Genomic DNA, 72089 nt, shown 5'->3' on the forward strand with positions numbered 1-72089 from the left:
CATATGACACAAGATATTTGGTTACCCAAAAACCCTCCAATGAGAAGGTAAAACTAGGGTGGGGATGACACCCACAAATATTCACTACTATAGTTGTAAAGTATAGCAAATTAAGGTTACAATAATTTTGATCATAAACTATGATCTACCTTATGAAAGGTCTACCTTGTTAAAGGCTTATAAAGATAGTTAAGTCTTACCTTGTTATAGGATTTCAAGACCTGTTAAAAGTATGTATGGTTAAAGGAATTCAACTTATAATAAAGTAAGCACCTTGTTAAAGGATTTACAAAATCCTACTAGGACTACTCAATTAAGAGATTTTACTGATTCTCCTATTACAATGTTTCAAATTTGAACCTTTGGTTAGCATTGTTGTGCTAGATATTAGATCTTCTCTTTACTAGTGTATACTTGATCCTACTAATCAAATGTATCACTTATGTCCTCTCTCTGCTTTCCTCTATTCTCTCAAACTATTTCTACAATTCAATCCTTTCACATCTCCTTAGTCACCATGAATGTTCTATTGCTACATGCAAACCTCTCTGTTTACACACATGAACTCTTTATGGTTTTCCCTTTTTAAAAATATTTTAGGTGACCTAAGGTTAGGTAGGAATAAACAATTATGATTCACCCATTTTTCCACTTAAAAAATCCCTCAATCTTATTGGTTACATGTATTGCATAGGGATTCATAATATACTTTTGTATATAACTTCTAGAATTGTGAAACAATCCTTAAGTCAGCCCAAAAATAGTTTACATATGAGTTTATGTCATTACAAACAATTATGTCCAAAATTATTTTCTTGACACTTGAAGCCTTTGATGCTTGACATCCACTATATCTTCATTATTGTAACTCATCCTTCAAATGATTTGTTATCCACTATTCACTTGGCATGTATCATCTTGCTCATCACTAGAGCAACTCGATAGTAACCATCTACCCTGCACATAATGGTGCTCGACACATACTATATATTTTTCTCGGCATACATTATTTGAAATCTTATGCTTGATGTACACTACTTTCTTTACATGCATATGTCAAAACAAAAATGAGGTCAACAATAAAGATAAGGGAAAGAAATCTTGCTACATTGTTGCGGAAGAATCTAATGGTGAATCAGATGATCAGTTGTCTATGTTGCTATGAAAGGTGATTCTGATGAAGATGAGGCAGCTACATTAGTATCTTATGTCAAAAGTGATAGATGGATCATTGACACTGGATGTTCTCATCACATGACTAGTGATAAAATTAAGTTCATAACCCTTGAGCATCATAATGAAAATAATGTTAGATTTGGTAATGATGCACCTTATCTAGTGAAAGGTAAAGGATCAATAAGATTGATAGACAAGATCATGTGTGATAATTCTTACTATGAGGAAGGACTTAACTATAATATATTGAGGGTTTCACAATTGAATAGTTTAGGATACAAAGTTGAATTTAAAAATAACAAGGCCAAGATCTATGATATAAATGGTAAACTTATTGGAAGTGGTGATCAGATAAGAGGTAATATGTTTTATCTTGACATCACTAAATAGACCTATCTTTTTGTATAATTTTATTATGTGTGGCTAAGGCACAAAATGTTATGTAATATAAATCTTGACAACTTTATTAGTATTAGTAAGATGTAAAGAGTCTGAGGTTTTCCAAAACTAAAGAAACTTGATAATGTGATTTGCAAACAATGTTAGTTAAGCAAGATGGAAAAATCTAGTTTTAAGAGTAAGACTCAAACTTCAAATAAAATTATGGAATTATTTCATATCGATCTATGTAGACCAATTAATATGAAAAGATAAAAGGGTGACAAGTATTTTATTCTATTTGTTGATGACTACTCTAGAATGATGATAGTGATGTTTTTGAGAGAAAATATGATGCTTTAAAAATGTTTAAGTGATATTTGACAAGAGTTGAAAAGGAAACTGATAAAAGCTTAAATTTTTTGAGATCTAATAGAGGCGGATAGTTTACACAAAATGAATTCAACAATTTGTACAATGACAAAGTAATTAAAAGACAAACTTCTGCACCAAGGACCCCTCCACAAAATGGGATAGCTAAAAAGAGAACCAAAATTGTGATGGACTATGCAAGAACATTGATGAAAAAGAATAATTCTTCTTTGAAATACTAGAGAGATGCTATCGGTACAACTATCTATACCTTGAATTGAGTACAATTCAAGAAAGGTACAAATCTCACACCTTTTAAATTATGGTATGGATACTTACCCAATGTTAAATATTTTAAAGTGTTTGGAAGCAAGTATTTGATTCTAAAGGACAACATAAATGGAAAACTTGATGCAAAAAATGAAGAAGGTATATTCCTAGGATATTCCACAAGAATTAAATCCTATTAAGTGTTTAAATACTAACACTAACAAAGTTGTCAAAAGTGAAAATATAAAAATTGATGAATATATAGAAATACATGAAGATGAACAAAAGGACCCTGAAAATTACAAAACCTGTATGTACTACTATGAAGGCATGTCTACTAATAGTGATGATACTGAGAACCAAACTACTAATAAACAAGAATCAGTGACTATTGAGTCACATACAATGGATGCTGAGTTACAATTAGAAGTTGAGATACATTATAATGCTAAGATCAATTTATAGGAAAGGAATGTCAATTTACCTAACATAGAAGTACATTGTGAACCTGAGATTGAACTTAATGAATCATCTATTGTTGAAGAAACAAGAACATAGCTAAGATTATCAACATATGTACAAAGACATCATCTTATTGAATAGATCATTGGAGAAAATGAGGATGGACCAATGACAAGGAATAGATTAAGAAATGAAACATGTTTTTTAAGAATACAAAAAACTAAAATAGTGAAGGATGCACTAGATAATACATACTAGATTCAAGCCATTTATGAAGAAATTGATCAGATTGAGAAGAACAAAACTTGGACACTAGTACCAAGACTAGAGAACAAGAATGTTATTTGAATAAATTGGGTATACAGAAACAACTTAGATGAGAATAGTGAATTAATGAGGGATAAGACAAGATTAGTTTGCAAAGGTTATACACAAGAAGAGGGAATTGATGATGGAGAGACATTTGTGAGAGAAATGTTGCAACATTGGAAGGAGTAAGAACTTTGCTTGCTTATTCTGCTTATAAAGGATTCAAAGTTTATCAAATAGATGATAAGTAAGCATTTCTACATGGTACATTGGAAGAGGAGGTTTACATTGAACAACTTGAAGGATTTTTTGATCCAAATAATAAAAACATGGTGTGTAGATTGCATAAAGCTTTATATGGTTTAAAATAACTCCCAGAGCATGGCATGAAATATTGCACAATTATCTTGTGAAGATTGGTTTTGAGAAGACTAATGAGAACATAAATCTATAATTGAATACAAAAGGAGGTAAAAGAATTTTACTAGCTAAGATATTTTTTGATGATATCATATTTGGAGGAAAAATGCATTATGTAAGACATTTGAAAATGAAATGATGAAAGAATTTGAGATTTCTATATTTGGAGAAATAAATTTTTTTGTTCAATTATAAGTATAGTAGATGAAATATGGTATTTACATGACTCAGTACAAGTATGTAAAGGAAATCTTGAAGATTTATGGAATGGAAGATTCAAGACTAGTTAGTACTCCCATGGTGACAAGACATACATATCCAAAAATAATGATTTCTCTAAGGTAAATCAAACATTGTACATGTCTATGATTGGAAAGTTGCAATATGTAGTTCACAGTAGACCTAATATTGCACTAGCACTTCAGATTATTGCAATATGTTACACAAATTTGAAGGACAATCACTTAATGGATGTTAAAAGGATTATGAGATACCTAAAAGGGATAGAAAAATATGGTCTATACTACAAGAAGAATGAAAATTTTGATTTGAGAATGTATATAGATGTTGATTGGGCTAGAAAAATTGATGACAAGAAAAGCACATGTGGTGGGGAAAATTTTCTTAGGAAAAAGATTAGTTTTGTGGACTAGCAAAAAAAAATCCTATATCTCACAATCTATTGGTTAAGCTAAATATGTGACTACTATAGTAAATTGTACAAATGTGGTATGGATTAAATAGTTACTCAAGGGAATGAAGAAAGAAATCACTAAACCTATGGTATTCTACTATGGTAATACAAGTGTTATGAACATATCTAAGAATTATGTGACACATACAAAGACAAAGCACATTGTCATCAAGTATCCTTATTTGAGAGAATTGGTTTAGGAAAAAGAAGTGAGAATGAAACATGTGAATACAAAGGAATAGATAGCTGATATATTTACTAAGGCTTTACCTAAAGATGTACATGAATATCTTAGACATAAGAAAGGGGTGATACCCCTATCTCAAGCTACTGAAAGAAGTAATAGTCATGCCCTACATCAATCAAATTGAATGTCATGCTTTACAATTGGATGTAGTGGATCTTACTATAGAAACTACCTAAAGTAGGGGAGGAACTAAAATGAAAAATTTATAGTTACAAGTAAGGTGACAAAGGGAGAAACTTAGCAAGGAAACTTGAATTATTGATATCTACATGAATAGATGACGAGTCTTTGGTATTATTGTCAAAGAGGGAGAGTATTATTAGAAAAAGAGGGAGATTTTACTAAATGATATCTTGAAGGGACAATTTGTTTAAAAAAGAAGAGCTCAATTACAAAGAAAATAGTAACCTATATAAAGGAAGGACTAGTACTAATAGAAGGAGAGATTTTAGTAAAAGGTATTAAGTTTACTTTTGGTATAATTACATTGGTATTGGTTATCCATCAATGCCAAAGAGAGAGATTGTTTAAAAAGAAGATAATTTAAGTATAGAAATCTATCATGGGAATAATCATTATTTTTTCACTAATGTTAAACCTATTACTTGCTAGTAAGAAAATATCTAACTTTGGTTAGAGTGCTATCATTTGATTGATTGATGAAGAGGTTTTGAAAAGAAAGGATACCAAGAGTACCTAGAGAAAGGTTGAGTTATATGGTCTATAAAAGAAGCTCTAGACCAAATAAGACTTTGATGATATAGTGTAATGTTTATATTCTTAAGGCTACAATAAAAGGATACTGAAGCAAAGATAAGAAGAATACTATACTATAAGAATGTGTTTTCCAATCCTGACCAAACAAACAATGTAAGTGAAGCATTTAGTTTAGGCTGAGTAGAAAGATGATTATAATTGAGAAATGAAAAGTTTAGTATGTGTCAAGCCCTAATAAAACTGAGTATGTGTCAAGTGTCAGAAAATTACAATATTGACTGAGCAACCTAGCACTGAACAAGCATGAGAAGTTAGTTATTACTAGATGACAACATAAAGAGTTTGAATGAAGATTTGATGAATCTGAGTCAACATAAATTGATTTCTTGAATCATGTGAATCATGTTGATGATAATCTTGATGAGATGGTGGCACAAAATTCAAGACAAATCATTTGAAGAAAAAATTAATGAGGATTACAAGAGAAGTTTCTAGAGGGAACATAATGGAAAGAAGGGAGGATTCAATGAATCTAGCCTAATCCTAAGATGGATGATTTTGATTAAATAAGAAAATATCAAAATTATCTATTTAAGGAGATACAAGGCTAGAAGAAAGTGTCCAAGTCCATGTCAAAGTCTGGGGGTGTTTCTTCATATGGTGGCCAAAGGAATGAACCTATAGTTGGCATACTAACTAAGAAAGCTTAAGTAAGTGAAGGCTTGAAGGGTGAACAAGCAATCAAAGATGAAGGGGAATGAATGCCAAGCCGAATGAAGAGTTGAATGAGAGATCTAAAATTTGCAAGTGAGTTGTTTTGTTATTAGATCAAGTCCTATTGTTACTTTCTATCAATTATATCAATTTGGATAAATCCTTTGGATTAAGGTTGACCTAATAGCCATGATTAAATCCTTTAGTTGGGTAAATTTCTAATGGAATATTCTAAAGTCCTCTAACAAGGATCACTTCTAATTGAGTGATTGAAATCCTTTAATCAAGGTCACATTTAATAGTGTGTATTGTAACCTTTAACAAAGTTGGCTCCTCATAGAGCTCACTTCATAAGAGTGAAAATTGGTAGCATGCGATTGGTGGTTTTTTCCAAATTTGGTTTCCACATTAATTCTTTTTGTCAAATTTATGTGGTTGGATTTGTGATAACTCACATTTGCATTTCTGCAAAGTTTATTTGATCTACTATAGAAATATACAGAGGTTTCAGATATTGGATGAATGCATGGATAGACTTGCTACGTACTAAAAAAAAATTATTTTTACATTTGGACCTTGGAATTGATTCACCACCCCCCTTTAGTTATTCTAAATTATTCCAACATATGCATTTTCTTGGTAACACTAATATCATGGCCTTAGATATAAAGGATTTGCACCATAATGTGAGGTACAATTTTTTTACCCATATAAACAACATTATGCATAATGAGATCACATATGCATGCAAGGGAGAAATGGGGAATTTCAAATTCCACCATTATTCATTGCTGATACATATCATCCTATACAAAAACATAGAGTACATCAATCTTGATTTTATTGAAGGGAGAGAGGAGATGGGACAAAGCTTGCCACTACTATGGTGGACTAGGGTATGGAAAAGGTTGTATCCTTTTTCAAATTCTTTAGCTTTCTATAATGATTTTTTGCAGTCAATTTCCAATATGTTAGTTGATATAATTGAAAGAATCCATAGGGGTATTGAAATGTTAATCAAGCCCTCTGGATATTATGATGATGATAGAAATTCGGGACATTATTGGGAATTTTTTTTATTTTTAAAAAAAATCCATCATAAGGGTTTGTGAATGCCCCTAACCTCATCATCTTTTACCAAGACACATTCTAGAGAGAATTGGGATCATAGAATTCTTTTGGAAATTGATTGTGATGAATCAAGAATACTTGGAACCAACAATCAAAAGAGGATCCTTTGTGTGTAGAAATGTCAAAGTTGTGGATTTTTTAATAGGCAAGGATTCACCTGACAAATTAGATGAATTTATGAGAGAATTTATATTTACTTTAGCTCCTACTAGAACCTATGAACTAAAAGATCTTATTAGGCATGCCCTAGAGAAAATGAGAAAATACAATTTTCCCACTAGCAAGCCTTATTGGGAAGAAGATGTGATTACATATTGTTTGGAGATAGAGGAATGTAGAGAAAAAACCATGAAATGGAAAGAGATAATGGAAATTGAAGAAGAGATGAAAATAATATATCCTTTATTCAAGGGCATTTACCATGAGGAGAGATATTTGGATGGATTCATTAAATGTATCCTAAATTATGATAGCATAATGTCCTAGGTGCATCCTAAAGTTAGAAATTGAATAAAACATGAATCTCATGAGAATGATGTTATGAATGATATTGATGATGAAAAGGGGCAACCAAAAAGTTCTTCTTGGGTCCAAGGTGGTAGGAGGAGATAGAAGCTCATTGAAATACTAGACAAGGAAAGGGAAAAGACACTATAGACTATACCAAGAGGGTGAAAATATTTTGATGACATTAGGAATAATGTTTTGATAAAGTATGCCAATAAGAATGAAAGAACCCCTAATAAACTTGAGCTTGAGGATAGAATGATAGATGAAAAAATTGTTCAAGCTTAAGAATTTATGATGAATGACAACTTCATTAATTCTAGGGAGTTAAAATATTTCTCTTTTAAGATTAAGAAAAATGAATTGTCTCTACAATTGAAACTAGGAGATTCAGAGGAGAACGTTATAGAGCAAGCACCAAAATTACATGAATATGATCCAAATAGTCAAACCCTCACTATAGACAGAGCTAGAGATCTGGTAAAGAGAAGTGCAATGTCGCTCTTCCCTGGATGGGAAATAAGTTCATCTTTTACATTGGATCAAATTAGAAGCCAAATTAAAATTGTCTCATTTGAGGAGACCAATATCACTAGAGAATTGCAAGGACCTAGTTTCAACATTGATGCAAAGACAATGATAATATGGAGTATGGCCCTTAAGTCTAATAAGCTAACACTTATGGAGGTCCGAGACTCCCCCCAAGGAAATGCGATATTCTAGAATATCACTACCACATCAAGTGACCAGATACATGATGTAGAAGAATCCTAGGTGTAAGAGAAATCTTGCATTAACCAAAAATATTTATTTTCAGTTGTTTGAATAAAGGTATTCTTAATGTGGAGTTGTTGCCTATGGAGGCTTGCTACTTAGTAAGTTAGTCATATGAGCTCAGAATGTCCTAATTTTAGAGGTTGATATTCATCTTGGATATATCAACCTACCAATTGAGGCTCAGTGCTATATCATGTGTATTCATGGATTTATTGTAGATTATTATTTTTAATTTTGGTATATAAACTTTAGCCTCATTGTTGGAGGCCTAAAAGTTCCCAGATTAGGCCCAAAAACTTGACAAATGGGAACTTGCACAAATTTGAGCATGTAGATCAAAAGTTGAGGTTTTCAAAAAGTGGTTATAATAGCCAATTAGAGAAATAGTTTGATAGTTATGGTCTTCCAAAGTTGGGCCAACCAAAATGTCCAAAATAAGTGTGAAAGGTGTATTTGGCTAGCTTTATATGTATTATTTAGGTATCTCAACCCTACATATTAGGTTTGAGTGTCTAAAACCTTCCTGGTTGCCATAAAATTGCCTACTTAAGAAATGCCCAAACATTTTCTTGGACAAATCTTGGTGATAATTTTCATTTTTGTCTTGCAAATTACTGTAATAAAGGTGCCCATGTGGGTTAGCATATTGTAATTCTGAATTGTGTAATTTTGCATTTGTGTTGATAATAAGAAGTTAATATTTTTTCTCACAAATTGTTATTGTTTCTTTGTTTCTATTATGTATTTATGGTATTAAGGGGAGCATCCACCATAAAGTGGTATTAGAGTTGGGGTTCTTGAGTATGTGGAAGATCACCAACTATGAGGTAGTTCACACTAGGACCATGGTTTGGGCTGAGCATGTGGACAAATCACTGACTGTGGGGTAGTTTGTACTAGTATTTAAGTAGAAGCATGAAATTTCCTCCATGAAGAGAGTGAGGTGGAAGAATTGAATGTGTTACATATGAGGATTTTAGAACCCTCAATAGGAAAATACAAGAAATGCAAGAAAAGATGCACAGAGGAATGAATCTTGTTATAGGGGATAATAAAAGAGAGGATGAAAGAGAAGAAGAAAGAGATGCGAACCAAGCTACAATAGAGGATATTCTTAACCTAGAGGAGGAAAAGCTTTTTAAGGCCATTTCCAATACTAGAAAGGGACCTATGTTTGATGTTCCCAAATTTTTTAGAAATCTCAACTAAAAGGAATGGATCAATTGGATCAATGAATTGGAAGAGTTCTTTGAATGTGAAGATATTGAAGATCTAGATAGGGTCAAGTTTGTGAAGGCCAAACTGAAGGGTCATGAAAATATCTTGTGATAGGAGATCTAGTTGGATCAAAATAAAAGAGAAAGGATGAAATCACCAAATGGGATTAGATGGTAGCTAAAATGAAGCATCAGTTCATTCACATGGATTATGAGCTTGATATATTGAAAAAAATGCAAGGGTTGAAGCAAGTGGGAAAATTTGTTCAAGAGTATATTAAAGAGTTCTACCAAGTTCTCATTAGAACTAGCCATGTAGAAGAAGATAAGGAGGAAGTAGCCCATTATCTTTATGGGTTAAGGAAAAGAAATGAAGAGGAGATGAGTCTTGTTTGAGTGATTGGTATTAAGGAGGCATGCTAGTTTCCCCTAAGAGTTGAGCAGAAAGCCAAGAAAAATGTTTGGTAATAGAAGTAGTGGTAGAGGTCACAGTGGAAGATCTAGTGGACAGTCTTATGGAAGCCAAAATAATGATAAGAAGAACAAGGATGAGGTTGGAAGTAGTAGTTAGAACCATAGGGGAACAATTCTAATCATTTCCATTATCAGAATAATAGAGACTAGAGAGGAAGAGGCAAATGACAATGATCTAGAGGAGGAGACTTCCGTGGGAAATGTTTTCACTACAGAGGAGAAGGGCATAGAGCATTTGAATGTTCCTAGTGCCAAGGAAGGAAAAATTGAAGAATAAAAGGCTAGGACCATGTTGGAAATGTTGATAAAAATACCAAATCATCACTTTCTAAAGATATTGAAAGAGGAGAAGTCCTAGTTAATAGAAGAGTTCTGCTAAGTGGTAAGAATGAACTTAATCAAAGAAGGAGCTTATTTCACACAAGGAGCACATCTGAAGATAAGTGGTGTGATGTGATCATTTATGGTGGAAGTACTAACAATCTAGTAATAGAAATGATGGTCACAAAGTTGAAGATGAAGAGAAAGAAACACCCCATCCATACCATATTTCTTGGGTGCAAGGTGACCATAGGGTCATGGTTAGTGACCAATTCTTAGTGAAGTTCAAGATTGGAAGCTACTAGGATGAAGTACTTTGCGATATCATACCTATGGACATATGTCATATGTTGTTGGGTAGGTCATAGAAATTTGATCGGTGTGTTGTATATGATGGGCAAGAAAATGCCTACACTCTAACAAAGGATGGAGTGAAACATAAGTTGAAGTCATTGAATAAGAAAGAAGAAAATGTATGTAGTGCGACTAGAATATGTTCCATTGATGGAAAGGATTTTATCCAAGGTACGAAGCATGAGCATATGTTTTTTTCTATAATTCCAAAAGATGGTAAAGAAGAAGTAGCAGAGGTACCTATAAAAATTGTCGATATATTGGGAGAGTTTTTTGATATTGTATTGGATAATGTACATGATGGATTACCCCTAGTAAGGAAGATTAGTCACCAAATGGATTTGATTCCATGAGCCAGTATACCAAACAAGGTAGCATATAGAATGATACCATCAAAAAGTGAAGAGTTGAATAGATAAGTTCATGAGTTATTGCAAAAGGGGTTGATTTGAGAGAGTCTAATTCCATGTGTTGTACTAATAGTATTAGCATCAAAGAAGAATGAAGAATGGAGGATGTGCATAGATTCTCACACTACTAACAAGATCACAATCGAGTATAGATTTCTATTGTAAAGGATGGATAATATTATGGATTGTTAGATTGGGGTTGAGTATTTCACAAAGATAGATCTAAAGAGTGGTTACCATCAGATTCATATTAGAGAAGGTGATGAGTGGAAGACCACTTTGAAGAAAAGGGAAGGATTGTATGAATGGTTAGTCATGTCTTTTGGGATAACCAATGAATTGACCATTTTCATGAGGCTCATGAATGAGGTACCGAAGGAGCTTTTGTGTAAGTTTTTCATTATTTACCTAGATGATATTTTGATCTTTAGTAAGACATTGGATGAGAATTTGATGAATATCCAAAGGATGTTTGATAAGTTGAGGGAAGAAAAGTTGCCGATACACCTAAAAAAAATAGCTTTGTGAAGGATTTGGTGTACCTAGGATTTATAGTCTGAGCAGAAGGTGTGAAAATCAACCTAGAGAAAGTGAAGGCTATCCTTGAATGACCTACTCCAAAGAGTGCTATAGAGGTAAGATCTTTTCATGTATTAGCTATTTTTTATAGAAAGTTCATAAGAGGTTTTAGTAGTATTTGTGGACCCTTGATTGAAACAATGAGAGGGGATAGGAAAGAATTTAAATCAATTGTAGGAGAAGATAAGAGTTTCAATCTATTGAAACATAAAGTTACAAAGAAACCTATTTTAGCACTTCCATATTTTAACAAGGAGTTTCAAGTAGATTGTGATGCTAGTGGTACTGTAGTAGGAGCTATTTTGAGCCAAGAAGGTAGACCTATTGCTTATTTCAGTGAGAAATTGAATGATGCCAAAAGATTTATTTATTTATTTTATGATTAGGAATTTTATGCTATAGTTCAAGCATTGAAGAACTAGAGACACTATCTTCTTCCTAAGGAGTTTGTTTTGTACACTAATCATCAAGCTTTGTAATATTTGAATAGTCAAGGAAAACTAAAGTAAAGGCATTTGAAGTGGGTTGAGTTTTTCCAAGGTTATACATTTTTTTTAAAACACGAGGAATAAGTTTAATAGAGTTTCAAATGCTTTTAGTAGAAGACAACTTTTACTAACAAAGATGTAAATTGAGGTGGTTGGGTTCAAGGAACATAGTAATTTGTATCTAGAGGATCCTAATTTTGGTGAAGCTTAAAAGGCTTGTATAGAACCATTTACTAATCTTGATAGGAAAAAGTGGTTGGATTTCATAATTAAAGATGGTATGTTCTTCAAAGGAATTTAGTTGTGCATTCTAAGAAGTTTGATGAGAGATATTCTCATCAAGGAGAGGCATAGTGGAGGATTGGCTGGACACTTTGGTAGAGATAAAACCATTTCTTTGGTTGCTAAGAACTATTATTAGCCATGGTTGTAGCAAGATGTGACAGAGTTTGTATAGAGTTGCATAGTATATTAGATGGTGAAAGGAGTGAAGAAGAATATGTGGTTGTATCATCTATTACCTATACCAGAGAAACCATGGGAGGATGTCAGCATAGATTTTGATCTTGGATTAATGAGGAATCAGTGAGGGCATGATTCTATTTTTTAGTTGATAGGTTTTCAAAGATAATACATTTCATTCCCTATAAGAAGACTAGCAATTTTGTTCATGTGGAAAAGTTGTTTTCCAGAGAAGTGGTGAGACTACATGGTCTACCAAAGGGTGTAGTTTTAGATCAAGATACCAAATTTGTGTGGGTATTTCTGGTGTACATTGTGAAAGAAATTGAAGACAAAGTTGAAGTTCAACTCATCATATCATCCATAAACTGATGGACAACTAGAAGTTGTGAATAACATTTTGGGAAATTTCTTATGATGTTTGGTTGGAGACAAGTTAAAAGGCTAGAATCTGATTTTACCATAGGCATAATTCACATATAATAATTCTTCCAATAGGAGTACTAATAAATCACCATTCTAGATTGTATATGGGAGCAATCCCAGAAATGCTAAATTGAGGTAGTTGGATAAAAGGGAGATAAGTAGTGTTAAAGCAAAAGAGTTTGTCAAAAATTTGAGGAACTATCATGACTCATCATACTACTTTATTTGTGCCTACATGGAAATTAGGAGGCAACCTTGTTATTTTGACTAGGTCAACTATTTAAAACTTGCTAGATTAATTCACGAATTAGATTAATCTTGTCTTTTGATATGTTAACTATTCAGAAAATTAATGTTATTGAATGAATTTTAAGGGTGAACCCACAATACTGGGTACCACTTTTGGGGGACGAAGGAAATCGCGAAATGATGAAAAATTTACATTTAGAAATTTATGCATGTTCGCTCGAACGTACTAACAATGTTCGCATGAACATAAACTAATTATATGTTTGCACGAACATATTAACTTTTAACAAGGTATGTTTGTGCGAACATACCTAGTTAATATGTTCATGCGAACATATTTGCAATGGTGATTTTGTGATGAAAATTCCACTTTTCTGTTTGAAATCTTGATAAATTTACACTTTTTTATGTTCGTGCAAACACAAATTATTATACATGTTCATGCGAACATGTTAAAATAAATTTTTGGCAGCTAGATTATTTTCTCATACATTCGTGTGAACATGTTTGCATGAACATATTAGACAAGTTCGTGCGAACATATTGTTCATGCAAACATCTCAAATTACAAATTTTTGGTGTTGTTTTTTGGAGAAAAAATGAAATTGGCTCTTTTGACCCCTAAAATTGAGATTAAATGATCTCTTATTGTAAAATAAAAAATGCCAATTTGTGCTACTCGAAGCAAGCTTTCCAAAAACTATAATTGTAATACATATTATATTCATTAAGACTTTCAAATATGAGTTTAACTCATTATACGTTCATTACCGATTCAGCATCAACCAACTTTGACACCTTGGGAAAATTAGTAAATTAGGTCATTTTTTTTTTTGAAAAATATGTAGGAAATAGCTTATTGAGGTAGTTTTCTATTCAAAAAAAAAAAAGGTTTCTGTTAAATTGACTTCAAATTATCTGTGTCAAATGGAATGTATGTCTGAATTACGATTCGTGTCACTTCAAAACTTCATAAACCATACAATATTCAACCAAAATGAATCAAACCAAATGCATCCTTTGGATATTAATGTTATGAATCTAACACCAAAAGAATTGCATCATTATCATTTTTAGGAAAAAAATTATGTGTGTCAAACAGACTGTCACTCTTTAAAAATATTGAATTTTATTATGTACCACTTTTCAAAGGAGATGAAAAATTGATCTAATTTTTTTTTTTTAGATTAAAAAATATGGTTACAAAGTAGGAACAGAGTACTCAAAATTGTTAGTTTATGTCATCTTGAAATTATTTATAGTTTTCGAGATATAATCAATTGAACATGATGTTAGTTGCAAAAATATTGATTTCAATGTCAAAATTGGTCAAAAAGTGGAACCCATTATTGTGGGATCACCCTTAAGTTATGTTAAATGAATGGTTAAGTCATTTTTCCAATCATTTGATGATACTTTGTAGACATGATTTATATTCATATTTTGATGTATGTGTATGCATTATAGTTATGATTTTTAGATATGATGTTTCATTATCAATTGATGGATACTGACTCCTTTATGTTTGTGAGTGTTTGAGTGTCAATAGGTGTCAAAGGTGAGGGTGTGGTTGAGTTAGAGAGAGGTAGCTTCTTGGAAGGGGATAGAAAAATGGGTTTAAGCAGTTAAACACACACCACTTAGCTTTTAAAATATATGCTTAATTTTGAATATTATTCTTGGTCTCTATGAAAATGAATGTGCATTTATTTAGAAATGGTTAAATGAATATAAATGTTTTGATTGGTAAGATAACCACATTTTAAATTAATTTCACAAATGTAGAATTAGAAATGATATAAGGAATAGTTGCATTTGTTCTACTAATCATTTCAATTTAATTTCCCTCCTTACTTTTTAAAGAATAAAAAGAAAAATTTATGTGCCTTATACTATTATGATTTAGAGGATTTTAAATAATTGGAAGTCATATTTTATTGTTTTATGGAAAATAATATCATGACTCCTTAAAATGTTGTGATTTAAATGAGATTGTTTTGGTTATTAATGGGGGGGGAGGGGAGAGTTCATCATGGGTGATAATTAAGAGGAGTGAAAAGGCCTTTTCTAGCAAAAATTAGGGCAGCTTTCTTGCACAACAGAGGCAAAATGGAGGGAAGATGCAATGGAGAGGGCAGATGACTAGAGGTTAGAGGAGTGTGGAGTAATGATGAAACCTAGCATTGAGAGAGCTCTAGAACCCAAATTAAGAGCTATGAAATCTAAATTGTTGGAAATTTGCTAGAGGATTCAAGTAGCTCAAAGTGAGTACTAGTGGTTAGCGATAGGAAGGTGTTGTTTAGCTTTACACTTCATTAATTCAGGTTCTCCTCCTCCTTTAATTTTAAAAATATAAAAGTACAGAGTACTTGCCTTGAAGGAAAATTATGAAATGTTTTGGTGCAAGAATTATTAATGGTGGTATTTTATTTTCTCCACAAAAAGCTTCTGGAAAGTTATTATTGCTTGTATTATTATCTGCTTAATCATTTAGGCATTTTTTTTTTTTCAAAACTAGTAGGGTTTGAACGGGAAGCACATTATAGGAAGATTAAATAGGAAAAAAGGAAGAACCATGGTTGAAGTGACATTTTACCTTACTATTCTAATGAAACAGAGCCAAACTTGTTGAGACTTCTTATCTCTTTATTAGATTTTTCTCTAATTTCTAAATATATATTTTGATTTTGGTAACATTTTGGCACAAAGAGAAACATTGCAACTTCTTAAGAGGGAACCATTTGGGAGATCATGCTGCAACATCTTTCATCTAGTAAATTTATAACAAAACCATCCTATTCTTGTTGATTTCTTAAGGCATGAACCCCTCCTAAATTTGACTTGGTTTTTTTTTTAACTAGCAACTTCAGTTTAGGAACTGAACACGATTTATTTTTAACATGTGTTGTTCCAAATATTCCTGTGGAATACATTTATACTACAACTTTGACCTCAATGCATTTAAAAAAAAAATAGATTATCCTTGTTGTTTATATTTTTCTTGAGTTGAACTATGAGCCATTCCAATTGATATGTCTAACATTAGGACTAAATGATTGAAAATAAGACTCAGACAACTAATTGTGGAAGAAATTATCTATGTTATATTTAGAAATACCAATCTTATTTAGATTGTCATCTTATTTTTGTGAAATTATGAATGTCTGTATGGACCTCCTTTAAGATATTCTTAGTATCTATACCATCTTTAAGTGGTTTAGGCTATGCCAAGTCATTCACTAATACGTGATCACTATTGAAACAATCATTCATTATTATGAGGTTGCTATCCAAATAGTCATTCACTTCTTGGCAACTATTCTATGTAACATTCATTGTAATTGTATGACAGTTGCATGGTATGTTACCCTGTATATGGACTATCTTTACATATAAACAACCTAGAGTTACATAGAAAATGATATGAGAATGTCATGAGAATTAGATCTTTCATTGCAGAACACCAAAAGTTTTTAGATGGAGCTGAAACCAAACCTTCAAAGAGTTAATTTTGTTAATTAGTAATTGTTTCTCTTAAGTGCATTTAGCTCTCTTCTTAATTGTAAAAAGATCTACATAGTACTTTGATGCACTTTCCATATTGTTATTGCTGCTCTTATTGGAATCTCAATTCACAATTTACTTTGCCAGTTAAGAACAAATATGGTTTAGATATTGATCAATGTGATTGGATGATGGACTGAGTGATGATGTTTAATTTCCTTATGGTTAGGTGTATATGGCATTGGGAGGGTGGAGATGAATGCATTTTATTTTGCTTCTCTCAACCTGTCAAGTGTTGCATGGTAGGATTCATTATGGTTTGACTCTCCATGCATCATGTTGGTGAATTTAGTGCTTGGACAAGTCATCTTTTATTATTTGAGTTGAAATATTGTTATTTTTGACAATAGGTATGGGTAGATATACTAATTTTGTACTTATGGGTAAATATGTTCTCATTTATTTCTACATATGTGTTGATGTGTAGAATGTTTATTTATTTCCCTACCATATGTCTGTGATTAAACAACTTAGCACATGGATGTCTATAGTAAGTTTCATAGCTACACTAGATCCATCCAATCTATGTTGTTCTGGGAAGCTAACTTTCTTATGCTAGGATTAGGGAGTTCTTCATTATTAGTAAGAACCCCAGAGGAGTATTACTCTGTGGTTGATGTGGTAAAAGTGCCTAGGCCACACCCTTATTTTTGATAGCAGATAGATGTCATTTGTTAGCTAAGGAATGAAACAATCAGAAGTAGGATAACAAACACTTGGAAATTGTTAATGCCTATTGGTTGATCATTCATTCTTTCTTCCTTTTGATGTATATGGATCCTTTGGAATGTACCTATGTACCTATGTACCAAACTCAATTATGTCAACATTTCATTGAATGGATGTAATGAAACTTATCTTTGGTGCTTTCAATCAATATTGTAAATTGGAGTTAACAAACTATGTAATTTTTATTTAGTTGACTCAATGAAGTATCTTGGCTTTTTAAACTCCATTGCTAATGTGTATTTCCTCTTTTTCCATATTTCTCGCTTTATGGATGGGTTGGCACATTGTTGTAAGAGTTGGTCTTTACATTTGGTATCAAAGCTAAGGTTTAAAACCTAGGCCTTGGGGTTGCTATGCTAATTAGCACAAACATGTGTAGGTGTTTGAATTATCACCATGGGTACTAGAGCTAGCCATAGAGGTAAATCCATACATCAATAGGAGGAGGAATGTTGGAAGAAACTTGAGGATGACCAGTTGGATAAGGTACTTAGGATGTTAGAGGAAGAGAAAAAAGTAGAAGCTGATCGTTGAATGGCTATGAATAGCATAGACAGGGTGTAGATTGTGACTGATTTGGGCAAGTACCTCAAGAAGGTCGCACCACCCACTTTTTATGGTAGACCTTCTAGGGAAGATGACGAGGCATGGATTACAAGAATGAAAATTTATTTTCTTGTGTGAAACTATACAGGGAAGTCTCAAGAAATTTGGGCTACATTTCAGCTCATGGGTGAGGTAGGTACTTGGTGAGAGAATTTCATAACTAAAAAGACATCTTAGTACAAAGAGGTAAGTTGGGAAGAATTTCTTCAACATTTTTGAAAGTAGTGGTTATCACAACTCTACTATGATAAGAAATCAACAAAATTTTATAAACTGGTTTAAGGGAACATGAATGTCACATAGTATCATGAGCACTTTTGTCATTTGGTGAAGTGTGTTCTACAATATAAACATGATGAATTATTTAGAACCCAAAAATTTGTGATGGGTTTGAAACTTAAGATTTATAGTGAGGTCGAGATGCAGGAACCTAAAATTATGGACTTTGCACTATGTAAGGCACTTAAGTAGGAGCAAAGATTGAAGGATGTGACCTCATCTAAATCCATTAGCCAAAATTATAAGAGGAAGATCCAAGATGGTAGAGGATATCAAGATGAAAAGGGGTACTAGGATGATAGGTATAAAGGAAATGGGAAGAAACAATAGATTAGAAATATGGAAAAAGGACAAGAAGGTTTTGATATGAATATGAACAAAGAGAATTGGAATGGTAATAGGAACCAAAATAACAAAAGCAACAGGAATGGAAATGAGAAAAGTGGCAAGAACTAGAATAACAAGAATGATTAGAATAGAAATGATGATAGGAAGGGTCCTAGAACTAGATGCTTTGTCTATGGTGGTAATCACTTTGTTGCTAAATGCTTGAAATGGTCTAATAGGAAGGAAATTCCATCACAACATCACATTCATGCTATAGTTGATCATCAACAAGTAGACTTTCAAGCTACACCTATTTAGCTGACTGGTACACTTTTTGGTATTACTGTATCTATTTTAGTAGATATTGGTACTACTAAATGCTTTGTAGATCCTAAAGTAGTAGCAAGATTACCTATTAGAGATAATTTTATTATTGAACCATGGACTATAGAGTATGGTAATAAGGCTAAGCAGTGGGTAGAGCAATGTCTTTTTTGTAGTAAATTGGAACTTCCCAACTTCCAAATAGAGGTCAATCTTTTTGTAGCTCCTTTAGGTTCTTACAATTCCATCTTATGTATTAACTGGTTAAGAGAACATAAGGCCTTAGTTAATTGTAAGGATAAGATAATTGAATGCCATGATCACATAGGGCACTTAGTGACAATGAAAGGTGTCAAAAGATCACTTGAGCTAAGACACATCTTTGCTATGCAATTGAAGAAAGAAAGGAGAAAGGGGTGTCAGTTGTATGTGGCACTTGTTATGGATTTGGAAGAAGAAACCCCACCTCATTTAGTGGATTATACAATCTTAAAGGAATTTAGTGACATGTTTCTAGATGATTTGTTGGAACTACCTCCAAAAAGGGAGTTTGAATTTTCTATTGATTTGGTAGAAGGGGCTTAACCTTAATCAAAGTTTCCTTATTGCATGACTTCCATAGAGATGTATGAGTTAAACACTCAATTGTAAGAACTCATAGACAAGGGTTTTAATAGACCAGGTGTATCACTTTGGGGAGCACATATAATCTTTGTCAAAAAGAAGGATGGTACCTTAAGGTTATGTATTGGTCACTGTATGTTGAATAACATTACCATAAAGAATTAGTATCCTTTACCTTGTATTGATGAATTGTTTGATCAAATGAAAGGGTCTATTGTCTTCTCAAAGATAGATCTAAGATTTGGATATCACCAACTTTGGATCAAGGAGGTAGACATATCCAAAATAGCATCTAGAAAAATGTACACGCATTATGAATTTGTGGTCTTACCTTTTGGACTAACGAATGCCCCTATGACTTTCATGAACCTACAGTGTGTTTTGGGATTGTCTTGATAAGTTTGTGGAAATTTTCATTGTGAAATTTTGATATATTCTAAGGCTATAGAGGAACATGAAGAGCACATGTGTATATTTTTGAAATGCCTTAGAGAGAAGAAACTTTTTTGAAAACTCTCAAAGTGTTTGTTTTATTGAAACAAGATCCATTATTTAAGACACATCTTATTAGTAGATGGTATTGCAATGGATCCAATAAAGATTAAAGCCATTCTTGAGTGGTTAGCTTCTCAGAACTTTAGTGAGGTACAAAGTTTTATGAGGTTGGTAGGTTATTATAGGAATTTTGTGGGAGGGTTCTCAAAAATTGTAGCACCTATCACTTTCATGAAATGGAAGGTAAAATGATATGAGTGGAATGAAGCATGCAAGGGAGCATTTTAGTTGCTAAAGCAAAAGCTTATATCGGCTCCTATTTTAGTGATTCCAGATCCTAATGGACACTTTGTGATTACAATAGATGCTTCAGGGGATGGACTAGGAGGTGTACTTACAGAAGATGGTAAGGTAGCTGCCTATGAGTCTAGGAAGCTTAAACATTATGAGGCAAACTATGCACCATATGATCTTGAATTGGCTACAATAGTACATGCCTTGTAGATGTGGTGGCATTACTTATTAGGGAAAATTTTTGAGTTGAAAACTGATCACATGGGGTTGAGGTATATTTTTACTCAACCAAATATTAATGCTAGGAAGAGGTGGTGGCTCAATTTTCTTAGTGAGTATGATTTTGGTATTGAGTACATAAAAGGGAAGGAGAATAGAGTGGCAGATGCACTGAGTTGTAGATAAATGTCACCTCTATTTTTACTTCTAGAACTTTCTTGAGGGAGTACATTCTTCAGTATTTCCCCAAAGAAACTCATAATGACTGGGTGAAATCTATTTTGGATGTGGATTCTTCAGATTCATAGTTTGAGGAGTATTCTTTTGATGATGATGGTTTACTTAGATACCAGAACAAGATATATGTCACTAACCTTAAAAGGTTGTGGAAGGTGGTTATTGAGGAGATGCATTGCGCTCTATTTTTAGGGCACCTTGGGGTAAATAAGATGATGGTTGATTTAAGACCACTATATTTTTGGCTGGGACTCAAATGGGATTTAATAGAATATGTGGCCTAGTATTTGGAATGTCAGCATTTAAGGCTAAACATGTTCATTTGGCAAGACTTTTGTACCCTAATGAGATTTTGCAGTATAAATGATAGGTTATTAGCATGGACTTTGTGCAAGGTTTACCCATGAAGTGATGTAAGCATGATGTTATCTTGGTCATAGTTGATAAATTAACTAAAGTTACCCACTTTATTCCTAGTAGTCTAAAAGATGTTTCTCCAATTTTGGCAAGGACATTTGTGCAAGAGATATTTCGGCTACATGGTATTCCATAAACCATTATCTTAGATAGGGACACTTGTATGACTTCTTAGTTTTGGACTACTTTGAACTCTACTTTTGGGACACAGTCAAACTTCATCACTACCTATTACCTAGAGACAAATGGTCAAATCAAATGAGTCAACTAGGTGTTAGAGGACTTGTTGTGGATGTCTTGCATGGATCAATAGTATAAATGGGAGGAGTGTCTTCCATTAGTGGAGTTTTATTATAACAACTCCTATCATTAATCTTTGGGCATTGCACCCTTTGAAGCCTTTTATAGACATAAGTGTCATACCCCTATCAGTTGGGATAGGATAGAGGACTAGATCATAGTAGGCCTAGGAATGCTAAAGGAAATGAGGATTAGAAGGCCTTGATCTATAGTCGGCTAAAGGAAGTAGCTAATTGATAGAAGAGTTATATTGACAAGAAATGCACCTTTAGGTAGTTCTAGATTGGGGATAAGGTGTTCTTGAGAGTTAGATTGTAGAAGAGTTCCATCCCATTTAGCAAGAGTTCAAAGCTTGCACTGAGATTTGTTGGTCCTTTTGAGGTGTTGGAGGTGATCAACCCAGTTGCTTATTGGCTTGCTCTACCACCCGCACTTTCCCTTATTCATAATTTTTTCCATGTATCTCTTCTTAAGGTGTATCACCTTGACATTTCTCATGTGCTTGACTAGCATGCATTGTAGGTTCAGGATCCAGGAGTGGTGGTAGTTTAGCCCACTAGACTCATTGAGCAACAAACTATTTCGGTATGAGATCGAGATTTTCTCTAGTAAAAGGTCTAATGCTACCAATTTGGTGAGGATAATGCCACTTGGGAGGATGTAGATGACTTACAATAGTATTTTCCTCATCTATTTTGAGTAGCATTTACTAATATATTAGGGGTCAATTTGCGACGACAGGAAAATGTAATGTTTTTTGGCTTTTTTTTCAATTATAGCCCAACGTCATTGAGCTATAATTGAAAAAAAAACAAGCGTTGGTCATTTTGTGGGTTTTGTTCTGCGGGTATACAATATATGCTACGCAACATATTCATGTGCCATTTCAAAAAAATTTCATCATGACATATTCATCTGCCATTTCTAGAGAAGGGTGCACTATTTTGCTTTGAGGCTGCATTTTTTCAAGGCAGGGGTGCATCCACCATTTGCAACCTATGTCATTTTATCAAATGGGAGCTACATTTTGCACATGCCTACATTCCATTTGATATTGAACACTACGTTCCAAGCTAGGAAAGCCTACATTTTGAATATTACCTGCACTTTCATTTGACGAGGGCAATGTTTCAAATGTGTGCCTGCATTCAAGAATTGAGTGCATTGTTCTTCAATAGCATGCCACCATTTTGATGCTTGGCGAGCATGCACAATGAAGACCAGTGCGTAGGTCATGGTGCTATAGTTTAAAGGAGGGGGATTTTGCTTGTGTTTACAAGGCAACATTCTAAGGTAATGGCCAGCGCTCTTTTGTGATTTGTGATTATTTTGTACATTTTAATTTCTATACCAAAACCTTATATTTGGTTGCTAGAGTTATGGTTTTATTAGACATCATTAGGGTCACAACTTATTGATATAGTTGTAATGAAAATTTGTTAATACATATGAGGTGTTCATATGGTCACTTGAGCCTTGCAACAAGGAAATTCTTTTGAGCTATTTTAAACTATCATGAGATTTTTGCATTAATGTTTGTAAAGGATATATATGCTTGAGATTCAGTTTGCTGAGTGTGGGTTTTACGGTCTGGGGAGAGGATGTGGAGAAATGCTGAGGGTGTCTTTCCATTCTTGTGCTCTGATTTGGAGAATCTTTAGATAGAGAGAGACTATGATGGTAAAGTATTGTTGTTCACTACATGGATAGGTAGGTATGGTCTCTTCAGAAGCCTATATCTTCCAAGAGCTTCAAAAATTGATTTTTGCTATCATTATAGTCTTCATCTTTCTCATCAGGATTAATTTCCAATGCTTCAAGAGAGGGCATACTCTAAAGTAAGCAACTTATTATTTCAACTTCTTTTTGACCATACTCAAAAAATTTGATGGTCATTTTCTTGAGATTAGGATGTGGAGGGGTGATGTGTAAATAGGTATAACCATCTCTTGCATTTCAATGAATAATTTAAGAATTTAAGACAAACTATGATAACTTACTTTAAAAAGAGCCACATTTATCTATTATTTACCTCAATTCAAGACATACTACCCAAAACAAGAAACTTATACAATTGATACGTAATTTTTTATGTTTTAACATACCTAACTATTTAAGCCAAACACAGAGAACAAATGAAGATTTGGAAGTCTGTGAAATAGTTTGAATAATGGAAAAGCAATTTCTTCCCATTGCAAGAGTATGTGAAGTTTCTTTAGGGACTAAAAATTACCTATAATGTCAACAAACCTTGCTGGAAATTCCCTATATCTAAGATAGCCATCATTAGGTGTGGATTCCAGTCGTAGTTCCCTTAAAGTGTCTCCACAATACATTTCAAGATGAGAAACTGCATAAGAAAGCTCATAGAACAAAGTACCATTTACTCTCAGATCCTCAATCATAAACACATCCATACCTTTGAGTTTGGAACAATCAACTAATACAAACTCATCTTCATAGATATTAAGATCTTCTATAAATGATGAAGAGATTATTACATGAATTAGCCCCAAAATAATGTACGGAGAATGGTCACATTGAAGGGGGGCATGACTATCATCCACTAGTAAGTTGTTCATTAAATCATTTTAACAATTTATATACATATGAAATCACTTGATGATGAGTTGATGATCATGGTTTATTTATGTTAATCAATTTTATATAGGTTGATCTCCCTATGGAAGTACATGATATGAACCACAACAATATGAAGAATATGGTTTTTGAAGTGGAGGATCATGGAGGTGCGAATATCTAAGGTGAAGATAATGATCCCATGGAAGATGACGATCATGCACTCAAAAACACAATTGAAGATGATGGTATAAATACATTGATCCATGACACATTTAGTCCAAGCATATTTGATGATGATGATGATGATGATAGCCTTGATGTACCTCTACTTGAGAAGGCATACGAGCCCCTATACAAAGACTCCCAAACAACTCTTCTCTCTACTATATTGTTTTTGTTGAATTTGAAGGTTATGAATGGTTTATCAAACATAACAATGTCATGTATGTTAAGGTATGTCATATATGTCTTTATAGTTAACAAAGGGTGAATAATATACCACTAATATTGTTTATATTAACATCTTATATTTTTTGTTGTAGATTGATAGGTGAGTTTCTGTTACCACCATCAAATATTCTACCTTTCATTGAGAATTATCTACTGTTATGAAAGATATTGGAATGGAGTATGAAGATTTACATGCTTGTCCCAATGATCATATTATATATTATAAAGAACATGAATTTGAAACACAATGCCCTGTATGTCATACGAGTAGATATCAAATAGATTGACTAACAAAAAAGGTGCCTCAAAAGGTTCTTCATTAGATCCCCATTATTCCACGGATGCAACAATTATTTAGGTGTACTAGCTTGGCTCAATTTATGGATTATCATGCATGCAATAGAAGTCGAGATGACATTATTCAAATCCCTATGGATGGTTCATCATTTATGCACATAGAGGAAAAGTGGCAACACTTCAAAGAAGAACCTCATAATCTCAAGCTTTCATTGGCAGCGGACGATGTCAATCCATTTGGAGAGATGAGATCTGTTTACTCAATGTGGCCTGTTTTTGTTATCATCAATAACATTCCTCCATAGATGTCAATAAAGAGGGAGCACATTATGTTGGCAATGATTGTTCCAGGTATCTTATTATTTGATAGTTATTAATTTACATGTACTTAGAAATCTTGCCGTAAAATAGTCACAATAATTATGTAATGTTACTATTCATTCAAGTAGGTAAATATCAAGTAAAAGATATGAATGTATATATTGAGCCTCTTATCAACGAGTTTGTAGAGTTATGGAATGGTGTCACTATGTATGACATGTCTAGACCAATAGGACAAAGACAATTTCAATTCCATGCAATACTTGCATGGACAATACATGATGCCCTAGGGCTAACACATTTTTGTGGTATGTTACAGTGAATTCAAGTTGCGCACGATAATTCTAATTATAAAAATCAACACATTTAATAATCCAATTATATCATTATCTTGTAGGTCTTCAAACAAAGAGAAAATTTGCATGTCCAGTTTGTGGTCCAAATATGAAATCTCATCATTCAAAAAGTTTAGGAAAGCAGGTGTTTGATGAGTGTAGACACTTCCTCCATAGGAATCATAAGTATCAAAGTACGAAAAAACATCCTTTTAATGGGAAAGAAGAGACTACATCAAATCCACAAAGAATGACACCTCGCCTATGGAAGTTGGAATATAATAGAATTAATCGTTGAGGTAATGTCATTCCACCTAATGGTTTATGTTTGTAATTTATATATTTCTATTGTGATTTTTGTTTACTAATTGTGTAATTGATGGTTGTGAAGGTCATCAAGGCAGTACTGACAACCATCCAAAGGGACTAAAAAGCTATCCCAAATAATTTAGTAGGTTTCCCTACTATGAGAACTTACAAATTGTGCATTTGTTTGATACTATGCATATTGGAAAGAATATAATAGAGACATTGTGAAAAATATTGGATGGAAGGTGTGACAAAGAAAAAATTGTCAAAATTTGTAATGACATTCATGAATCTAATCATGCATTGAAGAATTTCATTCACTCAAATAGCAATAGAGATCAGATTAATATAAGTGCCCTTCTTTGGTTATTAACAGAGTAGCAAAGTGATGCCGTAAAAGAAGTCATACAAAAAATTCAATTTCTCACAGGATTTTTTGCAAACATAAACAATCTCATATCAAAAAAAAGTGAATTTGGGCTAGGGCTCAAAATGCATGATTAGCATACTTTCATCACAGTAAGTTATGTTCTTCTATATTTACAATATATTCATAAACTACATGTATTGTTTGTTATGTTATGTTAGAAAACAATGAAATGATTGGTTTATAATTACTGTAGTATGCGCTTCCTCTATCTCTCCCAGAGCACTTCAACAATAACATCAAACAAGTGATATACGATCTTGGAAAATACATGAGGTAAGTAGTAATATCTATTCAATTTGTTGTATATATTTATTATATTCACGATTTGTTTTTCTTGCTATGTAATCTATTGTATATTATTTTGTAAAGTCTCATATCTATATATTTTTTGTGACTTGAATTTCTTAATGTAGGTGGTTTTCATCTAAAGAAATTCATAAAGAAGATATAAACTATTGGAAGAGAAGAATTCCTCATTTACTGTGTGAAATGCAAAAGTGTCTACCTCCAACTTTTTTCAATGCACAGGAACACTACCTCATACACCTAGTTGAGGAGATTGAATTGTGTGGACCTGTACACACTAAGTCAATGTGGATGGTTGAGAGGCACTTGAAATCTTTGAAGGCTTTGGTTCAAAAAAGAGCACATCTTGAGGGTTCTATGGTAGAGGGATATATGGTATACTAGACTATGGTGTACATTACTGAATATCTTCCTAAGTTTGCATCAAATATCTATGTAGATCACATTTGGGATCTCGAGCCTTTTAAAAAATTAGAAGGGGAGTACTTGATGGGGAAAGGTACATTGAGGAAAGTGAGAGGTAATAAATTATAAGATGTTATTGTAATAAATTATTTCTTAATCTTCAAAATAAATCGGTTGTAAGTTGTCTATTTTTTTTGTACAAGTGCTCGAGAGTGGAATGCACTACATTTGTATATTGCAAAAAATCTTGATTGGATGATGGTATGGATTGAATGATGTCAACATTCTAGTCACACATTAACATGGGAAGGTGTATCTTCATTGCTTAAAGAAGCTCATTGTAATGGAGATTCCAATGTTATGCAAAGGAAAATAGATTTAGCATGTGGTTTAAGAGATTTCCAGGTACGTACAAATTTATTAATCACCCGTATGTTTATCAATTCATGATACAATAATTTTGACATGTTTCACATATTATTGCAGGTTAAACACCACAAGGCTATGTTCTATAATGGTAAAAAATTTTGAGTCAAAGTTTTGGATGACATGAAGAAAACTTGTGATTCAAGAATAACTGCAATCTTTCAAGTGACTAATATTTCATCTAAAAATGACTTACCTCCTCGAGAGTCTAAAAATTGATACTATGGAATTTTGGATGATATACTTGAGTGTGACTTTAGTTCCTTCAAATTAGTACTCTTCATTCTCAAATGGTATAGGCTACGACTTAATCCAAATGATCCTGATAGAACTATTATTGAACATGATAATGGATTTACAATGGTTAATACAAGGTCATTTGAGCCAGTTGGAGATGAGCCCTATGTTCTTCCAAGCCAATGTGAGCAGGTATTTTACTTAGAGGTTCCACATAAACTGGGTTGGTAATTTTTTGTTAGACATGAACCAAGAGGAAGGCCAATAAAGTATAATGCAATGGAAAAAGAAGATATCGAAGAAGTAGAAGATGACGTAGATGGTGATCATGATCGACAGTTATTGGGTGATGTTCCTGACACAAATTTTCATGAAGAAGAAGAAGAAGATGATGATGATGATGATGATGAAGATGATGTTGATGTTGTTGATGATGATGTTGATATGATGATGAAGACGACAATGATGACAATGATGACGACGACAATGATGGTAAGGATGATGATGATGATGATGATGATGGTGATGACGATGATGAGGATGATGATGATGATGATGATGATGATGATGATGACGAGGATGATGATGATGAAATTTAGAGGTATGACATCAATCCTTAATCTATTTAATATTCATTTCTTGATAGAAATATATTTGTCTTATATGGTTACATAGTTTATTCATAATCTATTTCAAAGCTACAAGTTTCAACTAAAAATAGAATCCTACTAATCTAAATTAACTATTAATCTAAATTAATTAAATAAAACTATTTAAAACACATATTGATGCATGAATGTATTGAGCCTTATTTTATTTTAGGTCAAAAGCATTTGCAAGTGTTTAGTTTAGAAAAGGGAATTCATTAAATATCTATAAAAGGGAGTTGCACCTAGAATAAAATTCATAGGAAAAACATAATATAAGTGCTTACCCAATTTTTTGGTTAATAATTTTGACTCTATAGGTGATGCAGAGACCCTAGGTGGACTTGCAATCATTCATAACAAGAGGGAATTCCATAGTGTTCTCACAACACCAACCAAGCATCTTCATAAGATCCCTCTCCTTGATCCAAGCCAACTCCATAACCTATCAGAGTGCACACCAAATCCTTATGTCACCTTAGGTTGTACATCTTTGGAATAATCCCATGAATGTCCCTCAATCCATCTAATGGATTCATCCAAGCAAGCTAATCAAAAAACTATCAAATGCTCACAATGCCTCAATAGGTGCCAAACTTGACTTCACCTTAACTAGGTGTTTCCTCCACCTCCACATACATCAAACAACTTCAAATAGCATGTCCCCAAGGTGACTAAGCCCTCAACTCATTAGCTGATACAAAAACCTAGTTTTAGCCCTTCACTAGGCCTACTTCCCTAGTAGGCTTATAATGTGAGCCTAATTTAAGTGTTATATTGTTTACCTTTTAATGTTTTTAATTTTTATGTGATGCTTATCATGGATGTGATTATGCTCATGATAATTGAATTACATTTTCAAGAAACTGAACCCCTTTTAGGAACATCCCACACAGTCTCATGGATTGACAGGTATAAGACAATACTCCTTATAGATAGTCTATTTAATACACTTATCAATAGTAAGATTGATGTCTTCTAATACCTCTCCCATTTGCAGGTACCAACAAATAGGAATTTCTTAGAAGTGTCTTCCTCGAGTGAGGGAAATATAGGAATAGAAGAGGAAAGTGAGACATGCAGTTTATCTAGAATAGGGAGATTAACTAGAGGTCAAAGGACTAGAAGGAAATTCAATAAATGCATGAAATTTTTCTTTGCTCAAGGGGGGTCATGTTCTTATGATGATGAGATGGAAGGCGACATTGAGGTTCCCTTGAGGTACCAACATCTATAGAAACATTGGGTACCAAAGGAACTTCCTCCAATAAACACTAATTTTTGTGTTAATGAGAGGATATATCGCATAGCACCATCATCATTACATGGTTTGGGCCTATTTTCTATGGATGGCATAAAGGTGTCTTACAATAAAGTTTCTAAATTTATGGAGTATGTTGGACCATGTTACGATTACAAAAGTTGGATGCATATTGTTTAATATAAAAAAAGTATGTGTAGGAATGCCCTCTCGACAAATTATATACAATAGCAACACAATAATCAAAGTAAAAGTGTGGCTATATATGTTGATGGAAGGCCAAAAGCGACAGGGAATATTGCAGGTTTTATAAATAGTACATGACCTGGGTCAACTATAAAGCAACCCAATTGCATATTTGAGGCACGTGGGGGAAATCATGTATTTATCTGTGCGATAAAATCAATACGTATAGGGGAAGAGATTCTTATTGATTACAATTTGAACCGCATAGATACAAATGAGGATACTATCATGGGGGTGGTACATACTATTAAACCAACTTCTAATCAATGAATTCAACATACCATTTAGTCAATAAATTTTTGGCTTACATTTTTATACTTGATCTTTGACACAGGGGCACAATATGGAGCAGCCGCCTGGAGGGGATGTTGGCGATGTTCTCAGCTCATCTACACATGAGCAAGTAAAACTCATTGTAATTGTGAAAACTAGATAGAAGCAAAATGTTATTTTTTAATGTTGTTTTCTTCATTATTTTGGAGTAATTTCGGTAATACTAATACTATTATTGTCACAGAGAACCAATGGTTAGAGGGAGGGAAAGGAACCTGCAGTCCCTCAACAATCCCCCCTAAGGAGGACCTTTTCTATGTTGATTTAGCGGAAACCGATGACCTGATTGATTTGATTAAAAAGGTGCTAAAGAAAATTGACAGCAAAATTATACGTTTGGCAACCATAAAGCCTACTACTTAGGAAATAAAAGATAGGGGATCTGAATTGTTGCACACCTCTAAAACCTTAAAAGTAAGTATTAATGAAATTTTTAATTTCAACAAGAGTTCAATAATGGTTTTTATGTTATGCTCTTTTATGGCATTAATTAAAATATGGATGTGTTGTCTTTGCAGAGTTTTTTGCCTGATTTTGAGCCGCATTCCCATGATGAGGGTGCTGCAAGTGGTTCAGGTAGATCGCATGTTCCATTTTGTACTTGTGTTTTCCACTAAATATATATAGGAATGATCATAATCATTGACAATACATGCTCAAACAATACTTTTTTTTAATCCCCTAACAATCTTGTCCATGCTAGTCCACACATTCTATATTTATGCATGTTCTAACAATTTTATTCTTTAGCTTCAAATCAATTGCATCCTATGGCGACACCGCCTCCATCTAGGACAACCAAAAATCTCTTTCTGACTGTTGAGTCAGCAACACGTAGCTTACAGGCATCAACCGTTGCACCATCTATTGGTACATAAATCCCTCTTTTTCTCTCTTTTGTTATGTGTTTAAGTGTTATGTGTTTACAATGTAGATTTTAGTGACCCCCCTTTGGTATTCACTCAATGTTTAAACTTTTTCACAATTTTATGATTCCAAACCATAAGAACTCAACTCTATTCATAGCTTAGATATACAAGGTTATGTTATAGGTCAAACTTCAATTAGCTATCTTTAGTTATGAAAGATTGTAATATTGAAGATCATCTTCTCTTGTAGTATATTATCAAAATTATATTCTGATGTAGAGTCTAGCAACCACTTCTTCTACAAGCCTTTAGAAGGTTTTCACAATCCAATTTTTGGATCTAGGACTTGGTATAAGTCCCCTTACCCACACTGAGTATACACAACTACTAAGCCCAAATGGGGCAATCCACTTCAAAAACTTCACTCACTAACACAAGCAATGGTGATAGCAACCAGGACCTTCAGTCCAACCACAATCCTAAGTTTGTTTAGAATCTACCAAATTCACAACAATCCTTTGCACTTCTAGGCCTACAATCCTTGTAGCCTTTCCAATCCATTTTCTTGTATTTTCACCAACTATCCCTCTATGGCATAGGGACTTCTCCACTATTTTAGGCACCTCTTAAGACACTTGCTAGAATCCCAAAAGCTTCTAGGATGATCTTGCTCTAGCATCCTCCAAACTGCTGCTTGGTACCTAGGCCTAGTTGATCAAGTTAGGCTAGGGCTTCAAGGAAGGATGGACTAGGTGGGTTCCCAAGACCTCCTAGGTTAGGTGCCCTGCACCATATTCATGTGCTTGATCATGCAATGAGATGTGAATAAATATTGCTTTTATTGATGAAATAATTATCTAATATAATGTCCTTGATTTCATAGAATGGTTAATGTGATAATAAATCTATAGTGATGTAGTTGATATTTCAGATGAGCCTTATAAACTTACATCAAGTATGATTCTGTTTCTAATGTGTATGAGTTACTTCATGATAAATGGATTTTTCTTGCTTTGATCTTCCTTAGTAGTAATCAATGCTTTCATCATATTTAATATATATATATATATATATATATATTGCTAAAAATATGTTGTAATTATTGGCTCTGATCTATATCTGATTTGTGATCTTCCCAATAGTCACCCTTCATAAGTTACTCAAGGATTCAACAATGTCTTGCAATCCACTCAAGGAACTAGAGTTCAACTCAAGGATCAATAAGAAGTTCTTGACTTTAGGATATCAACCAAACACTCCTCTGTAATAGGTTCACTACCTTGATTCATTTTGAACAACTTTAAATTCACTTTGTTCATGTTTCAACTTCCCTTTCATTGGGAACACTCCTAATTCACCCTTCATGTAATCAACATTTAATCTCTATCTTCAAGGATTCTCCTGATCCTTCCAGTGCCTCAATAACCTTCAAATAACATAACCAAGGAGTTCCAACCCCTACCAAGCATCAACTCTATACCAATCTTCAAAACTGCCTTTTGTAGGACTGTCCTATTAGCCCTGTCTTGCAAGCAAATTGCATTTTTCTTCCAAATTTCTAAAACACCATGGTAACTTCTCCACCTCTTTAAACAACCTTTAATGAGTTCTTAAACCCCTGCAAATATCAACCTTTCAACTTGTGACTGATGAACCCTTCTATGGTCGTCTCTACAATCAATTAAGCCTAATTAGCCCTTGCCTAACAAAGAAACTACCTTTTGTGCTTATTATCAACCTCCCAAACCTTTACACAACCTTTAGGCATCTAATAAATAGTAGGATTCATCAACTTGTTTAACCCTCCATGCATTTCTAGATACTATTCCATCAAAACCTCCCTTTAAGGGTTTCTAGCCTAGGGCTTCCTAGAAAAGACCCTAAATCAACTTGTAAAATCTTTCTAATGGCTCAAAAAAATTTAAACAAACCCTCTCAAATGTTTTCAAGCAGTATTTAGTCATTCCAACCCTCAGATCATCATATTCACCATGTGGTGCCTTGCAAATGCACCTTCACTGTTTGGTTTAATAGCCCTGTCATTCCTTTCTTTGTTCATTGTCACTTGCATCTAAATCATGTTAAAGTCATCATATTTACAAGCCTTAGTACCTCTCCCACAAGTTACATTTTAATCACAGAAAGTTGGAGAGGTACATTTTCCCAAATTACTTCAAAATAGTGACAGACTGTCACATTTCCTGTGACAGCAGAGATCTAAAAAGTAGTTTTTCTTGGGAATAACTTACAAAACCCTTGCAAAAAGTTAAACAAACATGAAAATCTCTTCAAGGAGCAAAATATTAACTTTTGAATGGCAAGAACCTTATTGAGTTACCAGTCTGAATCTTGCAAATTAGAAAACTGTCCCTATGACAATGAAGTGCAGAATTCTTTTATTTATGTCTTTTCTTTGTACACACACACCCCTTTTCTCAACTACAATACTTGTGTCTTATAAAGACCTTGATTTTCAAGCCTTTTTCCCATCTAACTAACTTATCAAATTGAACAAAGACTCCTTTGATGCCAACTACCCTTCATAACTGTCTTATGATAGCAACAAATTTTTTTTTTTACAACTTTTTAACATCAATTATCATTTGTTCTTTTATACTTCGTGACAAAGACTTATGAAAATTATGAAAATTTTTGTAATAGGAGCTACAACATCATTTCCTGGATGTTCCTATGTTCCACACCAAGTCCCAACTTCCCTTTTTCACTCTAACTCATCAAATTGCAACAAACAAGGTCTAATACATGGGTCTTATTAGACCTAGGGCTTGCTCTTAAAATTAATTGATACAACCTCCTGAATCTAGGCTTTTGACATATGATAAAACATTGTCCTAGTTTGCTCCATACCAAATTGGAGAAAATTCCAATGGTTGGAATTCAAACTAGGGCCATTTCTTTGGCCACAACCCTTGTTTTGAGGGTTTCACAGGCAGTAAGAAAGAAAAATGGATAACTTGCAAATGCAAATAGATCTTTCCTTGAAACCAACACCAAAACTTCTTAAAATGAAAACTCCAACTTCTCAATGCAAAACAACCACTATACAACCTTCAGGAGTTTGTACAGTATGGAAAAAAAGTCAAAATTTTATTGATTTAAAAGCAAGTACATAGATTGTTATTCATTTAGAGCCTTTATAGGCTTGTACAAAGTGGGTAGAACTAGCCCATGGCAGTTGTAGCCATTGGGAGTGGTTTCTATTAAGAGTTGTAACATTTTGCAAAAAGTTACTAATGCAACTTTGCAACTTTTGTATTTCCTTTTGATATTTTAACTACCCTCCATTGGTTGATGAAACAATGCAAGTAAAATTCACCATACCATGCAAAAATGCAGGGCTCAGAGTTTAAGAGATGCCTCATAGAAGAGGATAAGAGAATTGGCTTCCAACAAGGCTATAGAGCCATGGCTGAATGGCTACGAGCTAAAATCAGTGTGGAAGGTCCTAATAGTGATGTATCTGAGCGACAGGTAAATAAGCTAAATGAAATTTATTTCAAATTGAATACTTTACCAATTAGTCTATTTGATGTTAAGTTCCAATATAAAGTGATTATATTTGTTTAAACAAGCAATGATAACAATGAGCAGGATGTTGGAATGTAGCCTAACAATCCTTCTACACAATCTGTGGATGCTAAAGGTTCACATGATGTGCATCCCAGTGGTGGAGGTATACATTTGCTATTAAAATTTTTATATGTAATTGCAATTGGTGTTTGGATTAACGTAACATTTTGTATAATAGCTGTAGAGGATTGAGGGGTCAATGTTCATGAGCGTGTTGATGTTGAGTCCAGAAAAAATGATGTGGTCAAATCAAGTAAAGAGTGCAATAGTTATGTTATTTAAAATAATTAAATACTTGTAACAATTATAATAAATTATTTTTAATTTAACTCTTTTATTTGTTATTGCAAAGGACCCCCCTTTGCAACAACATAGGAATTTGAGATCATCAAGAACAGAGAATAGAACAATTGATGAGGGGGGGATTGATGATGACACTGATGCTCCTCTTAGAGCTTACATAGAAAAAAGAAATAGAAAGAAAAAAAAAATGATTGTCATCTACATACCTTAATTGATGATGACTGAATTTTATGTCTCAATGAATTTATTTATGTGCTAATGAATGTTCATGAATTATGTGTTAATGCAAAATAAATATGAATTTTGCATGTTAATGAATCTAATGTGTTAATGAATGTTATCATGTGGTATTGATTGAATGTTATCATGTTATATTGATTGAATGTTACATTTTATTAATAGTTGAAAGAATGAATGAATGTTAGATGTTAATGGGGAATGTAGAGTGATGTTAGGGGGAGGGGGGTGGGGCCAAATGAGCTTCCACCTTCACGTGGTTGGCCCTATTTAGTAGAGAATATTAAACTATTCTTGAAACAAAGTGAAGCTCAATAAGATACTAAATATTTCTCTATTTTATCCTATGTTTAGACTGTTTCCCTATGCATCTAAGGGTTCATGCTTTGAATTTTCATGAAGTTCTAAACTTGTAGCTTTTTTATTGCATCCTTGGATCTTAGCACTGTCTTGGGATTGTGTCATCACCAATGATACATTATCATAATTAACTAGGGAAACCCTTGATTAGCACTTTCTTGGGACTGTGTTGTCTAAATATGTTGCTGCTTGGAAGAGGTTATTTTAAGCAAAGGGAATTAGGATTTGATCATATTAGATAGCTTTCCTGACAAATATATCTAACTCTTGGGCTTCAAATCAATTGTATCCATGAGTTCATGGTCAGATACAAAGCTTACCTCCAAGTTCCAAATCTTCCCACCCATACTCTTTGAATTTTATATCGAATGGGCCCTCTATCAGTTCACTAAGCATAGCTACTACTTGTGCCAAGAGAGTCTGAGATATTGCAATATGGAACTATTTCCCATAATCTTTCCTAAGTTGAAACACTGTAAACTCTAGCTAGGTTCATGGAGAACATTATAATGTTACTGCACACCTATTTTCTTAAATATGTACCCTACTTGTGGAATGCCTTGAAATAGGACAAACCCCATTTTCTAAGATGAAAGGCCCATGTATGCTTATACACAACTAAATGAATAGACATATATTATGAGAAAGGGATTGTCGCATGAGAGTTTAGATAATAAACATCTTGTGTTTATTTTTACATGGTAGAATTATGAATTACCTTCAGACAAAGAATCTACAAATTGTTCAACTTTTATAAGTACAAATATTATATTCATATTCATTGTTAAGATTAAATAAATAATAATTTTTTCATCACAAGAAAAGCAACTTCATTGCTGGATACTTGCATTTCAACAGATTACATGCTTCAGTGAGAATAAAACAAATATATAAGAATAATGAATTGTGGTGGATGATTGAATAGAGTCCAATTTCTTGGGGAGTTTAGAGTGATAGATTAAAAGTCAAATTATAATGACCAAATGTTGAAGTTTAGATTATGCTGCACTGGGTCCCATACCTAGACTAGGTCCAATTCATACAGTTTGTAGGCCTACCCCGAGTTTGTAATAGATGTATCTAGAATAATTTGGTCAAGACACCCATACCCTAGCCATATCAAGGCTGAAGCTGGATCCCCACAGCCAATCTTGGAAATAAAACAGTATGAAAAATTACAAAAAAAGAATAAAATATTGATATGTATATATTTCTAGACATTTTATATAATTATTGAGTGTTGGAAGTAGTTTGACCACTAATGATTTCTTTGTTTTATACATATGCCATAAGTATTAAACCTTTAGAACTTTTGATTTAATATTTGGCATTGAATTATTGATTGTGTTTCATGGTTAATTTAGCTTGTTTTGTACAAAATGTGGCTATTTCTAATTTTTATTTATTTATAATTTACTTTTAGCATGATTGATGAAATGTTACATAGTTAGCTGTTAATGACAAGTGTATTTTGATTCACTTTTTTCAGTGGAATGTCAGAATGCAAACTTGGACTCAATGACAGGGTGCTACTAGAAGCTCAAGGCAAAGTGTCAATGGGTAAAGCAATTGATTTGGATGACATCAAGTTTCATCAGTATGCAATCAAGCTTATTTTCTTATTCAATTCCTTAAACTATCAATTTTATCTTATATTAAAGTGCTTGCAAATTCCTTTGATGTTGTACTTAGTCTTTTTTTTCCCTTGAAAAGGCATATGTTAATTTCTATTTCTTCTATTAGGTGCGTTTGTCTTGCTCATTTTGAAAATGATAGAACTATATCCTTCATACCTCTTGATGGGACTTTTGATCTTATGAACTATAGACTTAGCAAATAGGTTTGTTCATATATTCAAGAGAATGCAGTTGTTGTCAAATCTTTGAAGTTTTGTTATGAAGGATATCCTTCTAAAGTAGGTTTCATATCATATGTTTTTATTACTTTGTAGGTAAAGCCATTGATATGGGTTGAAGCTCAAGTAGAAAAGCATTCAAGAAGTTGGGTTGAATAGTAGGAAAGTTGGATTGAAGAGATTGAAGATCGATCTTAACTATTATATTCTAATAGGGTTTGATTAAAAAAATTTTTAATGAAAAGAGGAAAATCTATCCTTATTCAATTTATATACTCCACATTTAAAAAAATTACAGATTCAATGTTTAATCTTTTCGATCCAACTATCTTCCTATTCAAGCCTGTCCTAACTAGATTTGTATCCTTAGTATTCAACATAGTTATGAATTGTATCCTTGTTTTTTTTCTAAATTTCACCACAGCTTCATAGTAGGGTGTTTTATATAAGCTGTTTCTTGCAACTTTTACTTAAAAGAGCTATTAGTGTTCATGGCTTACCTAAACATTGTTTCTTGTTTATTTACTGAAGTTAGCTTGGGTTGTATCTCGATATCTATTGTGTATTTATTTTAGTGAAAGTTGCAAAGGGCTAATATGAAATTACATTTTAAAAAAAGCACATGTAAGCCAACTTTCATGGAGCTCCATAATCATTTGTTGTTATGAAATTTTGCTATTTCAAACTATGATAATAAATTATAATATTTGAATTTTGTGTTATTTTGTCATTCTATCTTTTTATGGTCTCAATGTTTCTTTTGAACACAAACTAGTTTCTTATTTCAGTTCTAAGGTGATAGGAAACAAATTACTTCCCAAGCATGCCCCTCTGGATTCAGGGGTGTTCATGAAATTCATAAAATGGATCTTTGTTATTTTGTTGTTGTGATTTAACTTCTGAAATGTGAAGTCAAAAGCTAAATAGTAAATTTTTTAAGTATGATCATGATAGTTTCATGGTTGGGCTTTGTTTTTTATAGGAAGAATGTAAAAAGGTCTCAACAGAAGGGCAGTAGAAATGGTTGGAACTTTCAAATAAATTTCATGCTGCAATTAAGGTTTTATCTATATCTGAATTTGATTTTTTGATATACAAATAAGATATCTATGCATTCTAATTCTTAGCACAATATTTATGTTTTATTTGCCCTAGGTTGATTGTGAAGTACAGGCCTACTATGCCAGTAATTTCTGTTGTCATCCCAAGATGAACAAAAAATCAACTGAGATGGGGCTTTATAGGTGCATTTTAGGTATGCTATACATATTAAAAAAGAAAGTTGTTATGTTTTTCTTCTACCTAAGTGACATGGATTAAAAATCAAAGTAGCTTTATTATTCTATGTAATTTTTTGTTCAAATCATTCAAGTGACATTAATTAAATGAAAAATGCTAAGATCAATACACAGATCTCAAAAAATTATGATGCTACTTTACTGGCATTAATATCCAAAGATATTTTTTATCCAATTACATATATCGATGTATTCAATCTAATGCCACATCATTGCAATCTTTCTTCATAATATTTGTTTTCATTGAACCTTCCCAATTTTACTGGCTTTTTCTTCCATGGTTTCACTACTTCTATATTTGTATAATTGGTTTCACTACATGATATTGTAGTGCACAAAATATATATTGCACATTCCTAGTCCACCATAACCAGAAAAGTGTGTGCATGTTCAAGATATTGTTTCTATCATAGTTTATCTTTATAAGAAAGCTTCTAAAAAGAGAAATGTAAGGAATAAATTTTAGCAAAATTGTGAGTACTCAATGATTTAAGCAACATAAGTATGACATATTAAGGCCTAAGAATGAGTGAGGCAAAGGGAGGAGACAAGGGAGGTGAAGCTTCCAGGTACAACATTCTCAACTACCTCCAACATCAAACCAAATCAAACCTCCTAAACCCTACGTAACTTCATTTGGTCACATCTTATATTTGAGCAGGATGGTGTCTTATTGGTGCTCCTTCCATTATTTCATGATATATTATTATCAAGCCATCCAATCGACTATAGAACAAAGATGATTCCTTAACAATCAAATTAGCAATACGGTCAATCTACATTGCATTTGGACACTTGGTTTGAGGTTCATCTCATCGATTCCCATTCATCATAGGATCTTTATTTGATTAGACCTCGATAGAAAACATTGAGATTACTCGAGCCCCAAGCCCAAATCATGTAGGATTCAATCTCCACATATCATAAAGCCTATATATAGAGCTGAGCATTCTCACACCATCTGAGAGCTGATGCAGGTGAAGCTTCTAGCTACGAGATGCTCAACTCTATATATAGGCTTTATGATATGTGGAGATTGAAGCCTACATGATTTGGGCTTGGGGCTTGGGAAATCTCAATGTTTTCTATCAAGGTCTAATCAGATAAAGATCCTATGATGAATAGGAATTGATGAGATGAACCTCAAACCAAGTGTCCAAATACAATGCAGATCAACCGTATAGCTAATTCGATTGTTCAAGAATCATCTATCCTATAGCCGATTAGATGGCCTGATAATAATATATCATGAAATAATGGAAGGAGCACCAATAAGACACCATCCTGCTCAAATATAAGATGTGACCAAATGAAGTTATGTAGGTTTTAGGAGGTTTGATTTGGTTTGATGTAGCTGGAAGCCAACAATTTTTTGTTTTGTTTTACTTTGTATCTGTCGCTATTGCGATGTTAGCCACACCAATTGTGACGGGGTTGTTGTAGTGGTGATGCCCAATTGCCATCACAATTCAAAGGTATCCATTGCAATTGCGATGTTAGCCACAAGCATTGCGATGGGGTTGCTATAGTGATGACACCCAACTACTATCACAATTGCCAAGGTGTCCTTCATAATTATGACGTTAGCCATAAGAAATGTGATGAGGTCTCTATAGTGGCGACACCCCAACTGTTGTTGCAATTACCTAATGTCCATCGCTATTTTGATGTCAGCCCCACGAATTGCAACGGGGTTGATGTCACAATAAAGTGGTTGCATAGTGATAGATATGTGTCATAATTGTGATGGTATAGGATAGATGTCATAATTTGTGACAAAAAAATAGTGATGTCTATGACTGTCACAATGGTGACACATTTCTATCATAATTGCGACACATAGCCATTGCAAAATGATGCTAAATATATTCGAGATTATTTTTGATAAGATAAACAGGCTTTGAAGGGACCTTCAAACCCTTTACAATTCAAGATTTTTCAATAAAGCCCAAACCAAAAAAACTACCTAAGGAAGAATGGGTCACAAAATAGAAGTGACCAAAGTGGCATCACAAATAAAACAATACACATTAGCCACACAACCAAGTTTTGAAGGGTGCTTGAAACCCTATATGAGTCAACAAAGGAGAAACAAGTCACCAAACAAAAGGTGACCATAGTGGAAAAACATAAAACAAGACAATAACAACCACAAAAATAGGTTTTTATCAAGCTCCTAAAACCCCAAAATGAAACACATTGCCAAGAGAAAAAGGCCAAAAGAGCTAGGGAACAACTGGCCAAAAGCCAGGTGAGTCAGACTTTCCCTTTGGAGCCCTTCTTATTAGACCTCAGTGCCATGTCAAAAGAGGGAGTGGGTGGCTTTCCCTTTTTTCCTTTTACTATAGTCCATCCATCCTTCACCAAACTAATAGCCTTCTACCACTAAAAATTAGCACCATCATAGCCAGAACCTTAAACCCCAGAGGCCGGGGAAAAGGACGAAGAAAAGGAAGTGACAACAGAAACCTGAGATAGAATAGTGGCACCCAGCAAAGGTATCACAGAAGGAACTACCTTGGAAACACCAGAAGAAAGACCAAAAACCACTACTGAGGGAGCCAAAAGTGGATCCATTAACAAGAATTCATGAGAGGGTAGATCAACAGAGGTAGGAGCAGAGTCCAATCTCGGAATTGGGTCTAGAGACAGACCTGCTATCACCACTGAAGGAGCCAGAGGAGGGGACATAAAATAAACAAAATTAGAATCCACCCCAAAATTAGGAAGCAACAGGAAAACCAAGAGCAGGAATAGAAACTAGAGACTAGCCAGTAGTCACCATGGAAGGGTAGAAGGAGGAACCTTCTTCAAGATGCCAGGAGAAGAAGGAATCTGAGAAAAGTTCTTAGCAGTCTTCTCATACATGTAGTGGTCATCTAAGACCCCCTTCCACCAAGTAGAGGACAATTTCTATCTAGATTTACCTAAAGAGCACCTAGTAGCTAGGTGACCAGTCTAGAAGAATATTCTGAGAACCAAGAGGAGAATCCACCGAAACCATATCCGAGAGTCCCTTAGAAATCTCAATCACAACAAGAATGCAAGAAAATGTTGATTGATACAAGCTGACAGTATTTGAATTAGATTTCATGAAGTCTCCAAGCACATTCCCAACCTCCACCTAGAAAGGTTCGAGCTAAAGATGAAGTGGAAGGTTCAACAGCCTTACCCATAGAGGGATCTTATTAAAAGTTTTAGTCGAAGGGTTGAAATCCTTGTGCCAAATTTTTGCCATCAAAGGAAACTTCCCATCCCAAGAGAAATTATTGCTAAGGATGGAATTTCTATCATCAACAGTATCAAATTTTACAACAAAAAAACCCCTTGCCATAGGGTAAATCTAGGCACTCTTCGAAATGAATGGTTCCCAAACACGACATATCTATGCATGCAAATCTGAAAGAGAGGGCCAAAAACCCTTAAAGCAAAAGATAGTGGCAGAAGCCATGAAATCATCAAAATTAATAAAAATCTTATCAACTATAGAAGAATTTAGACAAAGCCTTTTTTGATTACATACCACAACAGGCATAGCAACACAGAACTGTGAATGCATGGTATCACGAAACCCAGGCTACACCATCTAACCACTAATACCAGCCTTAAATGCAACCACATCAGCATAGGAAATGGCTGAACCACCCACAACTCTAGGCAAAACCCTTACCTGATCAATAGAAGTGACCACCGCAAAGCCAAACATAGGAGAAGAAGCTGAAGTAGCCATAATTAAGAAACTAGATGCAGGAGATAGAACATGACGGACTAGGCAAAAGGCCAGATGGGAAGCCGAATCCAAACATAGGAACATAACTCAAGCCCAACCCGAGCCTAGGTGTAGAGGCTGAGTCTAAAGCCAAATCCAAGCATAGGAGCCAGACATAGTTAGGAAAAATGAAGCTAGGGGCTGGAATCGAAGCTGAAGCTTGTTGCAAGGAGCTAGGCGGGAAGAAAAAAAAAAAAAAAAAAGCTTAAAACAAGCTAAAAGCCAAGTGCAGAAACCAGAATGAAGCTAGGGGTAGAAGCTGAAGTTGAAGCTAAGGGCAAGAGCTTAGTCAAAGCTAGGGGCCAAAGCCAAATCTGAAGCCAAGCATAGGGAGCCAGGCGGGAAGAAAAATTCAAAAACTTATTTTGAGTAGCATTGTTACTATATATCTAGACTTTAGTTTGAAAACTATTATATTGTTATTTAGATTAACATCAGGATGATGCATTTTCCTAGAGGGGAGGGATGTCATGACTCATCATATGACTTATTTATTTGTGCCTACATGGAAATTAGGTGGCAACCTTGTTATTTTGACTAGGTCAATCATTTTGAACTTGATAGATTAATTTATGGATTAGATTAATCTTGTCTTTTGATATGTTAACTAGTTGGGAAATTAATGTTACTAAATGATTTTAAAGTTATGTTAAATGAATGGTTAAGTCATTTTCTGATCATGTTGATGATACATTGTAGATGTGATTTATATTCATATTTTGATGTATGCATATGCATTATAGTTATGATTTTCACATATGATGTTTCATTATCGACTAACAGATAGTGAATCCTTTATGTTTGTGAGTGTTTGAGTGTTTGCAAGTGTTGAAGGTGAGGGTGTGATTGAGGTAGAGAGAGTTAGCTTCTTGGAAGGGGACACATGGATGGGTTTAAGAAGTTAAACTCACACCACTTAGTTTTTAAAATACATGCTTAATTTTGAATATTATTCTTAGTTTCTATGAAAATGAATGTGCATTATTTAGAAATGGTTAAATGAATATAATTTTTTTGATTGGTAAGATAACCACATTTTAAATTATTTTCACAAATGTAGAATTAGAAATGATATAAGGAATAGTTTCATTTTCTCTATTAATCATTTCAATTTAAATTAGTTCCTTAATTGTTAAAGAATAAAAAGAAAAATTTATGCACCTTATAGTGTTATAATTTAGAGGATTTTAAATAATTGGAAGTGATATTTTATTGTTTAATGGAAAATAATATCATGACTCCTTAAAAGGCTATAATTTAAATGAGATAGTTTTGGCTATTAATGGGGAGGAAAGTTAATCATTTATGGAGTGATAATCAAGAGGAGTGGAAAGGCTCTTTCCAACAAAAATTGAGACAATTTTCCTGCACAGTGGAGGCAAAATGGAGAAAAGCAAAATGATAAAAGGAGGAGAGGTGAAATGGAGAGGGTAGGTGACTGGAGGTTAGAGGAGTGTGGAGTAATGCTGAAACCTAGCATTGAGGGAGCTCTAGAACTTGAATTAAGAGCTCTAAAATCTAAATTGTTTGAAATTTGTTGGAGGATTCAAGCAGCTTGAAGTGAGTACTACTGGCTAGTGATAGGAGGGTGTTGTTTAGCTTTACACTCCATTAATTCAAGTTTTCCTCCTTTAATTTTAAAAATGTAAAAGTATAGAGTCCTTGTCTTGAAGGAAAATTATGAAATGTTTTGGTATAATAATTATCTAATAGTGGTATTTTATTTTCTCCACAAAAAGCTTCTAGAAAGTTATTACTGCTTGCATTATTATTTGCTTAATAGTTCAGGCATTTTTTTTGAAAATAGTAGGGTTTTAGTGGGAAGCACATTATAGGAAGATTAAATAGAAAACAAGGAAGAACCATGGTTGAAGTGACATTATACCTTACTATCCTAGTGAAATAGAGCCAAACTTGCTAAGACTTCTTATCTATTTATCAAAATTTTCTTTGATTTTTGAATATATATATATATATATAGATTTTCGTAATGTTTTAGCACAAAGAGAAAAAATGCAAATTCTTAAGAGGGAACCATTTGGGAGATCATGCTGCAATGTCTTTTATCTAGTAAAATTTTAACAAAACCATCTTGTTCTTGTTGATTTCTTAAGGCATGAACCCCTCCTAAATTTGACTTGGTTTTTGTTTAACTAGAAACTTCAGTATAGGAACTAGACATGATTTATTTTCAACATGTGTTGTTCTATATATTCATGTGGAATAAATTTATACTACAACTTTGACCTCACTACATTTTTTTAAAAATTAGTTTATCCTTGTTGTTTATATTTTGTTTGAGTTGAACTATGAGTCATTCTAGTTGATATCTCTAACATTAGGACTAAATGACCCAAAACAAGACTCAAACAACTAGTTGTGTAGGAAATTCTCTATATTATACTCAGAAATACCAATATTATTTATATTTTCATCTTATTTCTATCAAATTTTGAGTGTGTGTATGGACCTCTTGTAAGATATCCTTAGTATCTATAGCATCTTTAAGTGGTTTAGGCCATGCTAAGTCATTCACTAATATGCGATTACTGTTCAAATAGTCATTCATTATTATGAGGTTACTATCCAAACAATCATTCACTTCTTGGTAGTTGTTCTATGTAACCTTCATTGTAATTGTATGATAGTTACATAGTTTGTTACCTTGTATATAGACTATCTTTACATTTAGACAACCTAGAGCTACATAGAAAATAATGTGAGAATGTTGTGAGAATTAGATCTTTCATTGTGGAACACCAAAATTTTTTAGCTGGAGTTGAAACAAAACTTTCAAAGAGTTAATTTTGTTAATTAGTGATTGTTGGTCTTAAGTGCATTCAGCTATCTTTTTAATTGTAAAAAGTTCTACATAGTACTTTGACAAACTTTCCATATTGTTTTTGCTATTGTTATTGGAATCTTAGTTCATAATTTACTTTGCCAATTAAGAACAAATATGGTTTAGATATAGATCAATGTGACTAGACGATGGACTGAGTGATGATGTTTAATTTCCTTATGGTTGGGTGTGTATGGCATTGCAAGGGTAGATATGGATGCATTTTATTTTGCTTCTCTCAACCTATCAAGTGTTGCATGGTAGGATTCATTATAGTTTGACTCTCCATGCATCATGTTGGCAAATTTAGTGCTTGGCCAAGCCATCTTTTATTATTTCAGTTGAAATACTATTATTTTTGACATTACGTATGGGTAGATATGCTGATTTTGTACATATGGGTAAATATGTTCTCATTTCTTTCTACATATGTGTTGATGTGTAGAATGTTAATTTATTTCCCTGCCATATATTTGTGATTAGACTACTTAGCACATGGATGTCTTTAGTAAGTTTCATAGGTGCACTAGATCCATCCAATCCATCTTGTTCTGGGAATCTAACTTTCTGGTGCCAGGGTCAAGGAGTTCTTTATTGTCAAGAAGAACCCTAGGGGAATATTACTCTGTAGTTGGCATGGTAAAAGTGCTTGGGCCACACCCCCATTTTTGATAGCAGATAGACATTGTTTGTCAGCTAAGGAAAAAAACACTTAGAAGTTGGATAGTGAACACTTGGAAATTGTTAATGCCTATTGGCTGATTATTCATTGTTTATTCTTTTTGATGTATATGCATTATTTGGAATTCACCTATGCACTAGATTCAGTTATGTTGACATTTCATTGAATGGATGTAATGAAATTTATCTTTTGTGCTTCTGATCAGCATTATATATTGGAGTTAACAAACCATGTAATCTTTATTCAATTGACTCAATGAAGTATCTTAACTTTTTGAACTCCATTGTTGATGTTCATTTCCTCTTTTTCCATATTTCTTACTTTATGGATGAGTTGGCATATTATTTTAAGAGTCAGTCTTTATAGAAACATTGATGAGGAGGTGAGGAAGCACATTATAAAGATGAATATATAGTACAAGGCTAAGGTAAATGTGAAAAGGATGTATACAAAGTTTTAGATTGGGGATGAAGTCATAGTTCAATTGATAAAAGAGTGTTGTCTAGTGGGTACATACAATAAGTTGAAGATGAAGAAGTTTGGACCATGCAAGATAGTGAAAAGAAATGATTCTAGAAATGCCTATGAAGTGGAGTTTCCTATTGAATTGAATATTTCACCAGTATTCAAAATTTCAAATTTGAAAAAGTTTTATGAAGGAGGTGATGAGGATGAAGTTACATAAGCATAGTGGAGTATTCGAGTATTTAGTTCAACTATAGTGGTGGGTGATTGAGGAGATACTAGATAGTCATGTTGGAAAATGTACAAGGATTTTTTTTTATAAAGAATACTTGGTCAAATGGAAAGGGATGCCAATAGAAGATTCATCATGGCTAGCAAGGGAGGAGGTAAATTATCTTCATTTTCCTCTGAATACATGAGATGTGATGGGGTCACTTCTCAAATTATTGTGGGTGTCTGATGCAGGAACATCCTAGGTGTAAGTGAAATATTTCATCAAACAAAAATATTTCATTTCAATTATTTGAATAAAGGTTCTCTTAATTTAGAGTTGTTGTCTATGGAGGCTTTCTACATAGTAAGTTAGCCATGTGATCTCACAGTGCCCTAATTTCAGAGGTGGATATTTATCTCGGATATATTAGCCTACAAATTAAGGCTCAGTTCCATATCATACATATTCATGGATTTATTATGGACTTTTTATTTGCACTTTTGGTATATAAACTTTAGGCTCACTATTGGAGGCCTAAAAGTGCCTAGATGAGGCCCAAAAACTCAATGGATGGGTCCTTGCATAGATCCAAGTGTTGGAAGAATGAATGATGATGATATTCTTATGGGGGAGTATTGTAGAAACATGATTAGATCATTATCATCATGATATTTTACAATCATGACTGTGTTTGTCATTGATGTCAATATAGCAATTTTTTGTACTATCTAATAGAAGACAATAGAATGATCAAGTTAGTACAGATAGAAAGTTAAGTATTTTCACTAAGAAAGGTTAAAGGAAGATATTGCTCTGAGATAGAGTTTACAAAGGCATGTTTTGGTAAACTTGTTATATCTCTTAGCAAAGTTTTTATTCTAAGAAGCCAAAGTTAAAGATGTTAAGAAGACATTTTGGAGATGGTGTAGCTAAGCTCACTCATCATAATGATACGTGTATGGAAAGATATTCAAGTTACAAGGTGAAAGATTAATGTTATTGCTAAGTGTAACATGTTCTTAATGTGGTCCTATAATAATTAATTGAGAAGGTGTAATTTTTGACTTAGAGAATTATTTTATGGATTTGGTATAAAGGAAGGAAATTTTACTTTATCATGAATGGAAGAAGAAAATGATTGGAAGCAGTACAAAGAGTAGAATGTGAAGTCAAGTAGAGCATAGTGAAGGTGAAGGAAAGTTTGTTGCTGAGGTTTTATTGTGTGATTCAAAGTTTTATACTTGGATTTGAGGATGGTGACCTAGTTTACAAGGTCAAAGAGTGATTGGTTTGGTTGACAGGATAGAGGAAAGAAGTTAAAGTATAGTACATACAATTATTCTACACTGAATATTTAAGAGATTAGTTTGACAATGGATTCGGTGATCTTGCCCCAAAATCTATTTCGACAGTGGGTCCTTCTATCTTCTACAACTCCAAACAGGGTTGACACAACTCCTAATAGGGTTGGAATCTTCTAACAAGCATTTAAAGTCTCCTAACATGGACTCTTATATCTAATCACCTAAAAATGGTCATCTAGACTATTAGTCCCCTTCTTAGCATTTTGGCTAATTTAATTAATCATTTACCTAGACCAAATTACTAATAATTAATTAATTTCATTATAATCTATATTTGACTATGCTATCCTAACTCCATTATTTGATTAAAAGAACATGTCCCCTTTTAATTAAATAAAACCCCCCTTTCTTCTAACCCACTTAAAGTGAACACATAAAGTCCTTTTTCTATTTTTCAAATTAAAATAAAAGGCTTTGTGACTTTTGTCTTATATGGGAATTCAACTTTTATTTTATTGATTGACATGTGTGTGCACAAGGATCAACTTCATTTTCAAACTCCACCATTGATCTTCCATCATCTTCATCTTAATCTCCATAGTCTATATGACTTTGAAAGAGATAGAGCTTTCCCCATCAAAGGATCCATCCACCTTTTCAATACTATTATGATGTAGGTTTTCTAACTAGTGTCTTTGGAGCTTTTTGGTGAAATTCCATTTTCTTGTCTTCATTCTCTCATTCCATTACACTTAATATCATGTTGCATCTTAGTTTAGTTTCTCTTTTGCAATGATTTATCTCACATAGATTAACTAGGTTGGTGGTAACACTCTCATCCTTTCTTAAAATAGCTTCATTTTTCATATTCACACTAGTTTAGTCTACATTTGCATTGCATTATTAAGGCATCCTTTCTAGACATTTGGAATCTTGCATCTCGTCTCTAAGAGAACCTCCCATTCTATGGTTTACTAGCAAGAAGACTAGTCCTAAGGCTCAACTGAGAGCCCTCATATTTGAATCATACTCTCTTGTACTCCATGGATAAGGAACTTTGAGTCCACATCCAAGCATTCCAAACTCATGGAATCACTTGGATAGAATGGTTTAGAGTGTGACACATTTCTAGTGTACATTTTTGGTACCCACCGTGGGGCAGAACACTTGGTTTTGTTTTTTATCTCATTTCTTTTTTAACATTTGCTACATGTTGTCTACACTTTACTTTTTTTTTGTAGTTGCAACTTTTAGGAAATATTTTTCCAATTTCATATGATGTTTCTTATAACTATAGTGTGATACTTTTTCATTAAAAGTGTTGCATGATAGAACTAAACTCTATCACTCCTCTATAATATGTTCTGTCACTTGGCTTAGGTATAAATATCGCATGAAAGAAATCTATCATGCACATATATTGAGAAGTATCGCACAACAAACTTCTAGCAAAAATTGTCACTTGGTCTAAACTTGCTTTTTGATTGAGTGATTAGACCAATTTCTTGGTTGTACTTATTTTTTTCCAAATTTTTATAGGTCTATAGTGGTTTTATAAAGGTCTATTTCTAGATTACATGTTATTTTTAAGCTAACTTGTGGGGCTAATAGTTGTGTTTTTAGGTTGTTACCTTGAGATGTTTGCCTAATCACCTTAAAAAGAATGCATGCCAAAGCTAGAAATGCATAAGGGCTACTAATAATTGTTCTTAAGGCTGCCCAAAGAATAAAAACCCAAAATTTCTTGTACTTCCTTTATTTCATTTATGACAATACTACTAGTTGTTTCATTTTTATAGGCACATTAAACTTGAAATTGGGATACTTTGGTGATAGGAGAGTATGCTCTTCACCCTTGTGGTGAGTCAAAAATCTTTACTTGCCTTTGGATTTTGAAAGTAAGGGGATAATTGGATCTTTTTGGTATGTTTAGAGGAATCAATCAAGATAGGAGAGTATTCTCTTCACCCTTGGGGTGGATCAAAAATCTTGACTCTTGAGAGTGGATCCGATCTATGGTAGTTAGAATCCTTTAGAGGGCCTGCTCTTGGGCAACCAAGAGGAACAACCCAAGTAGGGACAAGCAACCCTGGCTATTCCAACTCAATATAAACTCAAGGCTATCAAGGATGGAAAACCTTAGTAGACATTTTTTTTTCTTTGCTTAGTGTGATTTCATGTGGGATTGCGACCATGAGGAGATCACTAAGCAAGAATGCTTAAGGTGCTCTTGTGACCATAATGTCTATTACCCACTACAAGGTGGGGTGTCCCATAATAGGGTGTGAGAGGAACATTATGAATGGAATCCCTTTCTAAACACTATAAGTTAGTAGCTACCCTATTTTTTTCTCAACTTCTTAGTGCAAGGATCGATCCTAGTGGACTACCTAGATCACCTCAAGATTTTATTCTCACCATATGTATTTCCTTAGTTGTGCTTATGGAACTTCCATGAAAAAGCCAATATCTCTCATGGGAAACCACTTGGTGTGAGGTGAAGGAGCACTTACCATGGGACAAGTTGTTGAGTAATGAATCGTGACTATAAGGTAGATTACTTGGCTAATGTTTTTGAATGTGTTGACCTATGTTAACATTCTTACAAATCAAACATCTTGATAAAATTGGTAGGAGGTTGTTCTAATATCACAAATGTCTATTATAAAAGTTTTTTTGACCCTTGTTCAATTGTTTGAGACATGTTAAAAACCCTTACTATTTGTAAACCTTATTATTACTTGATATGAACTAAAATCTAAAAATGCCTAGTCTGAAAAACTATCAGACTATCAAATTGAAACACAATAAATTGGAGTCAAAACTTATCTTTTTTACACAGAATTGGCACTTTATCACACACACTCTGGATAAATTTCATGCGACATTTTTTTTCACAAATTGTGTCACCCTACTATTATAAATTCTATTGCACTAATATACTTAAATCTATCATCCTACCTTGTGTGAACTATCACCCAAGAAAAAAGTGTCACACTAATACCATAAACTCTATTGTATGATATATTATGTTGTCCTACTATCATCTGGGTTCTACAAGAATATTTCCTGAGTCTTTTTTGCTGTCGAAATAGAGTTTGCATCCAACTTTATCTAATCTAACCTCTTGTTGCTTTAGTCCTTCCTAGTCTTGGTCACAAATCTGAATGTTAGGTTGTTGTCCCAAGTTGAAAAGATGGGTTTAGTTAGTAAAATGTAAGTCTCAAAATGTCATTGATGATCACTTATCAAAATTTAGTTATCATTCTATGCTAGCTATTCACTATTGAACTTCTTGCTTGCTTGCTTGACTTGAGCCACTAGTGTTGTAAATTCTTGAGCACCTTTGACAAGACATCTATTCTACCTTGACAGGTGATTATTCTTGGTTGTAAGAGCTTCAAATCTAAAACACTTTTCTCATCCTATCAAGAAAGGACACATCCTTACATATTGGTCACAACTAGGTTCCAAGTTGGTAATGGTAGTCATTCCCCTTTAACTTTTACACAGTTAGAAACTCTACCTAAGCATCCTCATGGACAAACTTGTGTGGAAGACCCTAATTCTAGTCAAACATAGACAACTAATGTCTGGCACAATCCACTTTATAGTTTTGGGAATCCATTTGGAACAACATTTGACACACCCATGAGTGAAAAAACTTTGACCAACATGTAAACACTTTGACCAACATGCATCTTGATGAAATCAAATGCTACTTAGAAGAGAAAGCATGTGAAAATGAAAGACTTTTGGAAACTATTTGTGTTAGGGAAAGAGTGGATCAAGAAGTTGAAGCTAACCATCATACACACAATGAGGAAATCGGAAGAGACTATTATTGTAATCCTTTTGAACACATTCCCATAAAAGGCAATAATGGCAATCACATACCTCCAAGGACTCCTAAAGTCAACATGAGAGCATGTCCATCAGCATTGAGACAATCAAAATCACATCATGAAAGTGAGGATGTGATCACTAGTGAAGATGTTGTGAGATTTCAACAAGATGAGCTCGCTCAAAAATTAATGCTAAAAGCTTTAGAGAAAAATGGTGATCAATACTTCCAGTATATGACAAAAAAAGGATGGAAACTCCCCTTAGATTTTGATGTGCAATGAAAAATAAAAAATTGAGAGCCTACTGAGGCTAAAATCTTGAGAGAAGAAATGCAAGAACTAAGGAAACAACTTGCACAATTGCAAACTTCCAAAGAGCCACCAAAAATTTCATTTATTGAATTAATATGTGCTCTTCCATTTGATAGGAGTTTAAACATGCCTCCATTTCCTAAGGATATAGAGGTTCCTAAGTGTTGGTTTTTTGGAACTTTCCAATTTCAAATTACCTTGATGAGAATAAGATACATCTAGGGGTACCTACTTCCCATCCTTAACATAACCTTTTAGACACTAGGCCAACTATAAGGCTAGACCCTTCTTCTTTAGGCTCTACAAAATCTAGGAGGGTGGACCTATAAATTCTTCATATGGTACTAGTTGTCAAACACATACACTGAATCTAAACAAAGTAGATAAAACCCTTAATCTTGTAACACTTATGCAAAGATTTAAGACATGAAATAGAAAATGACATGACCTAAGAACTTGATAAGCTAAGTGAGGGAATCCTTTCAGCTCTTCAATATTAAAGGGAAAGATATTTGATTAATGATGTTGATTTTATAAAAACCCTAAATATGTAGCAATTAGAACAAGTTAATCTTATAGCTGATTAGTGCCTTATCTATTGGGAAATTCCACAAATTTAACACATACATCTATGATACCAGTGACATATTCCTTACACCAAGACATTAGATCTATCTTATCACCTTGTGAATCATAAATTGATATTCATAAAGACCTCATTCTCATGAAGTATCCTTCTCAAAATAACCAGCAACCCTATCAACTACATCAAGCATTTACTTGGCCCTTTGTTCCAATAGAAAAATATATCAAACATAAAACCTTAAGGGGATGGAAATGGGTCTCAGTTCTTTATCCATACACCACATAAGATTGTAGATTATAGAGATAGGAGATGAGAATTAGAATGAAACTAAGAGATTCCTACTCATGTGTATTCATTTCTTTGAAATTATACATTCAGATGCATGTAAAACAACTCATAAAATCACTAAATATATATAAATTGGCTATATTATCTTAATTATTGTTGTTCATACAAGAGAAATATGTTGGAGAATATGGTGGAATCATAACTCTAGATCCAACAATGTGGTCTCACAGATAACCTGGAACCAATAATGTGGTCTCACACTAAAAACTACTAACTCCAACCATGCATGAGAAAGAGAAAGATATAGAAGAAGAATGAAATCTTGGATCTAATCTAGAAGTTACATGTGTCCACTTGAATCTTCATTCTTTGTAGTTGTAAAAACCTCTTTCCTCTTTCTACCCATGAAATCTGATATGGTTTTCATCATTATTCTATAACAAACTTAGAAATATCTCTTATGAATGATAAAAAATCTTATGTCACTCAAATATCTAAAATGTGTCCTGAAATGCTGATAATATTTTGATTCAACTAACTTGAACATGACAAAACTTGACCCTAACTGCATTTTTATTGCCTTTTACACACATTTAGTTCATCACCCTACTAGAAAACAAATCTGATCCTCAATATTTGAATGTAGTTGCAAACTGAGAATCTGGGATGAAACCTTGTATAAACTAAGAATATGGTTTCCTATGCAAAAGCAAACTCCAAAAATGGAAATTTAGTTATCTCCCAATTTTGGCTATATATAACATCGCTATGTTTCCTTACTAGAAATGCCCAGAATACCATTTTGAAAATCATGTCCCTATCATGGCTTTATGACTGAATTTTATTTGTCAAAATTTAAAATGTTTTAAAAATTTAGATTATATCTTTTTTGAATTTAAAAACTCTGTATGGGATTTTGAGAAAAATATTTTAAAAATCACTTTTTCATTATTTTTTATTTTTACTCTCACCCATGCATATGGGTCAAACCTATGTCTGACCACCTGTGCCACATGGTAGTACACCATTGGTTGGTGTCTACCACATCACTATCCACCCAGGCACCATGTGGCACCCTCCAGTTGGTCGACTGGTGACCACCATGTATCAGCTTCTCACTAGCTCTCAAACTACCCTATTAGTGCCAAATATCCTTCTAAGTGTCACCTGTCACCTCATTACTGATTGGGAGCTACTATCATGTGTTAGATAGGTGCATTCCTACATCACAAGAAACAACTACTGACTATGCATGTGAGGATGGGTCTTCACAATACATGTCCCCCTTGTGACACATCAACACATCATTGCACCAAGCTTGGGCCTTTTTGCTATGTGTCACTTTATAACTAGTTCTCACATTGCCATGTCACTACCACTTGTCATTCTCTACTTCGTCCATAGATTCCATGTCATCACCACATTATCAGATGATGATACTATGTAATTTGTTCAAAATTTTACCTCATGTCGCCATCTGGCTAGCCATGTGAGCCCCATGCACAAGCTGTGTATGTCTTTACAAGGTTGTATCTTAAGGACACTTTACTAGAGTGGGTTGACATATTTAAATCAATGAGAAAACCTTCTCACCATGAATGTGGGATATATCCCTCTACCTTTTTCAATCTTTCCACTATTTTTCTTGCATCTTGCACTAAACCCACGGTTGTTATTCACACTCCACATCTCCTTTGATTGTAGTGTCTTCAAGTTCTAGTGCAAATCTGAAAGATCAAGGGTTCTTTACAACCATAAGTGAAGGGAATAATAGAAAAGAACCATCCAACCTACCTCCCCATGCAACCAAATGCCTTCTAACCTTGGATACCACTAATGAAAGTAAGTGTCATACACAAAAATGTTGCCATGTAGTATTAATGTAAAAGTCTTAGACATTAGATGGGGACCAGTGGGCAATCCCTTCCATGACACATAAATAAGGAAAAAATGCTCATGGATGTCTAGAGAGTCTCCCACCCCTGTCAAAGTTTTAGACGCAAGTCACTCTTCTTGACTTCACATTCAGACTGCTAGACTTTGTAGTTCCATTGAGAATGGAAATTTGGCTTAAAATTTAACCATCAGATTAATTATGCACCTACCACATCTCCCCTTTCTTTAAACATTCAAAATGACTTCCCATGTCATGGAGTTATTTGGTGTTGATTTTCAACTGAACTAAGATGCCTCCCCTGTCGCATCATCTTTATTATGGGTTTCTTTTCATTGTCAACTTCTTTATGACATCAGTTAAAATTTCCAATGTTTCCTTCAGGGTGTTGAGGTGTGCTCTTCTTTATGTTGTGTTTCATTCTAGTCGGCCTTCAAATTCCCCTGAATCTGCATGCTCTTTACACATAGTGAGAAGATGAATCTTCTAAGGATGGATGAATAAACAACAATATAATTGACCATTGATAAATTCCAATGTTGGAAATGTGTTTGGTCTATGCAGTTCTACTACCAATAGTTCTAATGACATTCTAACATGTGGCTTCTCTATCATAGATTCAACAATCTGACTATCATTCCATCTCCTCTTTCTCTTTTTCATGAAATTCTATGTCTGGTGGCCTTTCTTGAAATGGCACAATGGGATATATTGCATTTTGCTCTTTTATTGATATTTTCACCTTCCTCAATGATTCATCACACATTTGAGTATTTCCATGACAATAAAACAATGTTTTCTTGTCCATCCACTATGTCTACTATCCATTGTGGTCAATTCTTAATCATTAATAGCTTGAAGCAAATTCCACCATAATTCATACAAAGAATGGAAACATTCTTTGGCATTGGAAGCACATCCTCAGAGATATTTGTTAGCAACCACCGTGGGAGAAAGATGGAAGTTGAGGGTAGAATGAAGAAAAGTAGAGATAAATCAAAACACACTCAGCAAGTTATACCAAATATAAAAATTTATATGCATTAGGAGTTATAGCTAGCACCCTATGTATGCCATATGCTTGACCATCAATTTTTATTTTGATGGTGCTAGAAACTTTGATATATATTTGGAAACATGCATTGAAGTAAAAAAATATTTTCAATCATCTTTCCAACGCACCCCTACCTGATGAGGAAAACTCAGAAGACTCATTAATGAAACATACACTTAATGAGTATGAAACTTGGTCCCTCCCTAGTCCTTTCAAAACTCTCTAGTATATATATATATATATATATATATATATATACATATATATGTATATACATACATATATGTATATATATATATATATGTATGTATATATGTATGTATATATGTATGTATATATGTATGTATATACATATATATATATACATACATATATACATACATATATACATACATATATATATACATATATATATACATACATATATATATACATATATACATATACATATATATAGATATATATATATATATATATATATATATATATATATATATATATATATACATATATATATATATATGTCTATACATATATATACATATATATATATATATAGATATGTATACATATATATATACATATGTATATACATGTATACATATATATGTATGTATATACATGTATACATATTTATGTATATACATATATGTATATATATATGTATACATACATATATGTATACATATATATATGTATATATATATGTATATATATATATATATATATATATGTATATATGTATATATGTAGACTCTATTCAATTTCAAAATGAAATGATGACGTGTATTTTTGAAATAAACATCTTCAAGGCTAGGTCAAGACAAGTTTATCCTAATGTCCCAATTATATCAACATTATTTACATCATCATTTGACTATGATGTTTTAATAAACCATATTCATTCTAATCCTTTTTAAATTAACTTAAAAATCCCACAATGCCTTATCATTTTGACAAGATTAGTTGGACCCCAAAGTGGGTCTGACTAATTTTTTTTTTTTTTTCAAACAACTAACATCTCAAATGGGCCTGCTAAACATCCTGCATTGAATGGATTCAAAATAAAGCCCTGATTTGTCATTGAAAACTTATTTGACCTCTTCCTACAACTTGTCCACCTTGTGCCAAGTGGTGTGTAGATTGGCTTTAAAAACTGACAGAAACATATTATTGTGCTTTGAAAATAGATGCAATGAATCTCTATTCCACATTCTTGCATCCTATCAAATCTTCTATCATGAAAATCACTTACTAAAAATATATCGACTATCAAAGTTTCCCTCTTAGAACTTCTTGCAAGCAAATGTGTCAGAAAATAATAAATTGCATTTGAATTCGGCTTTGAAAATAGGGAAAACTAACACTTGGGGAGATGAAATCTAGGGGATTTGTTTGCTTCCATGAAGAGAGTATAAATATGGGATTTGGGATCATGATGAATATCTAGGCACATTTGGCAAGCAGTCAAAGTGGGCTACTCAAATTTGCAAAATTGGAAACACTGGCAAAAAAGTGGTTTTTGAAAATGAAATGGACCTGAGAAAGTATGTAGACAGATTTGTCAAGACTTACAAACTGGCATACTTAAGGAATTTTTAGAGTAGAATGCAATGGTACAATCCATTTGATATGACCTATCATGGATTTAGAGTTATAACATCCCAAATAGGGGTACCAACCAATCTACACCTTTTGACACCAATGAAAGTTTATAAATTGCTTTTGGAGTTGCATTTGAAAATTGATCAAACAGATTTTTCATAAACTCAAAATTGAAAAATAGCAAGTATATAACCTCTAGAATGCAATGTAAAATGAATTTTCTCATTTTGGTCAATTGGTTCAAAGTCATAACAAGTCAAACAAGGCCTCCTAGAATTTTGATCAATTTGCATCAGCACGACAACAATAAATGACCAACTTTGAGGGATTCAAAACCTAGACAAAACATGTAGAAATGACTCAAAACTTATGCATTTTTTTCCTAGAGGTCTAAGAGGGTAAGCTATGGAGTGGTTGACAAAATTGACTCCCCCTCTCAAAAAATTTGGTGAGCTTGCACAACACTTTATCCAAAAATACTCTTATAAAATTTGTAATCTTGTAACTATGTTAGACTTGTGCCAAATCAAACAAAAATAGAAAGAACTTTTTGCAACATACCTTCAACAATGGAGATCCCTATACTTGAGGTACCCTTGACAAGTTCCTGAAGCTAAAAATTTGACATTTTTTTCTACATGCTTGTATCTAAGCTATACATTGACTTAAGAAAATAGTCATTCACATCCTTCAAGCAATGGTTGAGAATACATATTTCATTGAGGTTGTTTCTATTAAGAAGGGTGACATTGTTGTGATCAAAGACAAAAATAAAAATGGAAATGGAAAAGATAAAGGTAAATCTTGGAATAAAAACAAGTATGTTGTCAATAATGGAGTAGTGGACACTCCTAAGATCAAGGAACATGTGTTTAACCTTTCTAATTCCATATATGGTAGAAAACAAAAGGAAGCTTCAAAATCACAAACATTTGACAAGAGCTCTAAATTTACCAAAAAATGATGTGTTTATACACCAATGGTTGAGCCTTACGACATGGTCTTAAAAACCTTGATTGTAAAGAAGATGGTTACACTACCAAATAATTCCCATTTATATGACCCACCCATTAGACCTCCTTAGTTGTGAGATGCTCATATTTTTAGCTACCACAGAAGTAAAGGTCACAAAACTGAAAACTATTTTAAGCTTAAAGACATTATCCAAGATCGCATTGAGGATGGTAAAGTTTTCATAGATGGTCTTGTTAAAAGTTTTAACCATAAAGCTTTCAAACAACCTTTTCTTGAAAATGAGAAAGGAAAAAATTATAGGGCTCCTTAGAAGAATCATGACACCAAGATGAGCTATGCCTATGCTTACATGAACAACATTATAGGTATGCTTGGGCCATTGAGTATCTATGTATTGAAAGTTATAATGATGACAATCAACCTTTTAACGAAAGACCCAAAGTTTTCCTAAAAATGTGAAATGTTCCTAAACACCATAATGACACTAGACCTAAGGTGGTACTCTGAGTGGCCAAATCTTCCTCTTCACAAAGTGAACTGCTTAATGTCATCACTAGGGGGCAATCCAAAGTTGTCCTAAAAGTTTCTCATGATCCTAAGAATGATTCATCTTGTAAGAAACCAACTACTTCTAGAATCTCTAACTATGGCCTTGTCAGACAATTTCAATGTACACTAGCTCAAATTTCAATTTTTGAGTTGTTAAAATTATCCCCTTTTGCTCAAGGATATCCTCAAAAAAGCTTTACATTCTACCAACATTCTAATGGATATTGATGCAAAACAATTCCAAGCTATGGGGAACCATATCTCTTCACCTAACTACCTCACCTTTTCTAAAGAGGGTGATCAAGCTCTTAGTCATCTCCACAACCTTGCTCTCCATGTCAAAGTTCAAATATTTCATACCCATGTTCACTAAGTCTTCATAGACAATGGTCCAAGTTGAACATCATTTTGTTGAATGTGATCCAATAGTTAGGCATGTCTAAATTCAACATTGACCCTAGGTACAAGATTAGTACAAAAGCCTATTATGAGGTCAAAAGACCTTCCAAAGGTCTAAGTATACTTCCAATTAGAGTTGGTCTAGTTGATAAGGATGATGTTTTCCAAGTCCTAGGCATACCAATTCCATACAAATTTATTTTTAGTATGATTGTGGATTCAGACATGCAAGCAATGCACTCTATGTACCATGAGTACATCAAGTTCCCTTTTAATGGTACTGAAATATTTGTCCCTAATGACAACTCAATGTCTATCAATACATTATCTACTATAGAAACACTGGTTCAAAATAATCACTCTTCTCATGAGCTAACACGATCCTTTACATAGTGTAAATAGAAATTGAAAATGATGAGCCTTGACATGGGTGAATACACTCTAGACTCTATTTTTGGTTTACCTATTTACTTTTAGCCTTATAGGAAACCTTCTATGAAAAAGAAACCATTTTCTTCTACAATGACTCTTTTTGGCACCATTACATAATCCTCAGTTCCCCTAGAAGAGGAAAAAGAAGAACAAGCAATCAAATGTTCGATCTATAGGGAAGAGAAAGATGAGGAGGAAGTCACAGTCACTACTCCCATTTCTCCTAAATGCTATGAAAAAGGATATAAATTTCTTGCAAACATGAGCTATCAGGGCCATGGGTCCTTAACTAGTAACAAAATGGGTCTAGTTGATCCATTAAATCATACTCAAGGTCATGACACCCAAGATACTATTGGCCTAGGTTTTGGGCTAGAAGATGAAATACCAACATTTGATCGAAGAGCACCCATGTCTAGTGAGTTAAAGGATGATGATCCTCCCTTTTTTGTTTCCACTTCACAAGATGATGGCTTTATGCCTCTAACTTCTCTCCTTTGGGGAGAAGAAACACTAACTACCAATAATGATGCTAAAGCTTCCATTTCTTGATAGCTAGAACAAGATGGATCTGACTATGAAGACATGAACACGAGAGAAATTAGACAAAATATTGTTCATCTAATTTCTAGAGATTAGAGTATGGAATCTCATGAGTATGAATGGGAAAGCATGTTCAGTGCATATTGTGAGCTAGGAGTGGACGTCATTCATACCTATGCAACCTAACCAAATGTAGTCAAAGAGTCTAGTATAGGGTTAGATGAGTTTGGCTCACAACATGCTTTATTGGATCATGCTAGTCCCTCTAGGTCTATTCTTGATATGGATTCCTTTGCAATGTTCACTATAGGCTCAACTTTACATGTCACCAGACATGACTCTTTTTGTATTAACAACCTTGAAGTTTCCACATCACTCTTATTGTTTCACCTTGATCTCATAGATTCAAAATCAAAGACTTGAAATACCATCTTTTCAAAATAACTTTGAGATCTCTTGTTACCTAAATGCCATTAAACATGTCACTTCTTCCACCAGAAAACCCATGGTTAACATGAAAAAATTAGATATCAGGTACCTCAATCATAAAATAAAAATAAAAATAAGCAGTTAAATGGAAAAAACCACATTGTGGTGGTATCTAAACCAAAAAAAAGTAAAAATAAAGATGTATTTAATGGTGAAAACCTCTTTGTGTCACTTGAGGATGAGGTACTTGGTAGTCTATCAAGCTATTTTCAGGATAGATCTTTGATTCTCATCAAACCTACACAACCTATCAACTTGGGGATAGAGGAATCTCCTAAAACTATCCATGTGGCTCAAACACTATCAACTAAGGAAAAGGAGAATTTTGCAAAATTCTTTCAAGACAAGAAGATCAATTTTGTGTTGACATACTTAGATATGCCAAGTCTTGACATAGATCTTATCATTTATCATTTATCTATCTCTCCTAGTGTAAAACCTATTAAATAAAAATTGAGAATAATGCATCAACATGTAGCCCTATTGGTCAAAGCCAAGTTGGAAAACTCCTAAGTGCAAAATTTATCAAAGCTATTGACTATGTGAAGTGGATTTCCAACATTGCACCTATATCTAAACATGATAAATCCATTTGAGTTTGTACTAATTTCAGAGATCTAAATAAAGCATGCCCCAAGGATGAATTTCCACTACCAAACATACACATGATAGTGGACATGATGGTAGGTTATGAAATGTAATTCCTCATAAAATGTACCAAATTAAGATTGATCCAACAGATCAAGAGAAGACAACTTTTACATGTGCCTAGGGTAATTTATGCCAGAATGTCATGCCCTTCGGGCTTAAAATTCTAGTGCTGCCTATCAAAGAGAAATGACCACCATATTCCACGATATGATGCATAAAAATATGGAAGACTACATTGATGACACACTATCTAAATCTAGAAAATGAGACACACATATTTAAGTTCTTAGTCTAATATTGAACTGTATGGATCAATTTCAACCTAGGCTAAACCCAAAAAAGTGTGCCTTTGGTGTCACTTTTGGAAAATTTGTAGGCTACATTATATGAACAAAAGGTATTGAGGTCAACCTTGAAAAGGTCCAAGCTATCATGGAAATACCTCCTCCAAGAAATATCAGTCAATTTAAAAGTCTATAAGGATGTCTCCAATCCATTAGAAGATTAATTTCTTAGTTGGCTGATAAAGCTTAATCTTTTAACAAGATTTTGCATAAAGGTTCTACTCATATCTAGAACAAATATTGTCAACAAAGTCTAGACCAAACCAAAGGGTACTTAGCTAAACCTCCAATTTTGATGTCACCCATTCTAGGAAGACCTTTGATTTTTTACATCTTAGCTACAACTTCTTCTCTAAGAGCATTATTAACACAAAGTGATGAGAATGGTAAAGAATGAGCTATACATTACATCAATAAAACTTTCGTAGCTTATGAAATAAAAAACACTAGTATTGAGAATCCTACCTTGCAGTGGTCTTTTCTTCTCAAAAACTCTAACATTACATGTTGGCACATACAGTAGACCTAGTTGCCAAAATTGATCCTCTAAAATATTTTTTGAGCAAGATGCACTTACTAGGGTCATCTAACTAAATCAATGATGATTCTTTTTGAATTTGATATTCAGTATGTCGAATGCAAATCTATCAAGGGGTAGGCCATAGCAAACCAATTGGCCAATTTTCCACTAGAGGATACAACACCCATGCCAATTGAGTTTCTAGATGCCTCAATTATGTACATCACTTAGAGAAATTGGAAAATATTCTTTGATGGTTCTCATAAATAGAATGGGGTTGGAGTAGGCATCTTGCTTATTTACCCTCATGGTTATACAATCCCAAAATCCTAAAAACTCTTATTCCCTTACATAAACAACATTGAAAATATGAGGCATGAACAAATGGGATCAAAATGGCTCTTGAATGGAGAATCATGGAATTGCACATCTATCAAGATTTTCAACTTTTTATAAACCAAGTGAATAATAAATATTAGACAAAGGATGACAAGTTGATAACTTACAAGAATTTGATTGACACTATAAGGAACTATTTCACTTTTGTGACATTGCAAGAAATTCCTAGAGTAGAAAACAAGATTGCTAATCTATGGCCACTTTAGCATCTATCCTCCAACTATAAGAACATGAATCATGATTTGAGTTCTTGGTGGATGAACTACATCATCCTACCTATGATTTCTTAGATAACTGGGTGATTTGCATTGTTGTAAGTCATGATCTCTCTGGCTATGTGGCTATCTTCTCTTACCTACATGATTAGGTTATTCTTGAAACCCTCACACACAACCAAAAATACTAATTCCTCTGCAATGCTTCACATTACACTTTGGTCTCTAGTGACTTGTATAGGAAGAGTCTAGACAAAATGTTCCTTAGGTGTTTAGAGCTAGAAGAGTCTGAAAAGACACTCATTGAAGTTGTTAACCATATTTTCCTCCCACCAAAAATTTGAATTCAAATACTTGAGCTCACTGAATGGCCACTTACCATATTTATATTATTTTAATGCCTTAAAAATATAAAAAATAAAACAATTAAAACCTTATGGTATTTCTTTTCTTTCCTAAGTTGTTTCTGCCAACTGGCAACTTTTCGCACTGTCAAATCTTTCATGATTTATGGTGGGCACTTTCCTACATTCTCAAAATGCACTACCATTACATAATGTGGGAAAGCCCCTTTATGACATGTGGTAGGTGGGTCCATCTTCTTGTGTGGGCCGCAAGAAGGAAGAAATGTCAGCCCAGATGGCATTTTCATTGGTGCCTGCTTTCTTGCATTCTATCTTTTTTAGACTTCCTAACAATGTAGGCAAACACCCTAGTGACACATGTCCTAATGATTTCATAGAGGATCTTCATGAAGGTTCAAAGGGTATGGGTTATGTACACTGTTTGATGCAATGAGATCAAGGGCTGGCACTTCCCTACATTATGAATGTGCAAGGAGATTATAGAATGTGAGCAAGCACCTTGTTGTTGTGTGTCCTTGTGGGGTTAGGTTTGTTGCAAGGTGATGCTAGATGGGGCTAGGTTACTGAGGTGGCTGCCATAGTGTTTGTGAGTGAAGAAATTTTAGTGGGCAAACGCAGTATAATGAATTTCTTTCATGATCATTGATCTTTCAAAGATCAACAATCAGTGCTTTCCTGCATTCTAAAGATGCAAGGTAATTAAACAATGTGGGAAATTGCCTAAAGGACATGTGCCCTAATGGGCCCAACTAAGGTATTGACAGTTAAGGCTGGCAGTTGGGAGACTATCACGATTAGGGTTTTGAGGAGGTGGCGCAGTTAGTTGAGAAAATGTGGTCAATCGTGTGGAGACTTTGTAGGGTGGAAAAATGAAATGAAATCATTGGTCCACATGGCTCATCTTGATGGTAGTATTATGTTGAATTTTTGACTTTTCTAATTGATGAGCCAAAAACATGGGGAATCAAGTTTTCTTACACAATGCAATGTTCATGATCGATTCCAACCACTCCTAAGTGAATGTTGTGCTTGGTAAATGAAGGAGAACACTCCACTACTTCTAATCCTATCCATCTACTTGGTTAGAATGGTTTAATGGCATCATTTTTTTTAGGGTCCTGCTTTAACAAAATATCAAATTTCATTGTATCTTGATCTGTGCTCAGATCTGATTTTCCAAGAGACTTAATGGTGGTGGTTGTGGAGTAACTTTAGTTAGAAAACATCTCAGTTATGCCCAAGCTATAAAGGAAATTTTTGTAGATTTTTTTCTAGTCAACTCTTCTTTGTTTTCTCTAATATTGCTCTACAATTTCACTATAAATCCCCTTTTCCTCTAAATTGTATGACATTCTTATCTTCTTCAACCATTGATGTGAAGTGCAAGAACTATTTTCCTCTCATTGGTGTATTGTGGATATTTGCATTCTTGCATGACTATATCTATTTTGGCCTATGAATGGTATATAAGTGAATCCTCTATTTCTTTGTGTCATTCATTTGGGTTTCCTGATCTACATGTGATTGTTAGATTAAAGCAAGTCTGAATGTGTATATCTTTTGGTGTCATGATGTTTGAATAGTGCATGTATGGGTAGAGATTGGTTTGAACACTCTATTTTGGTGCATAACCCCCTTAGGTTAGAATAGGTAGATTTTCTTCTATGCATTCCTTCCCCCTTTTCCTCTCCAAGAGTAGTTAGGTGCACCCTTATAGTAAAGGAAGTCAGTCTTCTCCAGAGACTCAACCTAATAGTTCAAGTCCCACAGCTTGGAGGTTGTTTCCATGTTTCACAAGGTTTTCCTTAGGTAAAAACTTTGGACAAGGTTGCAAAGTTTTGTGACAATAGTTTTTGGCATGCCTAGTGGGACTTTATTCAAAAAAATTCAAGTCTACTAGTGTCAAAAGGAAGATTTCAAGATTAATACCGAGGAGATAGTACTAGCTTTGGTGTTCAAGCCTTCAAGTGATTCATTCTTCGAGTACTTGGCAACTATGAGCTTCAAATACATCTAGTTCTAGACCTAAGTTGCAGTAATTCATGCTCAAAATTGAAACAAAGACATCTTCTAGAGGTAAATTTCAGTACCAAGATCTTTCATTTTCAAATCCTAGAAGAAGGAAGACTAGAGTATCTTTATCACTAGTTAGGAGTGCAATAGTAAAAAATACACCTGCAAGATCCATCTCTACTACTCCTACTATTAGATCTCAACCTAGATTGCCATCAACACATATCAATAGATCACTTTTCTATATGGTGCAACCTAAAGCTCATGCATTTGCTACCTTTAATGGTGGAAGTCCTCTTTTATTGGCCCAAAGACATTACATACCAATAGCTGCACTCAAAAGTATACCAGAATTTACTGGTGAAACTTCTATCTCTCCCTTAGAACACATTCAAGAAGTTGCAAATATCTGCAATATACATGGTATTATAGAAGATGATGTTGTAGTTAGGATTCTAGCCTCATCCTTGAAAGGAAAAGCACTAAAATGGTATAGAGGTTTGGCTCACGGTTCTATAGTAGATTGGGATGGATTAGGAGAAGGACTGTGCAAACACTTCTAGGACAAAAGTGACCATTTGTCACTTTTAGAATAGTTGACTACTATAAAAAGAGCCCCTCATGAATGTATGACTAATTTCAACTATAAATTTCAAAAGACATGGGATAGAATACCTACTTCAGTAAAACCTACCCCTGGTAATGCCTTCTTGCATTACCTCAGAGTTTTTAATAGTGACATTGCCACTACAATCCAAACTATGGGAGGACATACCTTGCCTAATGCTTATGACATAGCATTAAAGTTAGAAAACATCCTAATGCAAGGACGTAAGCTAGCTCCAAGGCCTCTTATGCCTTTCTTTCCTGATGTTCCAAATCACCAACCAACAATGGCTCCTCTTCCCACAACTTCCACATCTTCAAATAGAATAGATGAAATCAAGGGGTTGATGCAATCTATTATGTTGAACATAGAGAACATAGATAAAAGATTATAGGGCCAAGAGAAGAAGATGGAGGAAAACTTCTCTATGATGCAAAAAGTGAACAAAAAGTGGTGACTTTAGAGAGATAGCAAGCTCAAGGTAGTAATGCTCACCAATTGCAATATCAAACTTTGAATAGTGGCAGGCATCTAAATCATAATCATGGGAACAATTCTTTTGATCAGAATAGGTAGAATAGCCATGCTTTGAGCTCAAATGTAAACTAAAGTAGGGTCATAGTTCCTCAAAACAACATGGCCCAAGATCAAGGCTTTTGTACCTCTTGTAACTACTCCTATGCTCGTTGCATGTGTTAGAAGGATAAATCTTATTTGGCTTTGACCATCTAAGAGCCTAAAATAGGATAATCATATAAGGAGGACCAATTTAAAGATGCCTCGTATATGCAAGGATAAGGTGATTGCTCCTTTATGAATCATTAGATGGAGGAACATTGTAATGTAAATCAAGATTCCATTGCCCAAAACACTAGGAGAAAAAGAAGATCTATTGAAGATGCTACCCCTCCTCCTCCCAATCAGGCCTCAACTTCAAATGAAATACCTCATGAACAAGCACTAAATGATCAATTGAATACCTTTCAGTAGTAAAGGTGAAATAATGGCAGAAAGGATGTAAGTGATCCTCAGGTTGGTCCATCTCAACCTCCTAAAAATGTAGCTCCCAAGGATTCTACCAAAGTACCTACTATGCCATTCAGTGTGGTAGAACAAATGAAGAAGCAAAATGTGAATATTTCCATGTGGGATGTTGTTGCTACTATACTCATGCAAAAGAGGTTGTTGCAACAAGAATTGGAAAGTATTGAACCAAAGGATCAGCCACCCAACATGGAAAGTGCCATAAGCTTAGTAAAATAATTAAGGGAGGAAGAAACAAGTAAAAAGGTTATACCCCCTCCATTTTATGTTTCTCTAATTATAGGGGGTAAACTAGTCCACAATTGCATGATTGATTCAGGGGCTAGTAGTTCAATGATGCCTAGGTGTGTTTCTGATGCTTTGGAAATGAAATATGAGCCCATTGTTAGAGATGTATTATAGTTGGATGGTAGTACTATAAATATTGTAGGGATCCTTAGGAATGTGTAAATGGCCCTACATGCATGCCTTGGTTGTACTATAACTCAAGATATATCCATTGCTGAAGTCAAGCCACATTTTTCCATTTGTCTACCAAGAGACTTCACTACCCAAATAGGTGGTTACATATCTTTTTATTGGTCATATATGTCTTTTAGGACAAGATATGGGACCAAAGCTTCAATTAGAGTAGAGCCTCAAGCCCTCCATCATACTGAACTCTATACCCCTAATCTCATCAACATGAATTGCACTGTCCTAGAAATGGATGAGAATGACATAATGAATGAGCCTACCACTTCCCTAGTAGAGATACCTAATTTTCTCTTAGATGAATGGGCTAATGCATATCAATTTGATCCTATGTTAGAAACCCTTGAGACAGGCCTTAGTACATATTGTATATTAGAGAAGGATGCTCTAGTTCCCGATCTTATGGAGACTAAAGAAGATGTGAGTGAGATATGGAGTATTTACTTTGATGAATCAAGGAATAAGAATGGATCATGGGCTGGTGTGATGTTGATTTCTCCTACACAAGTAAGGTACTACTTCTCCTTTAGGCTTTAGTTCATTTGAACTAATAATGTGGCTAGGTATGAATCCTTGATTCAGGGTCTCCTACTTGCTCATAAAAGAGGAATTCAAGCCTTAAGTGTATATGGAGATAGTGAGTTGGTGGTTAATCAAGTGAGAAATTAGAATATCACCAAGAATGGTTCACTCAAGTCTTATAAACATAGGGTATGGGATCTTCTTGAGGGTTTTGATGCATTTAATATTCAAAGCATCCCTAGAAAAGAAAATAGATATGCTGATAGACTTGCAGCAATAGGTGCATCTCATGATGTGCCAAGGAATCTCGAGGAGAAGAAGAAGAAAAAAATAAAAATGGTAGTAAGGCCTACCATCTCTAACAACAACATCCATTGGAAAGTATTTGAATCAAATGAATGAATTGTAAGCTTATTGTAGAATGAAGCAAAATTTTCAGATAGAAGCCAGTCAGGACTACAGGATCAGTATGGTGATCAAATAATTAATCTTGGGTCCAAAAAATTTCCTAATGGTCTCATTACCTTAGAGAGCATTTTCAATCCTAATGACCAAGCAAGAGGCAGAGTCATGAACTTAGTTGCTGATGAAGACGATCACACCCCAATCATGGTTGCTAGTGGAAAATCCTTAAACATGGGGAAGGTAAGTTCTGAGATTGAGCAAGAAAGTTTTATTCATCTATGTCAAGAATTAAATAATGTATTTACTTGGATGTATGATGATTTAAAGGGTTTTGACCCAAGCTTATTTCAGCATACCATAGATTTAATTGATAATGTCAAACTAGTAAGACAAAAATAGAGGCCAATGAATCCCAAAATTGAACCCTTAATGAGAAAAGAGCTATCCAAATTGATTGAGGCCAATACAATTTTCCCCATCAAGTACTCATCATGGGTAGAAAACCTTGTCCCTATTAGGAAGAAGAATGGAGAAATTAGATTGTGTGTGGACTTTAGGGACCTTAACCAAGCTTCCCTTAAAGATCACCATCTTCTCCCTTCCATGGAGCAGATTTTGTCCAAGGTCAGTGGTTCAAAGAGGTTTTCATTTCTTGATGGATTTTTTTGCTACAATCAAGTGTTGGTCAAAGAGTCTAATAGGTACAAGACTACATTTACTACCAAATGGGGTACCTATGCTTATTTTAAGATTCCATTTGGGCTAACCAATTCAAGTGCTACATGTCAGAAGGCGATGGAGATGGCCTTCAAAAATGTGATCGAAAAGTTTGTATTAGTTTACCTTGATGACATCATAGTGTATTCAAAGAGTGTAGAAAATTATTTTGATAATTTAAGATAGGTGTTCTTAAGGTGTAGAGATTTTGGGGTATCCCTTAACCCAAGAAAGTGTGTCTTTACTACCAATTAAGGAAAATTATTAGGACACATTGTATCTGAGGATGGTTTAACCATCGATCCAGAAAGAAAAAAAGTAATACTTTCTCTCCCTCTTCCTAAACATAAGAAAGGGTTGCAAATTTTCCTTGGTATGATAAATTTTGTGAGAAATTATCCCTAATCTTGCTACCATGGTAAAACCCCTTATGGCTATGCTCAAGGAAAATATGGTCTTTGCATGGACCAAGGAAGGGAAGGAAATTTTTGAAGAGATCAATGTAGCCATAGCCTCAGCCCCTGCTCTCATTAATCCAAATTTTGAAAAGGATTTCATCCTTTATACCCTAGGTGGCGAGTCAAGCATTTCCACTGTCTTGACTCAAACAAATGACAAAGATGAAGAGCAACCCATAGCCTTCTTTAGTGAAGGGCTTAAAGAGTATGAAGACAAATACAACTATGTAGAGAAGCAAGCCCTTGTAGTCATCAAAGCTTTAAAGAAATTTAGACACCTCCTATCTCATAATAAAATTCATTTGTTAGTACCCTATGCAAGTGTGAAGTATTTCCTTTTGAGCAAAGATATTAGTGAGAAGAGAGCTGGTTGGATTACTAAAGTAATGGAATATGATATTGACATCTAGATCACCAAGCTGGTAAGTGGAAGGGGGTTGTGTAAATAGATGATATCATATCAAGAACTGGATGAGGAAGTCACTATGATACTAATAGAAAAGCAAGAGATGAAAAATGATGACCCAAGGAATTGGATGGATGATATGAAGAATTTCTTATTAGGTAATGGATATCCTCAAGGATTAGATAGAAACAAAAGGAGACAGTATAGATTATAGTCAATTCCTTATGTCATAGTTGATGGTATCCTTTTTAGGAAAGATTTTAATGGAGCCCTATTAAGATGCATTGACATAGACCAAGCTGAAAGAACGATCAAAGAGCTTCATGATGGTCCTAATGGTGGTCACTTCTTAGCAAAGACAACTGCAATATGAGGGTTGGTTACTACTAGCCATCCTTGTTCTATGATTGTCATAGGTATGTGAGGAAGTGTGAAAAATGTGCATTCTTATCTAGTAAGAAAATGCTTGCAACTCTTCCTCTCCATCCCATTCAGGTGGACTAGCCTTTTGCTCAATGGGGATTGGACTTCATAGACCCTATCAATCCTTCTTTTAGTTCTGGTCATAAATAGATTTTGGTTTCTAAAGATTACTTTACCAGATGCATAGAGGCAATTGCATTGAAGGATGCCACAAAATCTTCAGTTGTTGAGTTCCTTGATAGAATTGTGACTAGGTTTGGTGCCCCTTCAACCATCATTTTAGATAATGCAAAATCTTTTGTAGGAGCTTAGATTTGTGCATGGGCAGTTGACCATAATATCTACTTGAGCACATCCTCAAACTACTATCCTCAAGGAAATGGTTTGGCTGAGTCATCCAACAAAAACCTAATTAGGATCATGAAAAGAACTATAAAGGATAACCAGAGGTGTTGGCATCAAAAATTGAGGAATACACTATAGGCTAACAAAGTAACACCTAAGAGGTCAATAGGAAATTCACCATTTATGTTGGTATATGGCAGAGAAGCAAGGCTTTCAATTTCATTAGAATTCCCATCCCTAGAAATAGCTCATCAGCTAGAGCTAATTAAAGATGGTGCCATGACAGTGAGAATGGTAGAGTTGATGGAGCTAGAAGAGAAAAGAAGTTAGGCCATGCAGACCCTAGAAACACATCAGCAATAGGTGAAAGGGATCTTTGACAAGAAGGCTAGGGTCCGAATCTTTAGAGAAGGTGATTTGGTTTTGAAATGGAATGTAGATAGGGCAAAACTAGGGAGACACTCAAAATTTGATGCACTATGGAGTGGTCCTTATGTGATTGTCAGTTGCAAGCAGGCTAATGCTTTTTAATTAAGCAAGCCTAGTGCTGAAATTTTTCCTATCCTAGTCAATGGGATCTATCTCAAACCATGTTTTTGATAGGGGTTGAGGTTTCATGTACATAGGTAGCTTAGTTTTCTTCCTATTGGTTTCCTTATTTCCAAGAAGTGCATGAGCACATGTGTTTTGCTGAGGTTGTAGAGTTGTAGAGACGGGGATTTCCAGTGTTCTTCTCCCATAGAGGTAGGGTTATGTTTTCACAATGCATTGATCCACAATTTTTATGACTCTATGGCCCAATGGATGCATAAGGTCACTGGTCATATGCATAGCTAACTTGCATCCCCTCTGAGTCACCAAAAATGTTAACCATATTTGCCTTTCGCAAAAAAATTGAAGTCAAATACTTGAGCTCACCCAATGGCCACTTACCATCTTTTATATTATTTTAATGCCTGAGAAATACAAAAAATTAAACAACTAAAACCTTATGTTATTTGTTTTCTTTCCTAAGTTGTTTCTGTTAGCTGACAACTTTCCACACCGTGAGATCTTTTGTGATCTATGGTGGGCACTTTCTCACATTCAGAAATGCACTACCATTACATAATGTAGGAAAGCCCCTTTGTGATGCATGGCAAGTGGGTCCATCTTCTTGTGTGGGCTGCAAAAAGGAAGAAATGTATGTCCACTTGGTATTTTGATTGGCACCCACTTTCCTGCATTCTGTCTTTGTTAGACTTCCTAACAATGCGAAAAAGTGCC

The sequence above is a fragment of the Cupressus sempervirens genome, chromosome 3 (genome assembly GCF_028749045.1).
Source record: "Cupressus sempervirens isolate cs-2001-9-10 chromosome 3, ASM2874904v1, whole genome shotgun sequence".
In the NCBI taxonomy this organism is placed as follows: Eukaryota; Viridiplantae; Streptophyta; class Pinopsida; order Cupressales; family Cupressaceae; genus Cupressus; species Cupressus sempervirens.